Source organism: Rhyacophila brunnea, unplaced genomic scaffold (assembly GCF_057557595.1).
Source record: "Rhyacophila brunnea isolate RB1 unplaced genomic scaffold, BYU_Rbru_1.0 scaffold_1, whole genome shotgun sequence".
NCBI lineage: Eukaryota > Metazoa > Arthropoda > Insecta > Trichoptera > Rhyacophilidae > Rhyacophila > Rhyacophila brunnea.
The window spans coordinates 60107285-60179373 of NW_028232751.1; the positions used below are offsets into that span (position 1 = coordinate 60107285).

General features: G+C 33.0%; 2 protein-coding genes across 2 annotated transcripts; one reads left to right on the top strand and one right to left on the bottom strand.

The window, feature by feature from the left end:
• Positions 1 to 6699: 6699 nt before the first annotated feature.
• LOC147080013 (uncharacterized) lies at positions 6700 to 56112 on the top strand. Its single transcript, XM_085946243.1, has 2 exons — positions 6700 to 8083; positions 56027 to 56112. Exons 1-2 carry the CDS (start codon positions 6700 to 6702, stop codon positions 56110 to 56112), a joined length of 1470 nt encoding a protein of 489 aa, XP_085802369.1.
• Positions 56113 to 56508: 396 nt separating this feature from the next.
• LOC147080014 (uncharacterized) lies at positions 56509 to 57537 on the bottom strand. The gene is made up of 3 exons (XM_085946250.1): positions 57390 to 57537; positions 56951 to 57241; positions 56509 to 56516 (listed from the first exon to the last, which is right to left on the bottom strand). The coding sequence occupies exons 1-3, from the start codon at positions 57535 to 57537 to the stop codon at positions 56509 to 56511; spliced, it is 447 nt and encodes a 148-aa protein (XP_085802376.1).
• Positions 57538 to 72089: the final 14552 nt, after the last annotated feature.

A 72089-nucleotide genomic window follows, 5' to 3' on the forward strand; every position in this document is an offset into this window, starting at 1 on the left:
GTCGAATTGTCTATTATTTTGTTTACTATGCCATTGTTAAATGACACACAATTTTAATTTAGCTGGGTATAACACAAAAATAATTATTTAATGGTCAATGATTATTTCGTAAAGTTAACATACTTACTTGAATACCGTTAAATACGTGCCATCAGAGGCTTATTGTTATATCTAATATATTATATATAATTTTATTACCTACTGATACGTCAACAATCTGGAAAGAGATCCGTTTTTAATTTGATTAAAACCTCCCCTTTTGCCAATCACCTTATACATACGTTTCTCATCGCAACACACTTATATTCATAAAATATTCACGCGGTTTGTGTACGTTTATATCTCATAGTCATTTCTTATTACCCAGTCTTGCCATTTATCAACAGCAGTGACGTGCACATTACAATTTGAGCTGGGGAAAACAGTCCTTCTTCTAACAAAATATTCTTACATAAATGTCTACTTTTAAAATATAAATAGAAAAACGTTTCTCTGCCGGTAGATATTTCTGAGGACTATACGCATGAGCATTCATATGTATCAATAATTTTACATATCGCTCATGAGAAAACAATACGTCGTATGCCACATGACACTAATTTATACATGAGATAAACAAAATCTATTTATTATCTCTATGATTCCATCACATTTATCACGTATTTTATTATTAATCTTAATAGTGAAATACAAAAAAATGAAGAATTTTAATGCATTAATAGTGACTATAGAGAATTTTTTCATCTCATATTTTGTGGTATACGAGGCATTGTTTTCTTATGAATGATATGTTTTCTGAAAATGAGTAGGTAGGAAGATATCGAATTTCACAGTGTCACAGAAACTGAAAAAGACAAAAATATTGATGATCTACGATATTATTTTGACATGACAGTACCAATATTGCATATTTAACATACTTAATATTATAGTAGGTATACATAATTTGAAAACAGCTCATAAATATATAACCGGTAGAAAAAATATTTTTGAAAAAAAAATACGACGCTCTGCGCTCTTCAAATTGATTAAAAAATACTAAGAATACTAATAAATAATAAATAGTAATACAAAAAAAAATATCACTAGGATTCTCAAGATACCTACTATCGCCAACTAAAATGTGTTATGTTTTTATTTATACACAAACTAAATAATATTTAGCTTACACTAAGGCTAAGACACATTTTACAATCAAAATAGTACGAGTATCTACGCTCATTCTAAATACCCATATTTTACAGGTAATGCGGTAATAGGATATTTTCATTAAATAATACATTATGTAATTTATATTAACCTTTGGTCAGTTGATGAGTTAACCAGCGAGTGCAACTGGCATCTTAAAATCTCATATCTCAATAATCTGTCTTGGTTAAGTGCCAATTTACATACTATGTTTTGTGGTATCCACAACTCTAATATCCACTAATATTAAAAACCGATATTACTATCAATTGTCTAGGTAATAATAAAAAATCTACAATTGGCTATTTTAAAAGTCGTTTTTTGATATGATCTATTAATAATATGCTTTATGATATAATAGGTCGAAAATAAAATGTAGTACCGCACTGGTTATAGCTCTGTGATGTCAAATCGTAAAGAGAAAGCGAGAGAGCTACAGTACTCTTAGGAAAAAGAACAGCACAGCATCATATATACCTTTGAAAGGGCAAAGGGGTGCCAAATGAAAGCCCATGAATTGTCTTCGGACACAAACAATATTGATTAATTAAGACGTCAAACTTCACCAACCATAATTATTGGATTTTTTTATTTTCTACACATATTTATTCTATCTAATTATATGTGCTCTGCTTCCTCGCCATTATGCTCGTGACTGAGGATCGTGAACACTCTGGAATACTAACTGGTAACTGAATCGTCTACTTTCACCTTACCCTAAAATCTGCAAGCCTCGTTGAGTAAATAAGTGAACGAAGCTTCGAGCCACCGATGACAAACGAAAATATATATATTAAAGGGTAAACACGTATTAAAATCATGCGCCAGGGAGAGGGCTTAATGTGAAAATTAACATTTTTTTAAATAATATTGGCTACAAAATTTGCTCATTTTCCAATTTCCATTTGATGTGACTGACCCTGAATAGAAAAAAAACGATACACACAGAGGAGTTTATAATCTGTACATGGAAGACAGTGTATCTTATCTCAGAAAATTATACGTTTAGGTGCTTACTGTTAACGGACTTACGATGTTGTTGTTTTATAAAATTTGAGGTTATGATACGGTAGATAATATTATAAGTTATATCTGCCTACCGACAGAATTAACTAATTATTGCATCATTGTGTAAAGCTTTCGTTAGAATGAAACTTTTAATTTTTTTCAATCTTAACCACCAGATTCATATGAATCGCTTGGGCACCCACAATGTGGACATAACTTAGCAACAGTAGTGATCTTAGGGATATGGACACCCGACAAACTGACTAATTTAGAGGCCTCAGGATCACAGTAAAGATACGTGATAATATTAGTAGGTAGATTGTTAATTGTTTACGTGTAGGTACTTGTCTGTTTGGGAGGTTATGTTATGGGCACCTTTGATGTTAGTTGCAGGGATTTTCTTATGGTTTTTTATCATACTCAATTTGTGAGAAAGGCGTTTCTTTGAATATTCGTATAGGTATAAATTTATAATTTTATGACAGATTTGAACTGTTTCGAGAGTTCTTTTAAATCTTCTGACGAATCGACCGCGTTATCTGCATCAGAGAAAATCATCGTTGCTTAACTGACTCTTTACTACGACACTGAGACTATATACATGTACATACATACACTATATACATACACTATACATATACACTATATACATTTGTTTGAATCATATTCAGGTATTGGAACTAGTGATATCTCATACTTATTTTAAACCCTAATACACTGAATACAAATACACGTGTTAATTGCATTATGTATATATACCAGGATTCAAACTAATAAGTTAGGCTAACGATAATTGGTTCATGAAAAATTGACACCAAAAAAATATTCTGATTCCCGGATTTTTTTTTTGGCTACTGCAATATTTTCCAGATTGACGAAAAAGAAAAAAAATAGTGGTACAACTCATTTAATTGGCTATAAACGGAAAATATACTTTAAGCCGTAGGTACTTAACACCACAGTGAATAAGTAATAGTCTTTTTAATAATCTTGTGACGCGGATAATAGGTACTTAGCTAGGTCCCTCGCAGAAGATAATAACTCAGCTGCAGCGACTGATTAGGTCAGTTTTTAGTCATTGTCATATCGTATTGGCACTGTTTCAGTAGGCATAGGTACCACATGTTTTTTTAATCTAGTTTTTTTTATCACTTTAACATCATTCTTACATCCCTGTTCTACGTAAGGTTACATGAACACAACCATAGATGGGGCAGGAGTGTAGCCAGAATACAGTAGCGGACGTGTTTGCTGTATTATTGATAAACCACGAAGGCCCCAGGACCGTAATTTTAGCCAGTAATCCCCGGCTATACACTATCACTATACATAACACATATGTACATTTATTTATATATCTGTATACGATGGTACAAAAAATATATATTCTCTTAGCCATATTCACACAACCGTAGCCGAGCACTATAATTCGACCGTTGTTTTTATACGGATTAAATTGTTAAATTTTCGTGTTAGAGATAAAGCAAAAATGCTTTATTTACAGCCGATGGAAAATACCGGTAAGCCAGGTTTCCATTGGGCTATTATTAATAATTCACTTTATTCCGGTAAACACATATATGTACTTACACATACACATTTAAATGTGCGTTCAATATTATTATACAACCATTTATTGTACATACGTGTAATAACAAAGATTTTGAAGAGAATAAGGTTTTTTTCAACAGCTTTGTGTAATACGGTGTAAATATAAATATGTATACATATTATATTATTTGTTATCCGGGACTCGATTATCACGTAGTTGGATTTCCATGTAGTTACTTAAATAAAGACAATTCTTAATTAGATATGGGTTTCTTGAGTGTCTATATATTATAATAGACATTCAAGAAACCCATATCTAATTTAATGTAAAAACACTGTCAAATTATCTGCAAGTAATCATTTCGAAATTCAGATTCATTGTAGCATACACACTGTTATCGCCTATATCTGTCAAAAGACGGAATCATCTCAACATAATTTTAGATTCACTCAATAAGTGGGTAAATTCCATATATTATTATTATATTCATTGCCAAAATAAAAATATCCTCATGTCAAACTGACTGAAAATCTGTCCAACTATATACATACTAGATAAAGTAATCAAAATGATATGATTTTTAGATGTATTTCATCCTTTTATTAAAATTTACCACTATTCCATTACGACGCCAAGTAATCTGCAATGTCTAGCAAGTCATAATATTATACTATTTATTATCGTACGTTGTCATATCATAAATATAAATATCGTTAATATTTTTAGACAAATATGTTAACAATTAGCTTTAATTTAAAGTACTCACCTTTTTCACAATCATACGTACCTACTGTAGCACTGGTTAAAACAGTCACCATGTTTCTAATGTATTGTAAGGTAAAACAAAAACTTTTTTAAAATTGCTATTGCAAATATTATGTTTAGTGTTGTCCTCTTCTTCAGTGGGTTATTTTGTCATTCGGGTAATGTCTTTGAAAGCCGGAATTCAACTTTGCCATAAGTACATATATATCACTATCGAATATGTTGGGATTCAAACTTCAACGTCGATTAACTCAAAACTAATAAATCGCAATTAAAACAATTTATAATCGGGTGACGCTATAGAAATCCATTATGGAATTAAGTTGGAGAGCAATGAATAATTATGCCACATTTGACGCCTTGCCAGAATAGAATTGCTCAAATTTGCTTGCGATTGGATTTTTTTCATTTACATTAAGCTGAAAATCTGGAAGTCACATATTATTCAATATTTAGCACATAGTTAATCTAATCTAGTTAAAAATACTCACTCGCCTTCGGACTAAAACTCCGTATGCTGGACTTCCGCACTTTTGCAATTTAATCTTTTTACTATAGCTTAAAGAAAAAAATACTTAAATCGGACACCCACTCTTTCAGCTCTAAAGTATAATAATTGGACTACGGTCGTTTTAGAAGTAAATATTTTGAAAACTACGTGACATTGGACTCCAAATTGTCAGCAATAAGACAACGTGAAAACACATTATTTAAATCTGCATACTTCACTCAAAAATGATAAAAATGTGACTAAGGTACAGAAGTGGGCCTCCGCAGAGTGGAGGTATATATTAACAGATTTTGTTTTTACGAGAAATGGATGTCAGCCACTGGTCAACATGTTATGTGGATAGTTATCATTATATTTTTTACACATATAATTTTTATCGTGTAAAATATAATAATATATGTACCTACATATCTAAGTATTAAAGAATTAACCTTAATTTGCCACAAAAATGGCGTTTTCATCCTTTGTCACAGCTGATTCGATTTCTGATATTTCGTTTGTACAGTATCGTGTAAATGGCATTCCTCCAGGTGAATTTTTGGACGAAATGATCAAGTTGTATAATTCTCATCTGGCACGTGTAGTCTTTTCTGCCTGTAAGAAAGTAGGTTAATCGGAGATATGTACCTACTGAAAAAGAAAATAAAAGCATTTAGGTAAGTTTCGGCGGTAACATCAAAGATTCCTATCAAAGGAAATGAGAGAATTTATTAATATATAAGAATATAATGTGAAGTCAAACATAATATACCACCAGTCGATATGATATAATTATATCCACATACATAAAAACATTCTTATTTTTTTAAATTAATAAACATAAAAGTGTATCGGTTTGGTATGATTTGGGATTGCAATCGCGGGATTAGTATTATCGATTCTGAGATTGATAATCATGTTAGATTTTTAACATGATTTTTTAATTATTTGTATTGAAGTAAGCAGATACCAAATTTATATAATATAACCATAATATATTTTGTTACATAAAAGTTAGGTAACGTCCCCTTTTTCTGAAAAAATAAACTGCTACTGTGCTAGGTGTGGGGCCAAAGGTTGGTAAGGGGCCAAAGGTTGGTATGACTTCAGTGGGGTATGCCTTGATGCCAGATCAGGTGTGCTTCCATTTGAAATGCTGAGTATGTCGACTATCCATGATAGCTCTGCCAACAAATCCTACCTCTAACCTCTCCGTGGGGGTCCCTAGGCAATGCAGCATGCTGTAGCAGATAGAGGAGGGTGCAAGGCGAATCACCAGCGCCTAAAAACTGGTACATTCTGGCTACGGGAAGGAAAACCCCTACAGAAAACCAGGGCATGTTCACGGGCCCTAAGGTGGCAGCCCCACCAGTGAACTCGGGTGCTGTGGGATGATCACCTGCACACCCTAAAACAACAGATTAATCCAAGCACAGGGAAGCCTCGGACCCCCGTTTCCATCTTGACGACCTCGCCTGAATTCGGTAAACGATTTTATTTTGGAACCTACAATATCCGTACTCTAAATGTCCCTGGAAAGGCCGAGCATCTAACAGAAATACTTTCTCAATACAAGTTAGATGTTCTCGGGATCAGTGAGTGTCGACTCACTGGCATTGGCGAGAAGTTTATTCGTGGGTTTCGTCTATTGTACTCCGGACACGCCACATTGCGACGTAGTGGAGTCGGATTGCTGATGTCCAAGGAAGCTTGCAAGTGCCTCACCAGCTGGGAACCTATCTCCGAACGTCTACTCCGCGCTACTTTCAAGACCAAGTCGGGCTCCATCACTTTTCTGCAGTGCTATGCTCCCACAGAGGCTGCTAGCGATGCAGATAAGGATACATTCTACGAAAGTTTGGCGGAAGCCGCTGGAAATATCCCCAGCTGTGATCATGCAGTTATCCTTGGTGATCTTAATGCCAAAGTAGGATCTGACCCCTCGCGTGGACCCTTTGTGCTGGGAAAACATGGCCTTGGCCAAATGAACGATAATGGTTCCCGTCTGGTAGATTTTGCCTCAATGAATGGTCTTGTGATTGGTGGTAGTCTTTTCCCTCATAAGACCATCCACAAATATACATGGACATCGCCAGACGGTAATACAAGAAACCAGATCGACCACATTTTGGTCAAAGCGAAATACCGGCATGAACTGCTAGACGTGCGGACATATAGAGGTGCAGACATCCACAGTGACCACGAACTCTTGGTCGGGAAATCCCGTATAGACCTCAAACGAGTCCCAAAACCCAAAAGGACGGTCAGACTCGATGTGGAAAAACTGAAAAGTACCCGTGTGCGTGCAACCTATGAGCTGGAGCTGCAGAAGCGCTTATATGATGCTAGAACTCTCACGTCTTCCATCGACTCGGATCCCTTGGAAGGAAAATGGATATTATTCCGGGATGCTATAATGAGCTCCGCAACTACTGCATTAGGAGAGCGGCATACGCACAGGCCGGACTGGATGTCACCCCATACATGGGAGATGATTGAGAAGAGGAAGCTCCTGAAAGAATTGCGAGACAATGGTACATACGACCCACAGCGCAGCGCGGAATACCAGACAATGGACCGCGTGGTAAAGCGTTCTGCCCGCCGCGATAAGCGCCGACGCCTGGATGACCTCATTCGGGATGCGGAATCTGCTGCCTGCAAGAATAATCCAAGTGCTCTCTTCCGCATCACCAGAGCAATTTGCGGTAAAAAACGTCCAGTGGTCACTGCATTACGCAACTCTGACGGAGTGACAGTCACCGAACCTGCAAAGGTCCAGGAGCTATGGCGCCAACATTTCAGTGATGTCCTGAATCGCCCACCTCCATTGCATCCCTTCGATATTCCGTCGGAGATCACCGCCCTCAGAATCACTACTGCATCGGGATTCTGCGAAGATCCTCCGACAACTGCTGAAGTTAAAGAGGCTGTCAAAAGATTGAAGCGCAGGAAAGCTCCTGGAGATGATGGCATCCATGCAGAATTTCTGCTCTGCGGACTGAGCGCTGTATTGCCGTCCTTGTGTGACCTTCTGCACGAGGTGTGGGAAAGGGAGCAGTGCCCTAAAGCCTGGAGGGATGGTACCGTTGTTACTCTGCACAAAAAGGGTAACCCACAAGACTGTAATAATTACAGAGGAATCACTCTCCTCAGCGTTCCCGGGAAGGTGTTGGCGCAGATTCTCCTGTACAGGATTAGAAGTCCCATGCTGGACGTTTTGCGTGCGCAGCAGAGTGGATTTGTCCCGGGGAAGTCCTGCTCAGAGCATATTTCAACTCTCCGAAGCCTTCTGCAACAGTACCAAGAGATGAATATACCTGTCGCCTGCTGCTTCGTGGACTATGAAAAGGCATTTGACAGTCCTCATCGTGAATCTCTGTGGCAAATTCTGCTAGGATATGGTGTCCCACGGAAACTGGTCGCCGTGATAAGTGCTCTCTACACCAATACAGAGTGTCGCGTGAGAGCAGCCGGAACATCCTCTGACCTCTTTGAAATCACGTCAGGAGTCAAGCAAGGATGTGTACTTGCGCCCTTTCTTTTTATCATCATGATGGATTTCATAATGCGTAAGACGGTTTGCCCCGACAGTGGGATACGCCTACATCATGATGACACAAGCGATCTATGCGAAGAAAGACTGTGCGACTTGGAGTATGCAGACGACGCAGTCGTGTTTGACTCGACGATCGAGAGGTTGGAGGTGACCGTGAACAGGCTAGCCGCGAACTCGATGCGTGTGGGTCTTCATCTGAATGCCGCTAAGACCAAATCCATGTGCAGTGCTGCTTGCATCGACGCCGACACTCCTCTGCGGGTTTCTGGTCTGCCCGTCGAGCTGGTGTCCAGATTCAAGTACTTGGGTGCCACGGTTGCCGATGATGGTGGTATTTCTAGTGAGCTTGGAATCCGCATGGGTGTGGCGGGCTCTGCGTTCAACCAACTTGGAGTCGCATGGAGGTCAAGGCTGTATTCTGTGAGGACCAAATGTCGTTTGTTTAACGCGTGCGTGCTACCTGTGCTCCTGTATGGCTGTGAGACATGGCATCTTACTAAGCTTCAAGAGTCTCGGCTTTTGAGCTTTGAGAATCGATGTCTCCGCAGAATCTTAGGGGTACATTGGTACGACCGCGTTACAAATATCCGAGTTCGTGAGCAGACACAACAGCCTTCGGTGATTGAAGTTATCACGAAGAGACGATTCACGTGGCTGGGACATGTATTCCGGATGCCGCCAAATAGTGCAGCACTTCGTACCCTTGTGGCACAGCCTCAAGGGTTCCGTCGCCGTGGCCGGCCCTCCCTCACCCTGCAGCGATGCTACAAAAGCGACCTACGTGCTGCAGGTCTGACATGGCGGGAGGCACAGGAGTTAGCGATGGACCGAGGGAAGTGGCGCCAACTTGTGCTTGCCCTATGCCCCAATGTTGGGACGTGACAGGGTGAAAGAAGAAGAAGAAGAAGAAGACTGTGCTAGATTCGACCCTTTTTAGTTTTATGACAATCTTAAAACAATGTAGATTTAACACAATACATACACAAGAAAAAAAATCAACATATCTTGGTTATAATATATTATAAAAACTGTCACATGAAATTTAAAAATAATATGAATTCGTCATTTTTTTAGTAGATGTTCATATTAAATTATAATACCTACCTACAATTGTTTGATTTTTTTTTAAATTTATAAACCCACTTTCTTGAAGTTGTATTCAATGAATTCATGAAAATAGGCATTTTTTACCAAAAACCCAAAACCAAAAAGTTGGAAAATTGCATGCACGAATCAAATAAGTTCAGAAGCTTCTGAATTTTCACGCGACAATTATTGGAGCGTGCAATATATGCGCCTGCGTAGTAGAACAATATTAGCGTACCTGTCGGTAAAAAACCGAACTACACTACGAGACTCGTTACTAGGTTAACCGATTTTCACGACCTGTCAAATAGCAAAAAACAATGATATCATCGCGTTATGCTTACTCTTGAAGAATGCGATTTGCAAGACAGTCAGCATTTTACGTGTAAACAGTTATTATCGCGATAGTTGAAAATACACACTATTGTAAATCCATGCACGCTATCATTCCACATGAATACTTGCGAGTATCGATATTCTATGACCAATACTCCGATACTTTAATATACCGATACCGGTATCGATTCATTATGACGTCCCTAGGCACACCTACCTATAAATTGTGAATATCATAATGAACCCGTATCAAGATTGATTTGAATCGATTAGTTTAAGTATTTTCGAACCGTGACTCATGGATCAACAAACGATCATTCCAGCATGCTTATTTACAATATGTAAACAACCGTGTTTCCCGATTCTTGCGGGACATCCCTCTTTTTAAGGCTTATACTTCAGTTGAGGCATGGTCTAAAAAGATCGTGGCTAGGCGATGCGCGGATTGTGCAAATAACGCATGCCGAACGAAATATAATTTGTCATAAAAATTCAACATGCGTCCATTTAATGTTATGTTTATTGTTATATTACTAATAATAATAGTATATTCATTGACATGTTTTATTTTTTAAGTACATACGTAAAGTTTTTTAGTCATCTTTACACGATTTAAGAATATTTTCATCCGACGCCATGCCAAAACAAATCAACGTGCGGACACCTTGACTGTCGGTCTCCGATGGGCGACTAGTGAGAAATTTCGTCGCACCTATTTCGTCATTTTTATGATTGATATTATAGAAATAAACATTTGAAATATTGAACTATGCGTTTTTAGGTTTTCTCACTTTTTTCTCCTAAATCACGATTTATTTTAATTTCATATGGTAAAAATCCCGATTTGGTAAAATAATTATCTGGCAACGCTGCTAGATACATACTTAAAATGACAGCTGACAGGCATGAGACAAGGTCATTTTGTATTAGGGTAATAGAAAATTGAAGAGATAGATAATTTTCCACGTTACTATCGTTCAAAAAATAATATACGTATGTACTTATAATAATAATAAAATTATTATTATGACATTGTTGAATGAAATAGTTTTGTTTGTATTGAATTTTTGCTTACGAGTGCGTTTGCTGTTACAGTAGGTAATTGAATATGTAGGTGTATTTTTCTACACGCCTTTACTAATACCTAACCTATGCTTATATCAATCAAATATCGTACGATTATTAATCAGCTAAATCAGTGGTGCTTAAATTGTGCGCCACATCGCCCTTGTATACTGCGACCAATATCGACGAAGGTGGTATATAGTAAGGTCAGTAAGTAAGTAAAACCATAAACATAAGCAGTGTACATAATCCCACGGTCGACTCACAAGTGAAAGTGGGCTGACTACTTTAGATAGATCATCTCTCAATGATGGGAGACGCCAGTAGCGAAAACTCCATACTAGGTGATTATTTAAAACCTAAATTAATAAATATAAATCTAAATGACCTAAAGACAATTCAAAGAATCAAAAAATACCAGCAGAATCATGTGACTCTTATTAATGAATTTAGGATTCACAAACACATATATACTTTATCCAATTCTATCGAAATATGCAAAAAAGGCTTGGTGTTTTATGGTGTTTGTCCTTGAAATCTTAGAACTTTCTACTTCATTATATGGTACGACTGATGTATCCACGATAACGCCTACATACCTACCTTAGCGCATATTATGTAGATACATAATAGCTATGCTACTTTGCGCACAATATATCTACCAAGAAATCCGAATTGCCGACAAAACAAGATGCCCAACAAACAAAGCCGTAGATTTTTAGCGCACTTTCGATTCCCGATAGGCATAACATTTTTATAAAATATTTATTTTAATGCATGTAGTCTTTTTAGTGAAATATCTTTTATATAATAATATTTTATGTTCAGTGAATTTAATAAAACACTGAAATTCAAAATTCAACTCCCGTAAATATGGATGTCCTAGGACTTTTTTTCAGTTACCTACCACAGCATCCATTCGTTCAACATTCACACTTCGTCATTGGGAGGTACCCAACCACAGAAAATACTGCTTGGTTTCTAACTGGCAGATCTAAATAAAATTGAGTTACTTGTAGTACATAATATGTCAAAAGAGATACTGCAAACCTTGGGATAATGTAGTAGAGAGAGTTTATGATAGAACGAGGAGAGTGGAAACGTTTTCAGGAGTCAGCCAAGACTCACATGTGGTTGTAGACGTTGTTGTGTAGATGATGATGATTTAAAATATTTAAATGAATTTTACGTCTTCGTATATCGTAAATAAAATACACCAGCAATAATTTTATTGAAAACAATATTTCAAAAGTCAGTCTTCCGACCGAGTTTTTCCTTTCACAAAAGTCGAAACCGTAAGTAGGTACCCAAGCACAGCCGGTTTCCTTCGCAGCTGAAACTTCCATAGAAAATGATTGACATTTCAATAATCCTTGCGAAGAAATTGAAACATAATTTAACTTTTGGCATCCTAATAAAATTTTCACAAAAAGCTTCGACATAATTTAAATTCACAACTCGATTTTGCGATGAGCTAGCTCTCAGAGTATCGGATGCCGATATATCGAATGTCAATCCGCCATTGTTTTTCAGGCCAACGAAAGCGAAACATCGACTTGAATGTTTTTGAAACGAAATACCCCACGGCAGCCATGTCAAAATGTTATCATTTGTGTCAGGTTCAATTGGGATTTGATCTTCGGTATTTTTCAAAAAATAATGAGAGAGAGAAAATAATATATGTTTCCAGTTTACACAGCATCATCATTTAGGTACAACAATTCCATCGCACATCAAAATGACAAAGACTGCATATTGGACGTACCTATATTATCCATTATAACATAACAATAATCTCTTAGACGATAATTAATGTATAATCATTTATTTATTTAAAAAATACACATTGAGCACATGGCAAATTATTATTTCAAGACGTTCAAAACATGACATTTAAAATAAAAAGTACAGTTAAATTGACTTAGAGAAAAAACATAAAGCAAAAACTAATTCTATAGCAAAAGAAATAAAATTAAAAAAAAAACAATGATTCAAGAAAAATGCAAATTAAACAATAAAATAGAATTTAAAAAACCAAATACATATTGCATTGCCAAAAATATCTACATCTCTAGGGAGTGCATTGACCAGCCGCATAGCTCTCGCTATTGGTGCCTGGTGAGCCTGAGATGAGGAAACAGCTTTAACCCAAAATAGGTCATGGACTGCGACCACGCATGTAATTGACGGGTGCTTAAAAATTCAAATTTTCCAGAATATCAGGATTCGAAACTAAACAGAGAATAATGCTTTAGGAGCTGAAGTGACCTACGAGCTTCAAGAGAACGAAAGGCAAGCATGCCATGAAGAAAGTTGGTCGGAAAATAGTCGTTTAAGAAACTGTCAAAAGGAAAATATTTATAGGTATTCATTAAAATAAAGATTTCGAAGAAATTTCTTCTGAACACGCTCTAAAGTAAGCTTATGGGAAACATCATAAGGACCCCAGATAATGGACCCATATTCAAGAATACTCCGTACTAACGACACATATAGTAATATTTTCAAAGGATGTGGTTTGTATCCTGTAGTTCTCCGCCACATGGACATGTTGGCCAGATGACTAGTCCAAACCCACAATAATTGTGATTAATGACGGTTTGGAGGAGAAGTACGCAACGTAAAGAACAGAAAGAATCGCGAAGAACCACGTGTTTGACGCCGTAATTTTGTAATCAGGGAGCTCAGAAATACCTAACGGTTGTGGAGAAATAGGCAACCGATATTGAGTGTAGAAGAATATGGGATAAACTTAAACACGTGTAAGAATACGATTATTGTTCGTTCTAATAACTGTTCTCGTTTTATGCACTGTCGCTTACTCAATATTGGTGTATTGTAAAGTTGCAAAACACCATTGCACGTCTATAATGGGTGGTTTGTTCATTTTCGTAGGACACTTATGCATTCAAAACCTTGCGTATGTGTATGTGGTGTATTGTGTAATAGCCTATCGGAATTTTATTTATTAATCTGTTCTGTATTTTGTATGCAGTAAAACTGCTTCTTGAGTCAAGTGTCTCCCAAGTCGGTTAGCTCAATAATTGTAGATACTGTGCTTAAGAGAATGCCTGTCTTCATTAGCCTCTATATGTTAAAAAGGATGTATGTGTGCCTGCCAACGATATTGATTTTTTCCATATTGAGCCTTTTTTGGTTTCGCTTTAAAAATCACTTTTGACCTAAGGGGCATTTTGGTATACAGGAAAAATTTTAATAGATATTTCCCCATTTCATGGTTTGTAAAAACAATAGTTACTTCCAGCGCATCTATTCTATACACAATATTGCTTTCGGCCGCTACGGCAGATTTCTAGGGTAGGTTTGTATCGAAGTATTAGCACTTATTGTAACAATTACAATACTTCTTCGGTAAGCATTTTTGGCCGGGAAAGATAACTAAATAAAGAAGGGAGACAAAAAACCTACACATTTTCAACAGAGATGACAACGCGTACTATATTTTTCCCAAAATACTATAATTTTGGAGGCTCTGTACTATAATTCCACTGTGAAAAAATGGGAACACTGTGTCTGGTGCCTGCTTTTTCTAGAGACGTCCCATCTGCTCTGGCAAGTTTTAATCGTCGCACTTACCACCTTCAGATAGATGGCTCGCTTCATCATGTACAGACTCTTGGTGTGTGGATGCAGATACGGGAACAGCTGAAAGTCACCTACATTTACCTTTTCGTCTCTGAGGACCATCAGGGGGCGCACCGTGTATATACGAGTACGTACGTCATATCAAATGGAAAAATCCTAGCTAGGACAGCGAAAGCATCATTAAGCCTTCGTGCGTACGGTAAACCCACGAAGGAAGTTTTATCAGTAAATAAATTATAACAGTCATTTCATAAATAAGTAAAAGTATTTTCTAAAAATTCATCTGACTTTACAATTATTATTATTATATCTTGCGTACGACCAGAACTCATTCATTACATGGTAATAGACAATATGTCTTATTATGAGACATTTATTATAAAGTTAACTATTTTATGAAAGATGTCATCCAATTGAGAAGCTTCGCGCGCCGATGCAGCACATAATTTATTATTATGATTATATTCACTTCGGTCTCAGGGGTACATGCGCATGCGCATATTGTCAGTTAGTTAGTCGTTCAATACATACAAACAGCACGTGTTGTAAACATAACCAATATTGTGAAATAATAAATATATATGTTTATAAACAAATTTCTGGAGACTAACATTCTACACTGTTAATTTATATTCATAAAACTTTATTTATATTGGAGTGTATATTTATTTTTCATTGTAAAGATTTTGTATCAAGATTTGAAGCTATATTTATGTAAGTATTATTTATGAGTAAAATTATGTATCAATAAATAAATAAATTTTGTGAATGTTGAGTTGGTAAATAATTCAAAAAATATATTAAAATTTGATTTTTTATTAATTATTCATCATGGGCACTTCTGAATCGATTATAACCGCTGTATGGAAAAGATGAGTTTTGGTCCAATACAATAATTAAATTACAATAATTATCATATGCTATATGAGACACAGTTGAATCGCGTACGTTTTCATCAACCTAATCCACTGTAATATTAATATACTCAGGTAATGGCATATATTTTGTTTTGTTACGCCAAAGAAGTATAACTTCTAACGCGCGTACATAAGTACACACACCGATTTTTGTGTCCAGAAACACAATTATAATACTAAAACTCCGTAAGGTTCCCTGTTATGCACTCAAGACTATTTTCCAGTGATATTATGAATAAACATAAATAGCTGATGATAATGTAAGTGACTAAGTGAAAACCCTCAACGTGATAGATAAAAATCAATAATTCTTCTATTGTTTGGCAGCGGATACTTCATCTTCGGTCGTTGTTCATAGTTGAATATGTTGAACGTAAATAACTGGCGAGGCGGGATCTATGACAAAGTGTTCACTGGGGAGGCACCGACTGGTAGCGAAGTGGCGTACAATAAGCGGACAGAGGAAGGAGCAATGAGCAAAAGGCGTGCTCACAATTTCTTTAAAAGTATTATTAAAAATTTTTGAGGTCGCTAATCAAAAAACGAAAAACATAAATACATCGTGTACCTACATACTCTAAAGCTGGCATGGGCATCCGATACGTCTGTTGTTTATCAAAGATGTTGAAAAAAAACCTTTTTCCTATGAAGAGTGAATATAAACAGTGACGTCCGTAGACAAAATGCTTCCCCTAGGCAGCGCCAAAATGCCACCCCATTTTTATACAGTATTTTTTATCATCCTTTTATGACTCCATTATCTAAGAAATGTGTTGTACCTATGGATACATTATACATTACTAACAAAATATATAGTTACCACAAAATCTAACTTAAATGCTATCTCTACTTTAATAGACAATATTGCAAGTCCAAGGTTTCAGATGCATTTAAAAATACACTTGACAACTTTCAAAACTCGCGAATCACTGGCAAAAATATTTGGATAAGTTAAATAGGTATGTACCTACATATAATTCAAATCCTATATGAAGGACGTGACTTCCAAGGACAACGAAAGTAAGCTAGACATTGCGAACCCGACAAAAAATTACAGTCCTGTTAAACCTTTTATGTTAATTAATACATTTTGCAGAGCACCAAAAACTTGTAGTACTCTACCACTCCGGATGTGTTTTTTATTAATAAATTTTCGTCCTAAAATCCAATGAAAATAGTATATTTTTACACTTTGGAACACTAGAATGATTAGAAATATGGCAACACTGCCGAGTGATAAATAACCTCACTTTTTTAATAGAAGAGGCAAATAATGAGAGACGGTCTGCTGTCATTGTTTATTAGAATTGATAATGTAAATGACGATTATTTTAAAACTAATTAATTTTAATTTTTTTAACATTTGTATACATATTATAATATTTATTAAGACTTTTTACCCAGAGCGGAGCAGACCCTGGAGTGAAGCTGGAGCAATTATTAGGTCCCGGAGGGGAACTGGAGCGGAGCAACTCAAAAAAGGGTAACCCCCTGGAAAAGTCTGTAAATTTTGTGTAAAAGCAGGGCTTTTTTGTCATGTAACGCGGTGGAACGGCGTTCCGGCACATTTTTCATGGTATTTTTAATATTTCAAAAGCAATTAGACGAAACAATGTTCGCGCTTACAGAGTACAAGTTAATTTTCCTTTTATATGAAAAGACCCTGAAAAATTAACACATTTGATATAGGCATTGATTTCTATTACTATTTCTTCTAGTGAATGTGAACGCAAATTTTCGCAAATGAATCTAATTATTACCACAATGAGAGCTTCGTTGAAGACCAAAACAGTTTTGGCACTTTTGTTCATCAAACTCGTCGGACCACTTTTGACCCTTTCGTTCAAAATACGTTGATCGGTGGTTACTCAGTAGAAGACATTCGGCCACAGACTCTAACACTAAGAAAAGGAACGAGACGATTTGCCAGATGAAAATTGTACTGAACTTTGGAAATCACCATGGCCCCGACAAAGGGAAGACTGACAGGGCTCTAGCCTGGGGGATCGACCAGATAAGTGAGATAAACGCACATCACAAATTTGCTCTAATCGTGCTTGGTTGCTTTGCATAGTTGCTTTAAATGATATTTGAATATAATTTTCTTTAGTATCTACTTAGGTAAGAAGTTTGGCAAGAAGTGAATTCCGGCACTTTTGCTTTTAAAAAAAAAGACCTGTGTAAAAGTGATTATTCAAATAAGTACCTAATCGCTATGAGCGGAGTTAAGATTTGTGGAGTTTAAAAACTTAAAAATACTTCATGCATTTGCTAAATAATTTCAAATGTCATAACAGAAGTTAATAACGTAATCAATCGAGGCTTTTTGATATATACAATATTTGTGGCTTTTCCATTTGGTGCCAAAATATATTGATTTTTACTACTCTCCACTCTTGGTGCCGCTATATACAATTATTGTCCGTGAGTGAAGTATTCCGATCTAATGTGGCAGCACGCGTAACGCGTCGCCCGCGCCAAACTGCCGATTAGCGATTCTAATAACACAATTATTTGCATCTTAGCTATTTGACCTCCGATCGAGCTGAAATAAACACCATTATTTTTAAATGTACACATTCTAGCGACATTTTTAATATAAAATGGGGGTTGCAGTATTAACTTCCGCGTTTCAAGGCCCTGTACGCGGCGCCCGTTTCCCGCAAAAACCGTTAAGCTGCGCGTGTGGATTTGTATAAAGAAAAACCGAATGATGGTACCGACATACAAACATCCAAATATATTCTTCAAATTATAGTATAGATTAATATAACGTTATATTATTATAACGTCTTTACTTCATAATCAGTGTCTGACATCCATTTCTCGTAAAAACAAAAATCTGTCAATACAAACCACCACTCTGTGGATGCCCATATAATCCTATTAGGATCGGACATGATCCAAAATATATATATATATATATAGGTAGGTACCTATAAGATGTTATACATTTACTAGCGAATGGTAAAATTTATTCGTCATTATTGATAACAATTTTGGAATACCTATCTGGTAAACTGTAAAATATGTTGACATTATCTACATTCCACATAATCTCACACACGATACACTTTTACACATAACCAGACTATCCATTATTTCATCTGTCTCCTATCATCATCATCATCAGGGACGCGACAACCCGGTGTGGGTCTTGGCCTCCTCCAACAGCTCTCTCCACCTATCTTTATCCAGTGTGACCGCTTTCCAATTTGGTACCCCTAGAACACGGCAGGCATTGGCAGCTCCATCCAACCAGCGAGTCTTTGGCCTGCCTCTTCTTCTACGCCCGATTGGATTGCCGGACATCACTCTCTTTGCCGGTTCATTGTCATTCATATGGTGCACATGACCTAGCCATCGCAGTCTCCCAATCTTAATTGATTGAACTACGCTGCAATTTTCGTACAGCCCGTAGAGCTCAGCATTATAGCTTCTCCTCCAATTGGTGCCGTCCCTGATCGGTCCATATATACGGTGGAGAATTTTTCTTTCAAAAATGTTCAGGGCTCGTTCATTTCGCAGAGTTAATTTCCAGGTTTCCGATGCGTAGTAAAGCACTGGCTTTACAAGTGTCATGTAAAGAGTGCTTTTAGTATCTGTCTACTATATCGAGTTCGTATTATCGTATTTTCTTACTAATGTATGCAATCGAAGCAATCAATGATGCTTAATTTAGACATCAAATTACAATATGTAATTTATACAAAAACGCCTGAAAATAATAAAAGAAAATTAAAAACATTCACGCCTTGGTTTTACTATTTCGCAATAATATGCTTCCGATCAATGAGTGTAAGACAGTGACACTTTCAGTGTCAATAATATTATGTACCTAACTAATACACGAAAAACATTATTTATTATTTTGTATGCATGTTTTCGTTTTTGCTACCAGTAACGATCACCTGATATAAAGCGACAAACAATTAATAGTATGACTATAACGGCAATAATAATATGACCGTTTGAATGAATTTTAATAATCTTGCCGAACCCATTCAAAATTAATGGCAAAATGTATTTAGGGTTTAGTCAGAATGGAATTTCATCGATCAACACTTTGGCTAAGCGGTAATTTGTACATCCGAAATTAAAATTAAAAAAAGTATAATGTACTATGTACTTATTGATGACACGATTTACTTATTTTAAAACAATGATTTTCCGAATAGATTGATTTATAGAATTAATTGAATTGAATAAAATATTCTCCACAGGAAAAAATGTGGGTTAAAGATAAAAATGAATTTTGTAAAACTGGACTTGTTTCTTACTCTGTGAACGCCGCTGAATTATGCAGGAGTTTGAAAAGTGGAGGCATGGGGAGCAGTAGAGGCAGAGGAAGAGGAAATGACTCTCAGGTGTGAAAGCTTCTCCCAAATCGACAAAAGTTACCTCTTTTGTTTTCGCATTTATGCTTGTGTTAAAAGCATCCATGGCGGCAGTGGCTGGATGGCGAACCCGCTATATTTTGTTAATTGGGATGGCAATTCGTTGGACGAATATAATAATTATTTAAATACATAATCGTCAAACTGTATTATATATAGGTAGGCCTTTTTACCACGTTTTTATTAGCTCGTGTTCTTGTTTGTCCAATACAAATCTTGCAATCGATTTTTAACTAACTTCCCGACTAGCTAGACATTTGAAACTTTTAAAATATATCATAACACGATGACAATGCATTCTTTTAATATGTTTAGCCATCTTTAAGCAGAATTGAATTAATTTTCAGTTAATTCTGTTTTGTACGGAGAGTTAGTTTGGATAAAATCCACAAGGTTGCGCTTCGATCGAATTCAATGCTTGTACTTTTGAGTAACGGCGTTCGACGATTTTGAAAAAAGAAATAACTCGCTTTCTTGTTTTTTGTTTGTTTTTTACTTCATATACAAGTTTTAAAAATCTCGCGTGTTATTAAATTAATAAATGTTTAAAAATTTCTTATAATTGCTCTCTTTATCACGCATTTGATCATTTTCTTTCAAGTTGATGGGATAATTCGTCAAAAAATAAAAAAATAAAGTTTTTATTAATACATAGAATTGTCAAGTGTATATGATTCAACAGAATTTAAAAACGTGGTATATAAAAAGTTCTTTTTATCTTGTAATTATTATATACTTGCATCACATACTGAAACTATCTACTAAAACTAAAAAAAATACTTCTAGTGACCTAATCGTTTGACACCGCTCTGTGTGCATGGCAGGGGCAATGGTCCACCTCTTCCAAGGACAGACAAACGCTTTTGTTTTTTCCTAATATAAAGTGACGCAAGAAGAAGAAGACACCAGATATTAATTTCAGACCATTGGACTTCTCAGTTCTTAACCGGACACGGTGGTTTTGCCTCCAAGCTCTGTCAGCTTCGCCTAATTATAGAATTTCCGACTTGCTTATGTGGCGAATTGCAGGATGCGGATCACATCGTCTGGGAGTGTCCCCATATGTAGGTTGAAAGGTAGGAGCTTCTCAACCGGTCGGGCATTGCGACTTGGTATCTACGAGGGAAAATTTCTCAGCCTAGAAAGTCTTTTCTCATCGAGAATTGATCGTAATACATTATATCGAAGTTGGAATCACGCACACTCTAGTGTACTCTAACCAATGTCTTGGGAAGTTTCTCCTAGGACACTTTCGGCACAAATTTGAAGAGCGCCTAACGTTCGTTACGCCATGGTATACGCCTGAATAAGGGATATGGAGACGTGGCGGGTGGTGGAGGTAAAAGCAAGTGACCTAATGAAAATTCGTCTTCTTCGTGGAAACCTCATAATTGAAGATCATTACCCGGATGATCAACCCCATTTATTAAATTTGATCAGTCTATCGGAATGGAACATAAATAGTCGACATAGTGACGTTAACAACCTAGTGAAATGTTCATGGGTAAAATTATATTATATTGTGCTTTGATATGATGTGAAGAAAACGTTCTTCAGTATTATATTTAGAGCCTGATGTATGAAAATGATGCAAAAAGGGGTCACTGGTGTATTGATTAATATAAGTTAGCTACAAATCAATCTTGCAATTTTATTTCCCTAACCGGGCTGCACTTAGTAGTAAAAGACTACATTCAGCAAGCCTACGTAAAGTTTTTAATACTTTTTCAATAGTTATAATAATTGGAGTAGAATCCATTCAACTATTTTTCTTAATAGTCAATTAAACTTTTTAAAAAAATATTCATTGTGGGAAAACCAAGGTTGGAAATAAGTAATTAAAGGTTAAAGAGTATAAGTACACATTTTTTAACAGTTTGAAAAGTTTATTTTTACAGAAAAAAATCCCTTTACAAAGACTTGGTCTAATGTTTAAAAAATACAGCATAACATAATTTAAAAAAAATTATAATATAAACAGAACTTTACTATATTAAAAAAACAAACTAATTATAAGCTCTTTTTTAATTTAAGTTAAGTACCTACTGCTAATATAATCATATTGTTTTATTGTGTTTTCAGATTTTAATAAATAACCAATAAATAACGTGAATTTTTAAAAACAAAATGAAAATGATTTAATCTCAGAAATGGCAACACAACAATAATAATATTACAATCTAAAATAATTCTGAAACCTCGTTGGCGATGTATTTATTAGGAATTAAATTTATGAAAAGGTGTTTTTCATAAACTGATTCTCACCTTGAGGCCTGTATATTTTTACAACCTGAAGATGACGAAAATCAAAACCTGAGTCGTCAAAACCAATCTTTATAGAAGTATATACTTAATCAGAAAAAAAAACATTAGGCATTAATAGTACCTAAGCACCACATATTAAATCTTGATTCTTTTTATTTGTGTACGTAGGTAAGTACAAATACGGTCTCTCACTACAAATATGTCGGTAGGTAGGTCTCTACAAGCTTATTGTAGAGATGTATAAATGTAAAATAAAACATTAATATTACGTTAAACCTTATATTATTTTAAGTTTTTAAAAAATAATAAGTTACTCAAATATATTTTTATTATTTATTTTCATATAACGTATTTTAGAGCTAATAATTTGGCATCTGTAAATTTAATGTAACAGGAACTGGAAGAGACGTGCGGAGGACCGTACCGGCTGGAGGACGGCGGTGTAGGAGGCCAGGGCTCGACTTGAACTGTAGCACCATCGAAGAAGAAGAAATGTAATGTAAGTTCGAGCCTGCCACTAATTTTCATCAGATTGAATTCCATAGCAACGTACCTACATGACGTATAGTATAATATGTAAACAATTTGGTTGCTACAACCTCCCCAACAGCGTGCTATAGTATTTTGCTTCAATGTTTTTGTTATAGAAACTTAGAAAAACTCTATCTATCGTGTATTCAAAAATTGTGTGCTACATCTGCATAGCTACAATGCCTACAATGTACTTCGCTGCTTAGAATTATGAATATGTTTACCATAAGTTGTATTATTTCATAAAAATGGAATAATTCAAAATTTCCATGTTTTTTTCATGTAGCAAAATTTACCTACATCGCAAAGGTATATTAATTATGTACCTAGTATAGGTACTATTATATGCGGTGATCATTAAAACTATAATGAATTTTCTGAATCCTGGGCATGCAACTATATAATATTTGTATTAAAATCTCAATCTTGGTCTGTTCGAAGCAGCATCCCACCATTTTTTTCAGTCTTCAAATCTGATTCAAACTATCACTCCGGTTAAACGAATATCATTTTTTTTATACTATTATGTGTGACTGCTTCATCATAAATTAATGTACTTAAGTAGGTACTTGACCCCGCCACTAATTTGATCATCCAAAGTACTTAACTCGAAATATTTCCCATCAAATAATGACATATCAATTGCCTTGTAAATATAAACATAAACAGTGTTAATACACAATAATATTAATATACAAACAATTCCACATACATATTAAGTAGGTACCTAGTTACATATTTTAAATACTTATTAAATTTACTCGGTGATATCACAGGAAATTATAATGACAGTAAAGTAACCTACACAAAACATTTTATAATAATGCATCGGTACCAAATTTACGCATTCATGCTTTTTGTTACAGTATTGACAGTGTTTACAGAGAAATGTAACACTGATTCCTATAAATAATACAAAATGCGTCATGTACGTACTACATATACTTGCTAATATTATTAATATGAGGGTACAACAAATTGAACAAAGTTAAGCAGCGTGGATTATCAGGCACAAGTTTACTGTTCCGTATAATGTGCCCCCTATTACTTGAGAGTGAAAGAGATGATGAAACTTGCAACGACATAAATTGAATGCAAGAAAACCTTTATTAGATTATTAGTTATGCACGATTTGGTTTTGCTACCCGTGACTTCGTATGATCGCCTAATACCGAGCATGAAACAATAGATGAACAATAGTACGAATGAGTATCGGCGTCCGACGACAACGAAATTGTAATACACTTGTGGCATCTTGTGTTGCCATTTATTAATTAATAATATATTTTTACTAGCTGACCCGGCAAACGTTGTTCTGCCATATAAATTATTTCTAGTGAATATTTTGGTTGTTAAATAACAAATAACGAATGTATCGTAAGTGTGTGGGGATGGGATCTATGACAGAAAGAGGAATGGAGCGCTATAGACGATGACCGCCGATAAAAACAAAAAAACAACAACCATTCATTTTCTCAATTCAAAATGAGTAATGATGTTCATAATGAATGAATTACTGTGACAGGATCTCGTTGTTTAATGTTTATGCAATATCCGTCTTGTCCCTACCAGAAAATTAGCGGATATTGGAGAGCGTCGTATGAACGGTGTGTGTCAGCGATGAACTCCAGATTATTGTTTCTTCTTCGAATCACGAATTCTCGCGTCGATGTGCGGTCGCCAACCATGATTCCAGCAATGTCGTTAAAAACAGGTGCATTGAATCGACGCACGTGCTCTCCAGTTGATGTTTTATCATGTTATATTTGCAATTCGTGCATGTGTGCTTTAAAGAATTTCAATAATTCATTGTGCTCATTCAATAGGGCGTCCAGTTCGCCGACGATACGCCTGGCATTAGGCGAATTGAGGTTATTGTAGCCGCAACGTGCATCCACACGATTGATGTCCTCACCGCCCATGAAGTAGATTTGTAAAAAAATATGTGGTTCGTTTGGCATTTGCAGCAATGAGCCTACTTTGTGGTATACCTGGCCTTTGATATTGAACGTAGAATGGAATTGTTGACCATTTGCCGCAGTATTGTGAACTATTTCTGTTGCTCCAAACGAAGTCATTTGGAAACATAAATTGAATGTGCGAATGGACTTCAGGAACAGGTTTGAATCTGAAACCGTGCCGATCAGCAAGCCGTTCAATGGTTCTGGTGGTATCTCAATTTCTAGTTGCACTTTTCCTGATGCGCAACACATTGTTTGAATTTGAGCGCATAACAATAGAGACATTCTTTGTCCATAGCACCAATCAGCACTTTCGGATGAGCGGAATATTCAATATCTGGCTCGTACTCGAATGCGAGACGAAGAAATGAAGCGGATGTAAATGCTCGATGTACTTGTTGGCGTTGTCAATCATTTGCTCTGCGTGTGTTGACTACGAACCAGCGCGCTTGGCTCCGTTCTAATTGTCGTTGTTGATTTCGTTCAGCTCGTGCCTCTTGTGATTGAGATGCACGCAATTGCGACATGCTCACACGCACGTTTTTGTTATCTTGTTGTATTTGTTCGTCTGTTCTTTCTGCTCTACTATTTCGCATGTTTGTGGCTTTATTCGTTCGACGGCCCAAATGGCCCCCTTGCGTCTTGCTGGCATTGTGCACTGTAATACACGCACACAAAAATAGATAAATTAAAATAAATCGTACAAAATTTTGCACGCACTGCGTTGTGATATGCCGAATGAAATGTCAAAATGACGCGACGTTTTTCTTGAATTCTTCTCGGACGTAGCGCCATCTGTCATTCAACAACATAAATAATTTCGTTCTGTTTGAAATACGAACGACGGTTAAATTTGTTCATACAAAAATAATAAAATCGCAATCAAAAAAATGGGAGGGTAGGGGTACGAGGGTGAACATTTGGGGTTATAGGTATTTTATGATGCCAAATAATAAAAAAAATACAAAAAAAAAATGTCAAAAAAATAAAAGAAAAAATTTTCTGGATAGAGATACCCTAATCATCTATCGATATGAAATATACTTGTTGACCTATTCTCATACCTAACAAATATACATAAAAAAAATCATAAAAATCGGTCGAGCCATTTCGGAGGAGTACGACCACAAACATCGTGATTTTATTATTTAATTAACTTCAATCTTAAATCTTCCCTTCTATTTAAATCCAGTTCAAATAATTTATTGTAGCAAGTGGGCATTATTTAAAAAGAAACCACAATAAAATGTATGCATACTATGTGCTATAATAATTATAATAGAAATACTTACGAATTAATAAATTATGTACCTAATTAAATTGATTTTGTTTTCTAAAAATCTATCAGAAATTTGTCACGTCCCGTAATGAATTCATTTAGGTACCTACCTATACTAATTTAATTTGTTGATCTAATAATTATTATGATGTAATGTATTTTAATGGTGGAAATGCATTGTAATATTAGTAAATAAAATTGCGTTTTATTTACCCCAATAATAATTGATTTTTTATCTTTTAAGTATTCAAACAAGAATTAATAATCACTTAATATAAGCCATTCCTAATTTTCTATAAAAATAATAAATACTTAACTATTTTAAGGAACTGTATAAAATTTTTTATCAAAATAAATAAAATAATATCTTCACTAAACAGTTCATATCAAAATAATACTTATTTATAATAATTGAAATAATTATAACAGTAAGTAATAATTATTATAATATCAGAGTATTATAATATTATGCACAACATCATACGTAGGTACATGCTTTAATAATCTAAAAATAAAAAGAAATATTATTTATATATTATATATATATATTATAAAATAAAAGCTTTAGTGGGGTTTATAGGGAATTAAAATGTGTGTTGTGCAAATTGTGCAACGATTATAGCAACACCATTGTTCGCTTCATCATCCCGCCATCCTCGCGATTTTCTGTGCGCTTAATACAAAATAAATATTAATATAAAAATGGTAAGTAAAAAGACAAAGAAAAGCCTATGCCTACACTAGTTATAAAATTACCAAATGTAAAAAATAATATTGTATAATTTTTACACCCGTGAAATAATAATTATTATGTTCACGTATCCCTTATTAAATCAATGTTATAACGTTATAAGGTTTCTGTGAGTGCATCTTTTCCTGAACGCGATGGTTATTACAAAATATATACCTCCTCCTGTTTTATGCGCCCCTAATACCAAATTTCTTGAGGCGACTAATTTTATGCTACAAGTCGATACAAAAATCGTTCCTAATGTCAAAAGGAAGTCATCTTCTTCTCAAACCAAAGAAATGTTTGCATAATAAATAAAAAATTCTTCTTTTTCGTCCGGATGTCATCTCATGACTAAAGATCGTGACCCCGATGATTCAGCCGCCTGACAGTTGTTCCCCCGGCTAGGCTTTATCTTTATCTCGACTTTATCGACATTCAACGGCACGCGGGCCCTGTGTCAAAGGAAAACCTGTGGCATTTTTAAGTTGTTTCATCCATTTATAGGAAACTCTTCTTCATCTTCTCATACCTTCAACCCCTATCAAATATCAGGTGATCTTCTAGATTTTCATCCTCCCAACGGGCTTTATGACTAAAAAATTAAGATTGCAATTAAGTTTGGTCATCCTCAAGATTTTCATCATTCTCCATCAGCACCACATTTTAAAAGAGTTTAACTCACTCGAATGGCAGGCTCTGACTCCGGTGGTTAGGTGGTTAGGTTGTTAGGTTAGGACACCTGGTCTTGGCAGACACATGGCCCATTATAAGGGGAGATGAAGGAAGTTTTTAGATTTAGCTAGGACCTACCATGGATCATTAGACCACTGGTGATAATGATGATGATGATTGGGTAATATTTTACGCAGGTAGGTAGTGAAAAAACCGCATATTTTTTAAGATTTTGGTATGATTTAATAATAAGTGTATGACTAGTTTGAACTGTTTTAATGCCCCTTTTTTAATTTTCTTTTTGAATAAAAATATAATATGTTTTGGAAAATTATGCAACGATTATGTATACCAACACCACTGTTCGTCTAACGCCGAGATATGATCACGGCATCTTTCCGACTATCTGTGCGCCAGATACAGAAAAATGATAAGTAAAAAAGTAAATTGCCTAGGTAAGGTACACGTCTTCTAGAAAATACCTAATAAAATTTTATTCAAATTCATTTTTTTTTTACAAACACACGTTTACAATAAATTACATTAAAAGCAAAGAAATATTATTAAAACAGTGTAAAGAAGAAATAAATATATTATGCAGTACCTACATATCACAAAAACAGTATAAAAAGTAAATAGGTAAGTACAAAAATTATAAAAAATCATCAATCAGAATTACCCGTCAAATAATAATGTTCAAGTATTCCTTATTAAAGCAATCTCGGAAGGTTTCTGTGAGTGCATCTTTTCCTGAATTCAGTGGTTATTTATTAAAAAAGATTTACTTTCTGCTTTATGTACTCCTAATACCAAATTTTAAGAATTAGTTTTGATGCAAGTTCGTAAATTTCTCACGGTTGAACGTGAAAGTTTAAAAAGGTCTGTTTTTGACAATTAAAACCTTACCCTTCGATTAAAGGTTAATTAATATAGTATTTGCCTGACCTTCGTACGTGACATAATAACTTAATAATTACTTTCAAATGCAAATGAACCGTTTGAAATTTATAATAAGAAGAATATCACAACAGACCCCGATTTATTGAATTAAAGAAAAATTCATGTAGGCTCTTCAGAATTAAGATAATATGTGTCGCTAGATTTCAAAATCAGCCAGTCAGTCCATAATAGATGAATAGGAGAAAAATAGCTTTTTGTTTTCTCAGATACACAGTCACAAGGGTGAAATTTTATATTATTTCGAGTATAGAATATTTCAAATTAATAAATTCCACATTTTGACAATGCAGAAATGTTAGAAAGCAGTAGTTCTTCAGCAATTCACAAAAAAGTCAAATTTACCTAAAGGTGGACTTGGCTGATTTTGAAATGTAGCGACACATATTATGGTCTTCTTCTCGAACCAATGAAAGGTTTGCACAATTTAATATCAAATTCTTCTTTTTCATCCGCTTGTCTAAATATCGTGATTCGGATGATTTGGCCACGAAAGCCTTCCCCATTCAATGATTCGCGGGTCCAGTGTTAATAGAAAACCCGTGGCATACCTATAGATATTTGTTTCGTTCATTTGGAGATAGCTCTAACCTTCAACCTGACAAAATATCACAAGTTTTTCTAGATTATCATCCTCTCTGTGGGCTATATGACAAAAAAATAAAGAGTCCAACGAAGGCAAACTGTGTAGTCGATCTCGAATCTAGAGCTTGCTGATTATTAAATTGAGCGGTTATTATGTTTAGACATCATTCCGTCTAACTAAATAAAGTCGATTCATCGTCCCACCATCGGTCCGACTTTCTGTGCGCCTAATACAAAATAAATAATACAAATTTAACGAAAAGTAGGAAAGCATACATTTTAAAGAATAGTCTTGTATAATAAATAAATTACCGTAAATAAATTATTGTTTATTTTTTACACCCGTCAAATAGTTTTGTTCAAGTATCCCTTATTAAAATAATCTCGGAAGGTTTCTGTGAGTGCATCTTTTCACGGCAAAAACGTTCGTAAAGTATAATGTTCTCTATCCTATGCATTTGTATGGTGCCCTGATACATCAAAAGATAATTTCTCGCGGTAGTACGTGAAAGTTTGAGAAGTTCTGTGTTTTTCTGGTACCTACAATATTTATTTAGCCGGGTTGATAAAAAATAAATAGTACATATTATGTGGTTGGTCTCCATGCGTGGCAATTATGTAAAACTTAAAAGATTCAAATGCAAATGAACTCTAATGAGTTCTCTTCTTCATCAAATCATCACCCTTATTTATTTGTATTATTATTAATTTGTAAGTACATAACAATTTCTTTATTTTTAATTTTTTGTTTAATAATCACTTTTCTATGCTTCATGTTTGAAGGCGGCAGTCAGTGCGCCAGACGACGTTACATGAAAGAGATAGCATATAACATGTGCAATATACTTCCATATTTATTATATATACCTATCTAGATATTTATATACTTACTTACATTCACTTACCCAAATTTAATCTTTCAGCACTATGCCTAAATAGATGTTTTCGTGAAATAATTTCCATCTGCCAGTGGAGATAGGTATGTAGTTGTTTAGATTCTCCGCTCATGACATTGCGACATGAAATTAACCATTTTATATATAAAATTTACAATTATTATAAACAACGAATTGCCAGTAATATAAAAATCAATGCTTAACATTGAATACGTGTATTAATTAAGGCGCTAAGTACCAAAATAATAAAAACTGACCTTTTTATAGAAAAATGTTCTACATACCAACGCCAATAACTTCAACTATAGTCTAAGTGACTCAAGCAAGTCAAAAAAATACAGCAAAATAATTAAACCTATCGACGTTGAAGTCCGTTGGCGTGTTTTATTTATAATGGTGTAAGCAGCACTACAGTGGTCAACGGCATTCAATATAAAATAGCTGACGCTGGTGTGTTGACACTTGCGAGTTCTTAATACCTAAAATTATAGAAGCTGCCGTGATTGCTTCACACTGTAAAACTACATTTTTCAAAAGGTCTTCTTCATGAAATCTTACTGCAATGACTCGGTATTTTGTAACTACAGGCAATACTACTTTTTGGTACTTAGAGCCTTATTTAATACACGTATTCAATACCTAAAAGGTATTATCTAAAATACATATCTAGTATATTTTTAATATATACCTTTAGATGATTGTGTTAGAGCACAAAAAATTGACTGCCTAAAATCTCCTACAATATTATAATTTCAGTGGATCTGTTGTCATAGTATTGCATCTATAATATCTATGATATACTACATACATACTAAGAATATAGTATAGATACCCATAGTTAACTAGTATGTAAACTATCAAATGCAAAAATGACATTTTTCATTGCAAGAATTTGAAGCTTTAATTTTATTTTTTGTCTTTTATTCTTGTTCAACTGTAAAAAGAAGCTACAATCATAGACTATAGATACATCGCTACAATAGTAAATTTAATAAAATATCCATATAATACCAGTTAGATATCAACCATTTAAACGAAAATTTTACAAAATGTAGTACAACTGTTCCTGTAGGTACACCTATCTCGAAATTACTAATTGTACAAACCAATGATCACAAAATACACATATGTAAAAGTGTGTACCTACCTGCTAAATAATAAAATTATTTTTTAATTATAATAATAATAGGTGGGTAAATATTTTTTCTAACTTTTGTAAATACTATATAGCTATAAATATACACTGTACCAAAACTACAAAATAATTAATTTGCAGCGCAATCTATCCTTTAAATTGTTGTAAAACTATTTTATCTCCTGCAGGTCGCTTTAATAAAATTCTCGAAATTCTTGTTTCTCATATTTTAAATTTTATAACTACAAACTGCTAGAAAAGTTTGAAACTATACACAATCCTCTTTTTTTAATACTTATACCTACCTTTTTATTCTCCACTTTCTGATCCGTATTCGTTTAAATCTGAGTACCTACTTATGACGAAAATATAATAATTGTAGGGTTGAAAGTCTATAGGGTATAAGTGCCAAAAATGTGAAACTGAGATATACCTAATAAAAAAAAGAATAAAACCATACATATATGAAAACTTACATTTTTATTTCTACAAAGTTACAGAAGAACATCGGTATAATATGATAAGTTTACATAATTCTAAAGATAAAATAAACATTGGAAGAATAAAAATATATTAATTTAAACATGGACAATATTGATATATGTACAGTAGAGGGATATAGGGGAACATGGACCCCGCCCATATCTCAATATATTTGTGTGGCAAAAATGGTAGAGTTAGGAACTTAGATCCTTCAAAATATCATTAGGCTTGGGATATAGAATATAGATTGTATTGAAGTAAAAAAACTAGCAATAGATTTTTTTGACACTTCGAGCATATAGACGTTCAACCTTTCAATTATAAGTAGATACGTATTTATTTTTCTTCTGAAAGTGAACCCCGATGATCGTCTTTAAACAATTAGTAAGACATAATAATTAATTTTATAAATCACATCATATATTTATTTTAAAATCATAAGGGGTATTTTCCTATTTATATTTTATTTATATACTTATATGTATCCACCTCCGTTTTGGTTGATCCAACTTTAAAATGTATTATGTATTTAGAAAAACTTATAGGTACTCATTTTATGCAAGCTTTAAAAAAACAAAAGAAGGTATTCCTAGGTATATGTATACGACAAGACTGTGACATACATCCAATGATTCAGATGCTTGCAGCGTTATCAACTGAATCAAAGTGATCGGACATACCTGCAGTCATGTGATGGTATTAATAGTTCAGGGGAATAATTTGAGTGCCATCAGAATTGTTCTTAATGTCTTTTTCTAAGAATTAAAAGCTTGCGCGTAGAGCTGTCAAAATTAACATAATTAACTTAGTTACAAATTGAATTATTATTAGTGATATATCACAATAATATTCCACTTTTATGTAATATTACAACCAAAATTTTCCGCTATTTAATTATGTATTACTAAATATCAAATCTCGCACCACACACATTTTCTCACATAGGAATAGGGAATCCAATCCCGAGCCAAAATTCTGATCCCGGGATTTCGGGATTACAATTTGACAATCCCGGGATCCCGGGACTGGTCCCGGGATTGGCATTTTTTCCAATATTTATAGAAAATTTTTATATTTACAAATAACATTGATAAAATCGGTCAAAAATAAATCTAGTATAATTTATACTATTTAAGACATTTATTGTTAATATTGTATACGGTCAATCTTAGAAATACACAAGTTTAACGGAGTAAATAATATTGTAATATAAATAATAATGTGAATTTAATAGGAGATTGCTGTTTCTGATAGTAAAGACTTAATGAATGGATTAGCGAGATTTAAAATAGTATAGCAAATAATCATGGCGTAGTTATGGCATTTCCGCTTCATAAATCTAATTAGTCATCCAAATCTGAAACTGCCGTAAAACGTATGATATCATGGTGGAATAACTTTGTTAATAGTGCGAAGCATTGTTTTTTTTTCAATCTTTCAATTTTTAATAATTTATGTGAAAAAATAAAATGAATCGGCAACCTACACATGGGTATAAATCAAACTTCATTCTAACTCAGCTTATTTCTAATGTAGTTATTTTTTATTAAAAGTATTTTTTCTGTTATATTTTCGCTTTTATTTTATTTTCCATAAAAATGGATAAAAAAATCAATCCCGAAATCCCGGGATTATGTTTATCAATCCCGGGATTCATAGGTATCGAAAATAGCTCGGGATCCCGGGATCCCGGGATCCCGGGATCCCGAGCTATTTTCGATACCTATGAATCCCGGGATTGATAAACATAATCCCGGGATTTCGGGATTGATTTTTTTATCCATTTTTATGGAAAATAAAATAAAAGCGAAAATATAACAGAAAAAATACTTTTAATAAAAAATAACTACATTAGAAATAAGCTGAGTTAGAATGAAGTTTGATTTATACCCATGTGTAGGTTGCCGATTCATTTTATTTTTTCACATAAATTATTAAAAATTGAAAGATTGAAAAAAAAACAATGCTTCGCACTATTAACAAAGTTATTCCACCATGATATCATACGTTTTACGGCAGTTTCAGATTTGGATGACTAATTAGATTTATGAAGCGGAAATGCCATAACTACGCCATGATTATTTGCTATACTATTTTAAATCTCGCTAATCCATTCATTAAGTCTTTACTATCAGAAACAGCAATCTCCTATTAAATTCACATTATTATTTATATTACAATATTATTTACTCCGTTAAACTTGTGTATTTCTAAGATTGACCGTATACAATATTAACAATAAATGTCTTAAATAGTATAAATTATACTAGATTTATTTTTGACCGATTTTATCAATGTTATTTGTAAATATAAAAATTTTCTATAAATATTGGAAAAAATGCCAATCCCGGGACCAGTCCCGGGATCCCGGGATTGTCAAATTGTAATCCCGAAATCCCGGGATCAGAATTTTGGCTCGGGATTGGATTCCCTATTCCTATGTGAGAAAATGTGTGTGGTGCGAGATTTGATATTTAGTAATACATAATTAAATAGCGGAAAATTTTGGTTGTAATATTACATAAAAGTGGAATATTATTGTGATATATCACTAATAATAATTCAATTTGTAACTAAGTTAATTATGTTAATTTTGACAGCTCTACGCGCAAGCTTTTAATTCTTAGAAAAAGACATTAAGAACAATTCTGATGGCACTCAAATTATTCCCCTGAACTATTAATACCATCACATGACTGCAGGTATGTCCGATCACTTTGATTCAGTTGATAACGCTGCAAGCATCTGAATCATTGGATGTATGTCACAGTCTTGTCGTATACATATACCTAGGAATACCTTCTTTTGTTTTTTTAAAGCTTGCATAAAATGAGTACCTATAAGTTTTTCTAAATACATAATACATTTTAAAGTTGGATCAACCAAAACGGAGGTGGATACATATAAGTATATAAATAAAATATAAATAGGAAAATACCCCTTATGATTTTAAAATAAATATATGATGTGATTTATAAAATTAATTATTATGTCTTACTAATTGTTTAAAGACGATCATCGGGGTTCACTTTCAGAAGAAAAATAAATACGTATCTACTTATAATTGAAAGGTTGAACGTCTATATGCTCGAAGTGTCAAAAAAATCTATTGCTAGTTTTTTTACTTCAATACAATCTATATTCTATATCCCAAGCCTAATGATATTTTGAAGGATCTAAGTTCCTAACTCTACCATTTTTGCCACACAAATATATTGAGATATGGGCGGGGTCCATGTTCCCCTATATCCCTCTACTGTACATATATCAATATTGTCCATGTTTAAATTAATATATTTTTATTCTTCCAATGTTTATTTTATCTTTAGAATTATGTAAACTTATCATATTATACCGATGTTCTTCTGTAACTTTGTAGAAATAAAAATGTAAGTTTTCATATATGTATGGTTTTATTCTTTTTTTTATTAGGTATATCTCAGTTTCACATTTTTGGCACTTATACCCTATAGACTTTCAACCCTACAATTATTATATTTTCGTCATAAGTAGGTACTCAGATTTAAACGAATACGGATCAGAAAGTGGAGAATAAAAAGGTAGGTATAAGTATTAAAAAAAGAGGATTGTGTATAGTTTCAAACTTTTCTAGCAGTTTGTAGTTATAAAATTTAAAATATGAGAAACAAGAATTTCGAGAATTTTATTAAAGCGACCTGCAGGAGATAAAATAGTTTTACAACAATTTAAAGGATAGATTGCGCTGCAAATTAATTATTTTGTAGTTTTGGTACAGTGTATATTTATAGCTATATAGTATTTACAAAAGTTAGAAAAAATATTTACCCACCTATTATTATTATAATTAAAAAATAATTTTATTATTTAGCAGGTAGGTACACACTTTTACATATGTGTATTTTGTGATCATTGGTTTGTACAATTAGTAATTTCGAGATAGGTGTACCTACAGGAACAGTTGTACTACATTTTGTAAAATTTTCGTTTAAATGGTTGATATCTAACTGGTATTATATGGATATTTTATTAAATTTACTATTGTAGCGATGTATCTATAGTCTATGATTGTAGCTTCTTTTTACAGTTGAACAAGAATAAAAGACAAAAAATAAAATTAAAGCTTCAAATTCTTGCAATGAAAAATGTCATTTTTGCATTTGATAGTTTACATACTAGTTAACTATGGGTATCTATACTATATTCTTAGTATGTATGTAGTATATCATAGATATTATAGATGCAATACTATGACAACAGATCCACTGAAATTATAATATTGTAGGAGATTTTAGGCAGTCAATTTTTTGTGCTCTAACACAATCATCTAAAGGTATATATTAAAAATATACTAGATATGTATTTTAGATAATACCTTTTAGGTATTGAATACGTGTATTAAATAAGGCTCTAAGTACCAAAAAGTAGTATTGCCTGTAGTTACAAAATACCGAGTCATTGCAGTAAGATTTCATGAAGAAGACCTTTTGAAAAATGTAGTTTTACAGTGTGAAGCAATCACGGCAGCTTCTATAATTTTAGGTATTAAGAACTCGCAAGTGTCAACACACCAGCGTCAGCTATTTTATATTGAATGCCGTTGACCACTGTAGTGCTGCTTACACCATTATAAATAAAACACGCCAACGGACTTCAACGTCGATAGGTTTAATTATTTTGCTGTATTTTTTTGACTTGCTTGAGTCACTTAGACTATAGTTGAAGTTATTGGCGTTGGTATGTAGAACATTTTTCTATAAAAAGGTCAGTTTTTATTATTTTGGTACTTAGCGCCTTAATTAATACACGTATTCAATGTTAAGCATTGATTTTTATATTACTGGCAATTCGTTGTTTATAATAATTGTAAATTTTATATATAAAATGGTTAATTTCATGTCGCAATGTCATGAGCGGAGAATCTAAACAACTACATACCTATCTCCACTGGCAGATGGAAATTATTTCACGAAAACATCTATTTAGGCATAGTGCTGAAAGATTAAATTTGGGTAAGTGAATGTAAGTAAGTATATAAATATCTAGATAGGTATATATAATAAATATGGAAGTATATTGCACATGTTATATGCTATCTCTTTCATGTAACGTCGTCTGGCGCACTGACTGCCGCCTTCAAACATGAAGCATAGAAAAGTGATTATTAAACAAAAAATTAAAAATAAAGAAATTGTTATGTACTTACAAAAATAAATCTAGTATAATTTATACTATTTAAGACATTTATTGTTAATATTGTATACGGTCAATCTTAGAAATACACAAGTTTAACGGAGTAAATAATATTGTAATATAAATAATAATGTGAATTTAATAGGAGATTGCTGTTTCTGATAGTAAAGACTTAATGAATGGATTAGCGAGATTTAAAATAGTATAGCAAATAATCATGGCGTAGTTATGGCATTTCCGCTTCATAAATCTAATTAGTCATCCAAATCTGAAACTGCCGTAAAACGTATGATATCATGGTGGAATAACTTTGTTAATAGTGCGAAGCATTGTTTTTTTTTCAATCTTTCAATTTTTAATAATTTATGTGAAAAAATAAAATGAATCGGCAACCTACACATGGGTATAAATCAAACTTCATTCTAACTCAGCTTATTTCTAATGTAGTTATTTTTTATTAAAAGTATTTTTTCTGTTATATTTTCGCTTTTATTTTATTTTCCATAAAAATGGATAAAAAAATCAATCCCGAAATCCCGGGATTATGTTTATCAATCCCGGGATTCATAGGTATCGAAAATAGCTCGGGATCCCGGGATCCCGGGATCCCGGGATTGGAATCCCTACATAGGAAGTACCTAGTTCCAGTCATAAGTAAGTATATTAAATTCGTAGGGGGTATTTTCAAATATGTGTAACATTCCAATTATTTCAAACTACATTATATTTCAATACTCATTTAATACAAGATTAAAAAAACAAACACAAGAATCTTCATAATACTTGAAAAGTCAGAAAGCTTTAAATGTATTTTCTCCCAGAATATAATATAATCGCTACAAAGTCTATATTCATTCGATTTGTGATCTGATCTCCTACATTAGATTTAGTCAAAACACGAGCTTCTTTTTCGTGCGTGTGGAGTATTTTTCTATAAAAAATAAAATAGCATGAAACGGGTTTGCATTCAGTTGTTTGCTGAGCATAGATCTGATGATTGCGTGTAGAGTGGGCAAGCTAAACGTTATTAATAGATTTACAAATTAATTACCTACTTATTATTTCCCTTTGGTTGAAGAAAAAATACGCACGACACGCGGAGGCTTTTATGTAATAACCAATTGACTTTCGCTGTTGATTATTATATGACGTAGGTATAATTGAGAACCTACACCAAACACTTATTTAATTATTATTATTATTGTTTTTTTGGGTGCTTTAGATGTTATTATTTAAAAATGTGAGCAATATACAAAGACGAAGGTACACATCAACAAATCAGTAGCAGACTACTTACACTTTACAGCATAAACCAGTGTCTCTCAACGTCTCAACAAATTATTCTCGAGTAGCGTGTATTTTTCTTGACTTATTCCACGTATAGGTAGTATTTTTTAATTTATGTTGTGGCTCTTCTTCAACACCTTTTATGAAATTATTTTAAAATGAACGATTGAACAACGGTTATGGCAAATTTAATATTTTGATATTATAACATCTATATTTTTGGCCAAACCTCTACTCTGTGGAGGCCCATATGATCCTTTTAGGATAGGACATGGTCGAAAAATTTTTTTTTTTACCAAACTGATACAAAATTCGGAAATGTTACAGTTGGCATTTTTGTTGGTTAGTTATTTGTGTACTTGTGTACTATTTCAATATAACATACACCTTCATCTAAATACCTAATGCTTAGTCATAGTACACTAATCCAAGATATTCTAACTCGATCGATGGCAAATAAATCCCAGAGTACCAGTGTGATATTTGCTAACAGTTAATCTGTGATACACGATTACTAGTTTAGCTGTTTTTACTTTCAATTTCGTATATTTAGACTCCAATTAATTTAATAGGATTTCTGTGAAATTCTTTTAATATTTTTTTTTAATTAAACGAATAATTCACAAGATTTAATAATGTAACATTCTTATATTGAAAATACATAATTTGATAATTTGAAAACACTTCGGAGAAATATATGACTACGCACTAGAAAAAAATCATATTCATATAAAGAGTGTCATATTCTTTTAAAAAAAGATTTTTTATTGGTTATATATTTCCCAGAAGTGTTTTCAAATGATGTAAATTCTCTTCAAATCAACAAGTATGACGATTCATTTTATATTTGGTTTTATGATAATATGACATCATTATAAGAGAACCTAACAGTAATTTAGAAGAGATCTTTATTTAGCTTCGTATTTTTTTCGACTTATACGAGGTATAAATGAGAACTCTGCCATTCTGAGCAGGGTTTATTTATTTATTTGAAAAAGACACGTTGAGTACATAACAAATTATTAATTCAGTACGTTCATAACATGACATTTATAATAAAAATTACAAGTAATCAGTTCGGAAAATCAGAAAAAAACAAAGTGAAGGAAAAAAAGAAAGCAAAAATAGTTTTATACAAAAGAAATAAAATTAAAAAAAACAACAATGATTCAAAAAGTACAAATTAAACAATAAAATAGAATTTAAAAAACAGAATATATAATGGATCGCCAAAAATATCTACATCTCTAAGGAGAGCATTGACCAACCGCACAGCCCTTGCTATTGGTGCCTGGTGAGCCTGACATGAGGAAACAGCTTTCACCCAAAATAGGTCATGGCTGCGACCACGCATGTAATTGACGGGTGCGTAAAAATTTAAATTTTCTAGAATATCGGGATTGAAAATGATACCACGTGAGACCAGGGAAAAATGCTTTAAGAGCAGAAGTGACCTACGATCTTCAATAGAATGAAAGGCGAGCATGCCTTGAAGAAAATTAGTCGGAAAAGACTCGTTTGAGAAGGTGTCAAAAGGAAAATAATTATAAACTTTAAAATAGAGATGACGAAGAATTTTTTTCTGAACACGCTCTAAGACAAGCTTATAGGAAACTTCATAAGCACTCCAGATGATGGAGCAATACTCAAGAATACTCCGTACTAACGATACATAGAGTGTACGTAAAACATTTGGATTCTTCAATGAATTGGCTTGTCTCATGACGAATCCTAGAAGCTTGCTCGCACGCAATGCCGTAGAAGTGATGTGCGAGCGAAATGATAAACGTGAGTCAAACAATATGCCAAGATCTTTAATTTCTGATTGACGCTTCAGTAATCTATTTGACATATTATAGTTGAAAATAATTGGAGATCTTGATTTTGAAAAGCTAATACACACACATTTATCAGTATTAAATTCGAGTTTATTTTTTTTTCGCCCAAATTTCAATTGAATTGAGATTATTTTGTAATATGTGACAATCTAATTCACTGTGAATTGACGCATATAATTTTAAATCGTCTGCAAAGAGTAAAAACTGGATTCCATTTATAACATTGACAATGTCATTAATGAATATAAGAAACATAATTGGGCCAAGATTTGATCCTTGGGGAACACCCGAATATGTTTGAAAGACGCCAGATCTACACCTTGCATACTCCACATATTGACAGCGATGCGAAAAGTAAGATTTTAAAAAGTTGATAAAATTTATAGATCCACCTATTGCACTTAATATGTTAATGAGAATATCATGATCTACCCGATCAAAAGCCTTTGACATATCTGTATAAATTGCGTCCACTTGACAATTTACGTTCAACGAATGAGATAGGTATGTATTCAGTATACGTCATAAGGTTTGTAAATGTTGACCGAGCTGATCGAAATCCATGCTGAGCGTCAGTCAGTTGACCGTCTACATGTTTATAAAATAAATATACCTATGCAAAATAGACTCAAATAATTTAACTGGTGCAGATAGAACAGCCATTGAGCGAAAATTTATTATTTCAGAGCGCGAGCCTTTTTGTGCATCGGACGAATACGGGCTAGGCTCCAACAATCTGGGAAGACAGAAGTACTTAAGCTGAGATTAAATAAATATAGTAGGGGGTCAGTTAACAACTTATGACAGCCCTTTAAAATCCAAGGGGGGATACCATCAGGACCTACTGAGGATTTTGGATATAGTCGAGAGAAAGTATACACCATGTCAGTCTCATCCAGAAGACCAATATCTAGTACTGGCCAGGAAGATGAAATACTATCCGGGTGAGGTGTGGGCAATATCGAAGGAGCTTTAGAATAGACAGACATAAAATATTGAGCGAAACCGTTAGCAATGGACTGGGAGCCACTCAAAACATTCCCTTCCAGAGACATAGATGATAATTGTGCAGAAGAGTACTTCTAACGTAATTCCAAAATGATTTAGGATCTGACGTTAACTTCCCCCTGATACCATCAATGTATGACTTATACGCAGCACCGATGGAACGATGCACACTCCTGCGCAGTTTAGAAAATAAAATATAATCGCTGAGACACTTCGCTTTCTTCCATTTTTTGTGATGCAAGTGCTTTAGTTGTATATTTTTAATTAAATCAAAGTTGAACCATTTTGGGTAGCTGCGCGAAGAGCCCGATGATTTTTTTTATAAAGAATGACTTGTCAAATACATTGGTAAAATACCTTCACTGCAGCATTGAAGTCACTATTCGAATATAAAATTTCCCAATCAACATTCTGAAATTCGTAATACATATGCAATAGGTCGCGCTTAAAGAAGTTCCACAAATTATTATTAATAAACTTCGATTTAGTACATTCACTGTCTCCATTTCCAACATTATGATGTTGAATACGACTATTTGTGAACCGTAAAGAATTTAATGGCAAATCTATTGAGAGCGCGGGTGATATGCATCTTCAGGTATAAGTGGGTCGGCACACGCATGTACCGGTACACAACAATCTGAATCCGCCAAAACTAAGTCCAAAATTCGCGATTTCACATTTCTAATCTCTGAAAACTGCTTGAGATTCATACAGGACAAAAAATGAGCAAACTCCAGATCGATATTTGTCGAGGATGAATACAAATTGAAATCACAACACAGTGTTGACCTGTATGTCCCTGATGACTATCTTAAAAATAGAGAGCATCAGAGTTGTTTATTCTCCCAAGGTGCACAACCAACCTGCTACTGATAATGCCAATTGGGAGGGCGATAACTATGTTCAACTAAATTGCTTCAGATGTTGATATATTCCACTTGCGTGAGGTGACTTTAGGTGGACACTATTTTATAAATTCTTAAAATAGGGCCTCCTTAGCAAACTCGATGTACTTCTTTGAACTTATATAGATGTATAATTGTATTGTCACTGCTTTTGTATGTTTACATTATGGTCTCTTTTTATATTTTCATTTTTATCGCTTTCATTACATTTCTTCTTCTTTATAATAATGTTTTATGTTATGTTGTGTACGTCTTAAACTTATAATTTGTAATGTCCATAATATGCTAAAAATAAATTTATTTAATTGAATAACTAAACGGTTACTAAAGTAGGAAAATTATAATAGTCAGTTCAAGACTTACCAAAATAATAATATTATGTGGAGCCTTGCCGTTTTTTATTGCGTTTTTTAAATCCGTCATTCGTCACGAAGGTTCTCTTGTAGAACCTCTGAGTTAACCAAAATCCAAGGTATATAAGTACCTTAGGGCGGATAATAAATTAAGAAGGACTGCTGCTAGGGATATGTAACGAGAAAACGCAGTTACCCACCTGATGTTCATAAAAAATGCGAGTCATCCCCACCATTACTTTAACGCCCCGCTTTTTGGTATCGTTACTTCATTCAGAGTATACCCCGGACACTGAGAAGAGAATGGGGAATCGCGACAATTCGCACCCTATCAACATCTTTTCTTTTGTCATCATAAGGGTTAGATCGAAGATGTTGATGATCATGTTCCTTTTTCTATAGATGCAGTATAAACATAATATTTTAAAAAAACTGAAGACAAAAAGGCGCATCTAGTCTATTAATTTTTATAAGCTGTTTAAGTAGGTTGGAATGTTGTTACATAGAAAAATGACATTTATAACAAAATTATACTTCTTTCGGTGATTATGCTAGGGAAACCATGGAAAATTCCATCTGCGCATCTATTCTATACACACGACTGCTTTCAGCGGCTACGGCATCTATCTAGGGTAGGTTTGTATCGAAATATTAGCACTTATTGTAACAACTACAACAAGTTCGCTGCCTAAACAGTCAAAACTGTCTATCTCGCTCTAAAATTTACCACAGCCGAAAGAAATACTGTTAAAACATAGCACTTATTGTAAGAATTTTATTACAACTAACTGATTGTAATTGTTACAATAAGTGCTAATTATTCGATACAAATCTACCCTAGCGGCTGAAAGCAGTCTTACAACAAGTTTGCCGTCTAAACAGTCAAAACTGTCCATCTCGCTCTAAAATTTGCCACAGCCGAAAAGAGATGCTGTTAAAACATAGCACTCATTGTAACAATTTTATTACAACTAACTTATTGTAATTGTTACAATAAGTGCTAATTATTCGATACAAATCTACCCTAGCGGCTGAAAGCAGTCTTACAACAAGTTTGCCGTCTAAACAGTCAAAACTGTCTATCTCGCTCTAAAATTTGCCACAGCCGAAAAGAGATGCTGTTAAAACATAGCACTCATTGTAACAATTTTATTACAACTAACTGATTGTAATTGTTACAATAAGTGCTAATACTTCAATACAAACCTACCCTAGATAGATACCATAGCGGCCGAGAGCAGACTTGTGTATAGAATATATGCGCTGTAAGAGGATTCAACATCTTGGGTGAGATATATTTCAATGCGTAATAATGCGAATATGTGTTGCTAATTCTTAATTAATCTCAACAACTAGGATTCCTATCATCAAAGCAACAAACATCTTTATATAATATTATGGTAGCATAAAACCGCCTGAAGGAAAGCAATATAAAACCAAAATTCACCAGCAAATATGGTAACGTATCAGGACAGCATGATGTGAGCGAATGTTTTCGATTTTTACCACGTTTTTATTAGCTCGTATTCTTGTTTCTCCAGTAGAAATTTTTTCGATTTTTAAGTAACTTCCCGACTAGATAGACATTTGAAACTTTTAGAATATATTAGAACACGATGACAATGCATTCTTTTAATACTTTTAGCCATCTGCAGAATTGAATTCATTTTCAGTTAATTTTATTTTGTATGGAAAGTTATTTCTAAAAAAAATCGTAAAACATAAAATACTATTATTGGTTGCTAAGGGGGTCCTAGCAACTAAATTATTAATATATACCTGCTTTACTATGGAAATCAATATGAAATGTCAAAATGACATTTCAGTATCTATTCTATAATAGTTATTCAGTATTTCTATCAAGTACAAAAAAAAATATTTATTAATACATAGAATTGTCAAGTTTATATGATTCAACAGAAAATTTAAAAACGTGGTATATAAAAAGTTCTTTTTATCTTGTAATTATTATGTACACAACATTGAAAAACTGAAGAAAAAGAAACATTTGAAACAAGTGAAATAGATTTCCCAAACAAATTAATGAGTTGATTGTGGTATATTTGTGATTTCGATCTTTGTTCAGTAAATAAGTCATTTTTTAAGACTCTTTTTTTATAATTTTGTTAAATATGTATGTTTTATTGGTCGTCTTCGTATTTTAATGTTTGAAATTATTCATTTGCATTTTTTTCACGCATATAAATGACTGCAGAAAAAAAACTAAATAATTGTTGATCAAATTATATTTGGCTTTCCGCAAGACTGCCAAGTCCTACTCTGACATTACATAACCTCGTTTGTCCCATATTGGATTATTACGTTTTTTATTATATAATTATTGTTTGTATCCCGTAAGTACGTTACCATTTTTAACGTTTTAATTGTTTAGGGACAAAAGCCCGTGAATACTTTTAAAGGAGGAAAAATCCCCAATTGGGATGTATCTAGCACCAAAATGAATAACAATCTGAAAACTCAATCAGAATATAATAGTAAGTATGTTAATGTATAAAGTTTTATGTAAAAAAAAATAAAGTAGGTATGTGAATTGTTAAAGTAAAGTTTGTCCGCACCCCCAGGTAGGGTGCGGCTTTCTAAATAAAGGAAGTCATGGTTGAATATTAAGGGGATGAAACGATTATATAGATTGGAAACAAACAAATACAATTCGGTAAGTGGATCTTTCTTGAAAACAAAACTTGAATCAACGCTTTAAAAGGGTAGATGAGCAATCATTCCACTCATACCCCCCCCCCCCCCATATGAGCATAAAAGCTGACATTGTGTTCATTTAATTTGTTAGGGAAATCAAAAACATCAACATGAATAATTAATTGTTCATCATAATAAAATATCGGCCAGCCGCTAGCGTAAAAGAGAAATATTTTATGTACTCGTAGTTCTTATTTTAACTTGTTTATTTACATGTAGTGAACATTACGAATTAAAAAAAACGTTCGCAATATGACATGATAAAACAAATTAATTGTTGCAATTCCTTATATATATCAATTGTAAGTACCTACCTATATGTAATAGAATGCAGTTCTCGGTAGATCACATCAAAGGAATTACATGACAGGAAAAAGATCTTTCAACTGGATGGGGAAGCCATGTGAAAATTGAACACTTAATAAATTGGTAGATTTGTATTTACTTTAATATATTGATGAAAGCAATAAATTTATCAAATAATAAATAATAGAAAGAAGTAGTCTAATTATTATTCTTTATTTAGACTGGTTTATAATAAATATGTTTATTGAACTTAATGCCATTTTTAATCATTAGTGTGTAGATATTTGACGAGTAAGTATAAAATACATAATATAGAAATATTAAATTATAATTATTAATGTACAATAAATTGTTACTATTTTTTAACTATCTTAAATATATCCTCCCAGACCAATGGCTTGTTCCAAGACCCTCCCTCGTATAATAAATTTTGATATAATAAAAGGGGTTACATGTAAATTGTACGTATTACATTTCACCGTGGAAAGAGATGACTTGTACAAAGTTGTCGAGGTATTTGTTTGCCTTCCATCCTTCCAATTTTGTGAACCATGCAAACCATGGGAACATAATTTTATACAAATCATATAACTCATTATTATAAATCTCTGTTTCCATCCTATACCTTACCTTACATATTATCCAAAAATGTTGACCCTGTCAAAAGCGGTAGTATGTGCATGGACACAGTGGATACAGCTATACGTTTGATGTTTACATTAAAAATGAGTCCTAGTATGCTCGCATTTTCGCAAGGTCCACAGAATATGTGCATGAAGCAGACGATGCGGTCGCTTCGTTAAAAAATGCCGAGATCTTATTTAAAATAATAACGGAAGCATAAAAAGTCCTGTAAACTAAGCCTATTTTTTAATTGTAATACTCAATAGTGGTTTATATCACAGGAAAAATGTTTATAAGGGGGTCTCCAAACTTGTCAGAGCCTCATACCTACACGTACCAAAAACATTGTTTTTTGAGATTATATTTTGTGAAAATGATCTAATCCTCTGTAGACGATGACGTGTTGGTTTTTTTAAAGATTTTTGGTGCACATGTTTCTTTAAAAATAAATAATTTGCATACAATTTTAGATTTAAAGCCTTTTGTCACTTTGTCTAGGGACGTCACTGGTTTCTCTTGTTGTCTTTTCCAAAGTTATACTGTAAAACAATGTGGCCAGTACCCAGTGTCATCACTCATCAGTTTATGAAAAAAAACGCATTAATAACTAATCGCCCATTATAATTTTAATAATCGATAAGAAAATGATTCAGTCGGAGCGTTATCTTGATGCCTTCCTTGATAGGAAAAAAATAATCACAATAAATTTAAACTGCAAAAAAGTGGATCATTTGAATAATGGGCGAAACAAGTCACCGCCGCAATCTGAGGCGCTACAGCGAGGGGGTTGGGGTGGTAAATGAGAAGGGGCGGTAGGAAATATAGGAGCAGATGCTCGCACACCAGGCAATGCCGTCCCCAGGGAGTTAGCCAGCCTACCGAACTTATTTCATTGCAGGAATTGATCGCATTGATTGCAGGGCTGCTACAAAACATAAATATTAATATTTCTGCTACATAAGTTATTTTTGTAATAAATAAGTATGATGCGGTAAAATAACCTTAGAATATTTGTTTCTTGTCGGTTTAAAGGAAACCCGCGGCAAACATATTTTGAAAATAGCCGATATACTATATTATTTATTAGGTTGGGTTAGGTTAAGTTAGGTTAAGTTAGTTTAATTTAGTTAAGGTTAGGATAGGTTTTCATTCTTGAATTCATGAATTTTGCCAAAATCAGCCATGAAAATTAGCGCGGTTTTCACGTCCTGGCTTCCTGTAAACCGACTTGTACCGAATATGTTACTAAATAATACTAGGTATACAATATAACATTCTGGTAGAGGTAAGAAAGAACATAGTGAACGATACATTATGATAAAGTGCGAGTTTCATAATGAATGTAGGTACTTATACTAATCTCATTAATTATCACTTTTCTCGACACAATGTAGTATATAAATTAGATGGTTTCAATGTTTTGGTTATAAAACTGATCATATTCAAATAAATACATTGTAAGTTCACGTCGTTTACTTCAATATGTGTTTGTACTTAGAACATGAACCAAATTAATTGGGCAAATGATCTACACCCAATCCCATAAAAGAAAACTATCATGAAACCTCTTCAAGAGACTGCCAACATCCGTATTAGATTAAAGAGATGCAGCCATGTACCGATATTAAACTAAACTGATTCAATTATTTTGATTCTCGGTCAACTGAAAAGTTATAAATTAAAACTAACTGTAAATTTAAGTGACGGCGTGAAAAAAACATAAAATTTCAATTAGAAAAAAAAATGATTTTTACCATTCATACATAGGTATTACTCGCGGTTATAAACAATTTTAATGGAAGATTTGTTTTTTCAATATTTTAACAATAAACGACAATCTTACCTTTGCACTGTTTGGCGATGACTGACATAGCAATATCAAAAATGTAACCAATTCATGCGATATAAATGTAACCATGTCTATAAATTTTGTCCAAATATAATATATTGTGTATATATTATATAATATAATATATAATGTTTTCTAAAGTTTTTTTTTTTTGCGTTTTAGGACTTAAGTTATCGATGTCTGCCGGGACAAAATGATAAATCAGCTGAGACTTTGAAACTCATCATCAAAACGAAATATGATGTATGGTAAGTACATTTTTTCGCAAATATTATTTATCCAAAAATGTTCGTAGTTTGTGAAGACATCGGCGAAAGAGAAAATAATTATTTGGAATGGCTCATCGTCAGCAGATACATCGAGAGCCAACGTAGAAGATGAAGATAAATATCACCTAAACTAAACGATGGTCCAAGTGAACAGACGATACGCGTAGGTATCTCAATACATTCAGCTATACAGACGACAATATGTTAGGATCGCTGGAAAGAGATAACTAGGGGTTACATGTCAATTAAAACATTTCTCCGTGGCACAGTTCACCTATAATATACTATAAAGTCTCTAATTTTATTAGATTCAATATGAACATTAATTCAATTTTCATAGCTGATTTTGGCAAAATTCATGAATTCAAGAATGAAAACCTAACCTAACAAATAATCCAGTATACCGGTTATTTTCAAAATTTGTTTGCTGCTGGCTTCCTGTAAAGTGTGTGTTAACCGACAAGAACCGTGTTTTATTTAGTCATGAATTTTATGTCAGTATTATAATACGACCTAAAGAGGTTGGACGGTCTTTAATAGACGATCATATATTTCCGATACAAACAGAGAAATACACACGTACAAGTTTCCGGACACGGTAACTAGGACATTTTGAAAAGAGGCATGGTAATCAATACTGAGTGACACGACAACACGTAGCATCCCAAATGATTTGATCACTCTCTACTCTGCAATAATTACATTTTAGAAAATTTAGCTCATTATCATCATCAGGAACACAGAGGCACAAATAACAAACAAAATAAAAATTGAATATGTTGTTGAATAAAAATGTCAAAATATCTTCAAAAGAGATTACTTACATAGAATAGTTTGTATTCAGTAAATATGCAAGCAAAACTAATTTTAATTCGAATAGCAACCTATTCACATTTCACTTATCTTTGTTGGAGTCTCGTATTTCCGCTTTCATTTGCAGGGGAAATGTTTTGACATTTTTAAATGGCTTAATAAAAGTTTCAGTTTATGCAAACTGAAAACGTATTTCCTGTTCTGTAATAGAGTATAAAAAAATACAGTTTGTTTATTCAACTATTGCATTTTCAATTTTTGCAAAGTATATGAAGCGAGATGCATTTGTCAGCAGGAAATTGATCTTTTCCACGTAGTAACAAAAATAACTACCACTCATTCGGTATGACATTTTCCACGTATAGTAACATCTATCGACAAGATATAATAACTAACCGGTCGATAGTGAACTTGCGTCACCGAACGGTTGAGATAAACTAAATAACCTTAAAGCATTGTATATCATAAAACTTCAATGTGAAACATAATATATAAATTATAACAAAATCACTCACTAATAAAACAATAAATATAACATCCAAAAATTGTTCCGAGTGTTCTTAATAAAATGTCAGATCCATTTAAAATTATAACCGCGACATTAAAATACGTAGAACTACAAATGGTGACCCCGACGTGATATAATGACGCCACTTTTCATTATTATATTTTAAATTTTTGTAATCAATATGTAACTGTTTGTTTCCTTAATAAATAAAATAATAATAATAAATAATAATAATAAACTTTCTTGAATTTATAACATAAAATGCTCTCGTCACTATTTTACATAGTATTATATTCTGTTTCAATGATTATTTTCTCAAAATAATAGGGATGTAACTAAATTTTCTTTAATAAAGTGTTGTGCTGCAACTAAATTCTAACACATCGTATAGGCACGTGACTCATAATATCTAATAGTATTGACCAGTGGTTGATAACGTGTATGAATCGGTTTATTAATGAGGAAATAATGTTTTTTATGATGCTAAGTAGATACCTACCTACGAGTTTCGCTAAAATTTTGTTGTCTGACATTACAGGATGCAAACCACATCCTCTAGGAATGTCCGAGAATGTGATCCGAAAGGGAAGAGATACTTGAGTCGGTCCAACCAGCTGTTGGGCCGATAGGGTCGTCCGTTCTAGTCGCCACAAAAGCCAATTATATTCCATTAAAAAAATTGCGGCGTCTTATTACGGACGTGAAGATCTCTTCACATAATTTTGTTTGTCCTTGTTGTTTAGCTTTATTTTTTTCGTATCTTATATAATATCATTAAATTTATTTATTTGTGTTAAGTTTCCATGCCTTTCTCTCCCATGGCACTTTTTTATTAAATTACGTCTTTCAGTAAACTCAGTCAAAGCTCACTTGCGAGCGAAGCGAGACTTGGGCATCTGCTCCTGAGACATTCCCAGGCGTAAAAAACTGCTGATGCTTCACATCTAAACGTAGGGCTTCGTGATACGCTCGATTAAGACCGAAAGTGGTTCGGGGTGGGTTGGTTTGGAGGGATCTATGTTTGTGTTGTCTGCCATTCATAGCCGACCGTATCAGTAATACTAAACCAACAGGATTGAGAGCATCGCCTGAAGTATGTTCTTATTATGGAGAGGGTTCGAATGAAATGTATGATACTCATTTCCTTGAGACTATGTGTCATGATATCTATAAATAATGGTAACGTGTATGATAAATAAATAATAAGTGAATCCTAGTCTCTGATACGTAGGATTCATAAATCGCCGGCTAGCGAGCAATATACTTACCATTTTTTCTCAAGGCGTGTCGTCCTTTGTTTCCGCTAATACCTATTGGATCCCTACCAGTTACAGCATACTGAGTGTGTGTGATAATTATTGTGACATAGCTATAATATTAATCAGATGGGCGCCATATTCCGTCAGGAATCGAATTTAATAAGAATGAGGGCAAAATGAAGTACTTAAATAAAAGAATAAGTTAAATGCAACGAGCAAGTATATTATATCACAGTTTTCGAAATTGCTACACAATTTGACAGATCCGCACGTCTAAGGGGGTAGTTTCGCATCAAAATTAGAATTTACACACTTAAATCCAATGACTCTATGAACGAACAACCTAATCTACCCTGTCGTGGAACAAACGAAATACATCAAATTAATAATTAAAGAGACCAGGATCCACTTATTATTTATTTATCATACACGTTACCATTTTCATCACGTGTTATTACGTGACATTTGTGAACATGCCTTTGCTTTATTCAACTGACTTTCTTTAAATTTACCTACATACCGTAGTCTAAAAATTATAAGAGATCTTTAGTTTTTTCGACGTATTCACGATCTAAATAAAAACTATAGCCATCTTGGTAGTATTGACCAGCGTATCCTTGACAACTATAGTTTATTTTATTAGTGTATTACTGAACTACCCTGCGAATGGTAATATAAATTGGAACGACAATAACTGTGTTCAAACAAATCGTTTCAAATTTTTATATATTTCACTTCCGTGACGTGAGTTTAGGTGGACTTTGATTTATATATTCTCAATCTAGACTCTAGACTCTAGAGTATACTCACCTCATTTTTATGATTATTGTATTTTTCTTCTCATTACGCATTTTTCGTTTTGTTTAAATATAATTGATACTATTTATTAGGTGGCTGTTTATTTTCTTTTTTTTTCTTGACATGTTGTGAACGTCTTCAATTTTAAATTTGGACTGTTAATTATATGGAAAAATAAATATATTTAAATTTAAACAGGATTAAGGCAAATTAAAAAAGTTTACCTACATACTGTAGCCTAAAAGCCCGTATTTATTACGAAAAATACCACAACAGTAAAAAAGTGAGAATAATATGTCAAGATGTACAATATATAAAAATATAGTTGGTGACATATCTCATTAGGTAACTAATTGTATTAAATTTCTAATACGTTATCTAGTTCCATTTTTTTACCATTTCCGATCATATTATGAGCCTCCACAGAGTGAAAGTTTTGTATAAACAGATTTTGTTTTTACGAAAAATGGATGATAGCCATTTGCTCAACCTATTATGTCCATACTCTGGCTCATACACAAATTGAAAAACAATATGTATACAAACCCAGGATTCGAACCTGGGACCCACGAGGTTATAGGCCAACGACTAAGCCGCGCGGCCATCGTGAGTGATTATTGACTAGTAATGAAATTTTAATGGGCTTACTGAATGTAAATATAATATCTACTATGAGTTTTTACAAACACTTCAAATATTTAAAATTAGTTTTTATACTAAATCATACATATCATTAGTACCTACATCAACAATTTCATCGTTTATGACCGGATAAAACAATAATGCTTATATATTGTATTTAGTGTACTATTGTACTGTACTGTACAATTAATTGCATGCATACATCATACATGTACCGTAAAGAAAATATAGTCTAACTAAATATGAGCATACTACATGCACACTCTCAATGGCACAAGCAGCAATCAATGAATAAATGACAAACAAAATCCACCCCCGATACAAACAAATTACCATAATTGAAAAGTGTGTATGTGTTTGCCAGTTGATTAAGTATACAATAAGCCTGGATCAACCGTAACTTATAAAACTAACATAACCTTTTGAAATCTCGAATTATATTATTAGATTCAATATCCCTTGTGTAATTGAAATTTCACATTACGTAATAAAGTAAAGAATACAGAATCAGTGCAGTATTATTATATTTTGTATGAGAGTTTTAATTGTACCATGCAATATTTTTTTAAACTTTTTCTTTCATCGAGTTATCATCATTTTAATATTTTACCCGTTAAAACTCCTGTATTTAGCTGGATAAGACATTGCATTGCTTACGTGTACTCGAGTACTCGAACTGTGATTTGGACTCGACATTATACAGCACACAGTTTGAAAATTAATTTACACTTATAATATATTTTATAAATTAATTATATGGAGTGCATAGGATTAAATTATATAGGTAGATGCTTACACCATAAAATAAAATAAATAATTAAAAGTGTTATCAATATCACGATTATTAAAAATAATGTAAAATAAAGTACCTAGAAGTGGCGAAGGGTGGAGGTAGGCTGTTAAGATCCTCCACACAAAATGGATTTACATGGTTGACTTGCATTTTTATTCAAAAAACATGTATCATTTTTTTTTCATTTGTATGAATCGGTACATTATACAAAAATATTGATTTTAATATTCGGATACAATAAATAGGTACATACATGGGAAAACAAGAAGTCAACGTGCAGGACATTGAATACAATTAAAATAATTAATTATTGGTATGTTTCCAATAAAAATCTATAAATATGTAGTTTTGTTATTTTAAACACTTATTTCAAATGAACTTTGGCAATTTGATTGAGAGCATTTATTTTCAATTTTAATTGTTAAGTACAAAAATTACAAAATAAATTACATAGTAAATATTTGTTTTTTTAATTGAAATCAGTTTTAAAAACCATAATTGGTGGCCAGCCACCGTTGATAATACCAATTATATCATACCTACTTTTGGATATTTTATAGATAACATAATATTTTTTATCTGAGTTTGGTTTAGGCAGGGCTAAATTAATTTAAAAAAAATAACCAACAACTTGACGTGTAATATGTATTTCTAATTCAACGAAAACAAAAAGGTATGAATGAAGAAGTGTGCACAATTTTGTCGGATCGCCTAAAATACACCAAAACTGTTGTAGTTTGGCTTAGGCAGGATTTAATTGATTTTTAAAAACTAACCAAAACCATCTGTAATATATAGCCTTAGTTCAATAAAAACAATCACGTATGACTAACAAAGTTTAATGTGAACTATTAATGTAAGATCTTAACAGCCTACCTCCAATCTTCGCCACTGGTATCTATTAGCTTAATTTTATTTATATATTGATATACAATTTAAAAAGAATGTAAAGACCGTATACTTAGTTAAATTCAACTGTTCATCTGATAGAGTAGCTAGTTTGATCATTTGAACCAGCAGCAGATATACCAGTTTTAGCTTATGCATGTGTATGGTACCACACAGGATAAGGAAGTGGGTGATATTTACGAGGAAATTAAAATACTTAAAAACAAACGTAAATACTGATAAGACGATGCAGTGACGTCCCTCGATAAATTGCTGCCACTAAGCAGCGCTAAAATGGCGCCTCATTTGTTCATACATTATTTTTATCATCATTTCGTGAGTCCAATATCTAAGAAATGTGTTGTATGGATACATTACTAACCAAATATCAGAGTAATTTTATTATTCGCAAATCTGCACGTGTCGTTTCTGGTCACCAAGGACGTCGAAGGGCAACGGAAGTAAACTAGATATCGCAAACCCGACAAAACCAGTGAGCTGATTTTTTTAATGGAAAGATATTTTCGTTGTTACTAAGTTAAGGTACTTATCTATTTCTATATATTCCAAACAATTTTCCTCGATTTTCCGCCCTTCGAGTAACTGCCGCCCCCAAGCGACGCTCAATCTGCCTACCCCCACGGGACGTCACTGATTGATATTACTGCTATCTACTTACATATTACTGCTATCTACTTACATGTCTGATCAGAATTAGTTTTAAAATCCTTTTCAAAGAGTTACTACTCGTATATAGTGCCGGCGGCTCAGCACTTCATTACAAAAACAACTTCTTTTGTAGTTTATAGATGCCATGCTTGTTTCGGGGATTAGTACGATGGTTTTCAGATTTTTTATGTTCTATTCTTAAATAGAACGTGGCGCGAAAAATGTTATATAACGATATAACGAGTAATGCTTATAACGAGCAAATTCAGTCCCATCTTCCTCATAATAATCAAATTCGACTGTAGGTATATTACATATCAATAATATTATATTCTGATACATTCAGATTAGAATTGAATTTAAATTTATTTGTAAAGCTAGTTGTAATTGTATGCATAATCAAATTTGTACAGCATGTCACTTGCCGAAACGAATGTTATATCTCTGGTTCATGATGAGAGCATATTATATAAATAATAAAATAATATATATATCTACCTAGATGCTTTTAAATAATATAGAACTATTTTTTATAGAAATATTATATTAAATAATCTATGGAAGGAATGCGATAATAATATTCGTGTTCACGAAGTGAATAGCTAGGCAGCCAAGTAATTATTATAATAATTCACATCATATTTTAAATCGAACCGCGAATTACCTGTAGCTGAAATTTGTATTAGGAGAGTATGAACGAGAAGAGTAATTTTTTATAATACCCAGAAAGTAAAAAGATGCACTCACAGAAACCTTCCGAGATTTTTTAATAAGGGATACTTGACCATATTAATATGTGACGAGTGTGAAAATAATGCATTTAAATTTCCACAAAACTGCCCACTACAATATAATAAGTAACCTATATGTTTAATTCAATGCTGCCGATTTCGGGAAGAACACCGAACTCCTCGAATGCCGTCATTTTTTATAATAAATATTTTTTATTGGAGTATTATATTTAATAAAATCGTGCAATAAATGTATGTACCGGCAGGCGGCAATGATTGGTTTGTATACAATCATTGAATAACATTCAATACGATCAATAATTTACTCATTATTTTTACGTTCTTCAGAAAGGATTTGTATTAGGCGCACAGAAAGTCGGGAGGTGCTAGGAAAACGAAACTTTGTTAGGTTAACAATGAATGGTGTTGCTATAATCGTTGCACAATTTTTAATAAAAAAAGTATTTTAGTAATACTACGAACCCCAATAAAGTTATGAAACAATACTTTATAATAATAATAGATTAACTATTAATAATTTTTGTGCATTAATAAAATATAATTAATTTACCTATTTTTTTCGGTTTTGTTTAAAAATTGCATTATTAATTAATTAATTGTATTCCTTTGAACAACCACTTGACTGTGCTAGTCAAACGATGTACCCACAAAACCTGCCGAGATTATTTTAATAAGACCACAAAATAATGCAATAATACTATAGATCTACGATCATAAATTGGCATTTCAGCGAGGGCGTTAGAATGACATTGAGAATGTTGCCATATCTAACAAAAAATAGTTATTTATAAATTTTTATTAGTAGTAGATTTATGTACAAATATTAAAATAAAAAATAAACACAATCAAAATAAAAACGCGTTACTTTCTTTATAACCACGAGGAAGAAATGCATAGTTGGAAAAATCATAAATTGTAAAATATAAAGTAGTATTGTGTATATTTTAGTCATGGAAAAAATATAATAAAAAAGGCGAAAATAAATTAAATTCACTCTAAAGACAGTAAAATAGTATCAACATCAATGGGATTTTAAATAAAACACGATAACAAACTATAAATTACACAAACAATGTAGAAATTATATAACTACTATAATGGTTCAATTCCAGATAGACTATCATCCGATTCTGTGTCACTCTCAGGACCATTTACGGTAAAAATAAAACCATCCATATCTGTCCTGTCTGATCCATAATAGCATATCTGGCGTAATATTGCTCTTCCAATTTTATGGCATGCTAACACACATTTTGCCATTCTTCTGTGGTAATACTTCCAAAGGCTGTTTCCGTTAATCCACATATATTGCTATTCAATTGTCCGACATTTTTTTGAGCAACCCTGCGTTTCATTGTGGCCCAGATTAATTCTATCGGATTAAGGTCACAGTGATATGGTGGAAGTCTTACTACCGTGTGACCATGGCTGGCAAGCAGTTCGTATGCTCGAAGCAATGACATATCTCTTTGGACCTTTGTGGGATAAAATTAATTCATTAAGTTGGCTTTTTCGCATTTCGTCAACAACTGGAATTCTATGTTCAAGAAGCCAATTCTTTATTTCACCCAAGCGATTACCCATTGTTGAACATTTATCCTGCTGCACCGAATGGTAAGATGCATTATCCATTACTACGATAGAGTTTTCGGGTAAATTGGGTAAAAGTCTTTCTGTTACCCATTTTTTTTAAATTGTCAGCATTCATGGAATCGTGGTAATCTCCTGTGGATGATTTCGCTTTAAAAATTAATAAAGCATCTTTGATGAAACCCATTTCTCCAGTGACTCCACCCGCAAGCAGAATTATCCATCTTTGCCCGACAGATTCAGAAGCTAAAACGCCGTGAACTTCATTACTTTGCCAGCATTTTGATACGGCGTATGTGGGATGAATGTAAGTTTCATCAATATTATACTACTGGGCGCTTTAGATTAATTACCTAACTGTCTATTTTTACGTAAAATGTCTAGGTATCTTGCTCGCTATGCACAAATATCGTATCTCGCAATCAAATTTTTTCTTTTAGACTGACATTTTTGAAATTTAAATCCCATTGCAAGAAGCGTTTTTCTGAGCGTCTCTCGTTCTCCTCTATAGTTCATATCTTCTTTTATAGAAGCCAAAATTGTATTTAATGTTGGCACTTCTTTTCTGACACAATATAATTCTTGTATTTTATGGCGTATGGCACATTGGTCAAAACTATCCAGCTCTATTATCTTCTTCCTTGTCCTTTTCTTCCCTGGCGTAGGAATTTTCGGTCTTTCATCTGTCGTCTTAGATGCTTCAATTTTAATTCGGTTAATTGTCCTACTTGATACACCTGAAATATAGAATAATACTATATAATATATATATATCTATCGTAATTTAATACATGTTGATAATTCTGTCGAGGCGTTATTATGGAATTCGAGCTTCCGTTTACATTCACAAATAATAAGTAAGTATTAATTTATATTGTATCCTACATTTATATTTTTTATCCGCTACCCGTTGTATCGCGTTATCAATAGGAATAATCAATCCCTTTTGTCTTTTCTCGTCATCGCAGAACTGCAATACTTTTAGAATGATGTCTCTGGCATTCCCACGAACTGTTTTAGAACTACTTGCCATTATGCACTGTACTTATTTCTTCTGTATTTTCAATAACAAAATATATATCCCGAATTCTGCACGCTGACGTTTGACAATGTAAACATTTGACTCAGTCTGGAATAAATTTGTCATAATGTCCAATCAGTAAACGCTACTGAGTTATTTTTAGATTGCGCTTCGTCTTTCGTGGAGACATTATAATTGGTTGTTGATTATATTCAAATATAGCTTACTTTAAATACTTACAAATTAATTGGTGCTAAGCAGCTATCGAATAATGTCAAATATTATAAGGTCACATTCGTTTATTAATAATCTAAAATGCTTTTTATGTTTACAAATGTACAAACAATAAAAATCTTGGGAGCAAGAAAATCAGCCTACTTAATTAGCAACAAACACACGTTTGATTATAAAATACTATATCAAATATAAAATAATGTATTAGGTACATTTCTTATTTAGAAGGAAAAAGCTTTTTTTACTTGTTGATCTTTTTTTATATTTTGTAAGTATATTTTATGTATCAACACTAAATATAATGTGTTTTTTTATATTTTGACGCCATGAGAGTTGGATAAACGCAAGCGCAATCCATAATTCGAGAAACATGTTGTAAAATTAAATGGCGTTTGTGACAAATTTATCCTCGATAGACAATTTTGTTTCAAATTCGACCGGCTGCCAACTTACGATGGTACGAGTGGTGGATATTGTTACAATTATTATTTCAACGCTTTGTTGCATACGAAACGCTTAATACTACTAGGATTTGTATTAGGCGCACAGAAAGTCTGGAGGATTCTACGAAAACGAAACATCGTTAGGCGAACAATGGTGTTGCTATAATCGTTACACATTTTCTAAAATAAAAAAGTATTTTAGTGTAGGTAGTACGAACGTAAAGTTGTGAAACAATATTTTATTTAATCCTAAGATTAACGATTCATAATTACGTGGTACATAATAAAATATAATATATTGCCTATTTAATCTGTTTTTTGGGTTTCTTTTAGAATATTGCATTACTATTTAATTAATTATTATTGTATGGACATATTTTGATTAGGCATTTTCTTCAGTTTCTGCAAAATTGTTAAAATCATAGGTACTAATAATATTATTGTACCTGCCTAGTTGAATATCAATAAAAAATCGGTGTTACTTATATTATGTACGCGCGTTAGAAGTTATACTTCTTTGGCGTAACAAAACTTGTGATATCCTAGATTCAGCGACTAGCTCTTAATTATTAGCTTGTTAAATTACACACTCAAGAAAAAGGACCGCTTATTGGAACGCCGTTGGTTTATTTCTATACACTTTAACTTATATAACTAAATTATATAATTATTTATCGTTGTTTTTATTGTTTAAGTAACAACTGCCACTATGACGTTTAATAGTTTTTTACGTAAGGAATTGCAAATGGCCGACAATAATAAATTCGCTGCCTGAGCAATGGAACAATTCTAAACTATAATATTATACTGTATATACGTCATGATTGAAGTATCATACTGTGGCGTAATGGTAGTGCGTTCGGCTGATAACCGAACAATCGGTGGTTCGAATCCAATCGAGTGCGTTTATTTTTGTGTGAAAAAATAAATTATGTGTTACATGTCACACGCCAAAAATACACTCTTTCAAACGCGCCTAAAGAAGTATAACTTAGCATCAATCAACATTTTGTTTTTTCTGATTTTCCTAACTGATTACTTGTAATTTTTATTCTAAATGTCATGTTGTGAACGTCCTGAATTGATAATTTGTTATGTACTCAACGTGTCTATTTCAAATGAATAAATAAATAAATAAATAATTAACGAAGAGATCAATATTTTGAATAAAAACATTATGAAACGACTTCATTTCGTTATTTGTTTGTAGGTGCTTTGGTGCTTACAATAACAACGCATTATATCATGAACCTACTGTCATTTTATAAACCTAAGCACGATAACCGAGATTGTTTTCTGGTTTTTCTAACAAGCTGATATTTATTTTTCATAATTAATAATATAATGATTTTATCGTCTTTAAAATATTAGTCACGTTCTCCACGTTTTTATACAAAAGTTTAATTTAATTCAATCGATTCTTTCTATGAAATAACTAAATAAGATGTATTTTCGAAATTTATAATACAGCCAACTTATAAAAGTTTGTATTAGGAGCGCATGAACCAAGAGTATTTTCTTATGAATAAACCAACCACTGTGTTAGAGAAATGATGCATTCACAAAAACAGATATTATTTTAATAAGGGATGTATAATTTCAATCAATAAATGGCAAGTTTGCATACGAATCGCATTAATACTTTTTACGTTCTTCGTGAAAGGATTTGTATTAGGCGCACAGAAAGTCGGGAGGATGGTACGTAAACGAAACAGCGTTGTGCGAACAAAAATAGTGTTGCTATCAATGACATATTAATGTCATTGGTTGCTATAAATAAAATATTATAATCGTTACATAATTTTTATTAAAAAAAAGTATTTTAGTAATACTACGAACCCCAATAAAGTTACGAAACAATCATTTAAGATTAACGATTAATAATTTACGTTTTACCTATATTATAAAATATAATTAGTTTTTCTAGTTTGTTTTTTTAGAAAATTGCATATTAAATTATATTATTAATAAATATAATTTAACACTAAGTTAACAAATAGTCATTTTAATAGTACCTAGGTACTTATTCCACATAAACGAATAATGATCATTGATCAGGATCAGTTTATCGGTTGATAAATACCCCAGGCTAATGAAATCTGTCCTAATTTTTTTTTTTTAATTAATACAATGCCTTTTCACCTAGAATCGACAGTTAATATCGTTCAAATGATTAAAGAAAGTATAAATTTCAATAATTTCATACATTCCTAGGTTATTTTTTTATGACATACCTAGGTCCTTGCATACGAGGTAGTAGGTACGTAGGTAGTAGGTACGTAGGTAGTAGGTACGTAGGTAGTAGGTACGTAGGTAGTAGGTACGTAGGTAGGAGGTACGAAATACTTTTTTGATCTTTGCTCTTATAAAAATAATTTTAATAATTACGACATATTTTTTGAAATGCTGGTGTGTGGACACTCTTTCAATAATAAGACAATTTAGAATCTTTTTCTGCCATGTAGCTTATTTTCTCACCCTGTTGGCAATTATTATACTTGTGGCCAGTGTCACCACCAAAATGAGTCTAATAATAAATAATAAATAAAATAAATACTACGAGTTCGTTCTCTCAAATTATGTTCATGTTCATTCTTAGTATTGTTCTTGCGCGGTATTAGGCGAGCATAAGTTGAAACGGGTAGCAAAAACGAAGTTACAATGCATATAGACCTGTCAATCCATTGAAAAAGTATCGATACATGGAATGGGTATCGTATCGATGTAAAGTATCGAAGGATCGTCCTTTAAGGAAAGGATGGCCCACACAACCTGAACCGAGCCCCCACTCCCCAGGCCAGGATCTTTAAGTTTACTTAGGGTTAAAAGCAATGTGACGCTCGACATTAGCGTTTTCAAAATGAATGATAGGTATATTTTGAAAACATTACAAGTCACTATTGTGTTTTAGTGAAAATAGTGAAAACAATCCTATAGGTATAAAAATAAATAGGTAGGTAGATGTAAAATATATTATTTTATAGCAAGTGTAACATAATAGTAAGAAAAACTACTAACATTTGTATATTTTGGTAATATGATGATTTTTGCAACTTATGTCACTGTTTTTTAAAATGTGTCAGGCAACGTTTTCGAAATACAGCATTCAAATGGTGTTCGAGGTAAAATAATTAAGGATATTCACTGTATTTTTAGTGATTTTGTGTATTTTTTAATATATCTACTTGATATTAATACTATCGACCAAGAGTCCTTACTTAATGAAATTTGAATTTAAATTCTAATGGATAAGTTTGAACTATTCTATATTAAAAGATCCGCAGTCCCCATTCACCGTGGACTATTTAATTAATATTTAATTACCACATTTAAATAGCATGCTAATTATATCTAACGGCCACCTGATGGGCAACGCACCAATTGCGTTGGACGCAGTGAATGGGTCATTTTTTTACGACCTGGGCGGTGTGTCAATTGTATTACCATTGGTGAGTGCGCATAGTGCCCGAAGATGCCGAAAGGCGATACCCGTGTCGCAAAAAACGATCCAAATGGAATAGTACAAAACTTAAAACCATTAGAATCTATATCTATTTGAATTGCGGTGTTGTCAAGTATCGACATATGATAATAAAAAAATGCATCGTACTACTATTGTTAAAATGTTAATATCATTGAAATAAAATAGTGCGCAGGCAACTTTTTTACTACTAGAGCAAATTTTTGATGTGTGTTTATCTCACTTATCTGATTGACCCCCAGGCTAGAGCCCTGTTAGCCCCCCCCCCTGCCTTGTGGGGGCCATGTTTGTAAATATCGTTGTCAAATTATGGTTGTTTGCCAAGGATTATTTATAATTTTATTATATATCCATCGTTATCGAAAGAAATTATCAATAGCAAAATATCGATGTATCTTTCAGACAGTATTGATAATTCAAAATATCGATATTTTCGTTACGGTCCTACACTACACTCATGCATAGGAATGCACTGGCCAGACCTAACGCAACGAAAAATAAAAAAATAAATGCTTTCCTTGTATCCAATTAGTGTCGCTGAATTTTTTCAATCTTACGCTCAATTGTCGGGAGCATAATATTATATTACATATTATTATAAATTGGAACAGTAAAACTTAGGACTTATAATGATATGTCAGTTTTAGAAATATGTGAATAATTATCCTGCCTGGTGCAGAATAACATATAGGTACAATTCGTAACAATTCAAACCATTGCTTAGATCAGTGATTCTCAACCAGATTCCGCGGAACCTTAGAGTTCCAGTTCTCATCTATTCTATACTCAGGACTGTTTTCGGTCAGCTACGGCAGCTATATATGTGGGAAAGTATCGAATTATTAACACTTATTGTAACAATTACAATAAGTTAGCGGTCTGAACTGTAAAAACTATCTATTTCGCTCCAAAAATTATCAGTATCACAGCCAAGAGAGGTGCCGTTAGAACATAGCAGTTATTGTAACAATTCTTATAACTCAGCCCCCTTGTGGTGGCCATGAAGGTTGCATGTTAAAATAAATGATAATAATTCGAACAAAATATTATGTTATCCAAAAATCTTCATTTATTGTGAACAGGTTACAGCTTTCCATTCAAAGATAATCAATAACTAGCACTAGCATCGTAATTTGAAATTTAATGTCACAGCGGACATTGACTAACACCAAGAAATGTACCTATAGCGAGGCAAGCTCCATTGAATTTGGAATAATTTACGCATGAAAAAAATATTGTTATTGTTACCCATACATACGTTTTGTAAAAAAAAAAAAACACGTGGGTATCATTCTTTCATAACTCCAATTATAAGAAATGTGATGTGTGGATACATTACTAACAAAATATAATTACCACTAAATCTAATTTTATTTAAATGCCATCTCTACAGTTTCAGATACATTTACAAATACACATGAAATACACATCCAAAATATTTTTGGATAAATTTTAAATTAGATAAATATGTATCTACCTATAATTCGCAAATCTGCACGTGTCATTATTGGCCATCAAGAACTTGACGTCCAAGAACAACGGAAGTAAACTAGACCGACAAAAATTCACTCCTGTGAAACCTTTTATGTTAATTAATTCATTTTGTTTCCAACCAGTGAGCTTATTTTTTTAATGGAAAGATATTTCCGTTATTACTAAGTTTGGGTAGCTATTTCTACATATACCTAATGATTCTCCTCAATTTACCGCTCTTCAAATAACTGCCGCCCCCAAGCGACGCTCAATCTGCCTACCCCCACGGGACGTCACTGAGACGATGTATTGATCGGATACTTTGACGATTGTCAAAGAGGCGACAGACAGAGGGTACCTACATGCTTGTGGAATTTAGCTGAAACTAGCAACTTCCACGTCATAAACTCATTCTTCAAGAATAAGTCACCAACCCACAAACGGACGTGGAGAAATACAGTAGGAGGAACCAGGGAGATCCACTATACCCTCACTGACAGATGGAATATTTTTCAAGACTGCGCCGTATTTAACCGATTCAATACCGGCAGTAACCACCATATGATCCAAATTGTTAAGTTGAATACTTTCTCTACCTATTTTATGATTATTTATATTTTAAAGTATTAATAATTAATAAATACCTACTTACTTATTTAAAAACATTAAAAAGAAAAATATTTTTTATTTTTAAACAAAGTTAATCTTACAATTAAAATAATTACAAGATAAAAAGAACTTTTTATATATAACGTTTTTTAAATTTCTGTTGAATCATATAAACTTGACTTGACTAGCTTAAATGATCAAAAAAAGGCTTCAAATTAATGGGTAAGTATATATATGCATTAACAGCAAGTATTTTAATAAAAAATCTAGCCAGTATTTTATTAAAAAGGTGGGAACTATTTAATATGAACAGCAAGTAAAAAATGATTATTGGTAAGTATTATAATATAACAATGGAAGTATTTAAATTATGATAGGGAATTATTTAAATAATTTCCGGGAATTATTTAAATAATTAATGGTAAGTATAAATATCAATTTGTCAGTATAAAATCTATTTTGGACAGATTTTTTCTTTTACAGAAATAACTTATTTAGTAGCTTCCTTATTATGTTAAATTTAGTATGATAGTATTATTCTTTCTATCTGGCTCTCCAGAACAGATTGTACTATTAGAATGGTATTTCTCTATTATTTCATCCCTTACGCCCATTTAGTGTAGCAGCATTTGTGTATCTATAAAATGGCTCAATGATGCAATGCGAGTCTCCTGAGCAAGCTTCTAGTGCCTTTAAGATACTATTTCATTTTAACTATCAGCTGTAACTTAACTTAACTGCACCTTCCGAACCATCAGTTGTAGGTAGCTGTTAGGCATACACTCTTGATCTAAGCGCACTTCAAAGATATATGTAACCTTACCTTATGAGATCCAAACCTTTAATCTCTACTTCATTGCGGAGTTAAATAAATTGTGGTGTCTATTATATACATTTTCAACTTTGCAATAATAACAAGACATACTTCAGACTTGTATAGTGCTTATTACATATTATTTTCAGTATCAGAATTAAATAATAAGAAAGACTTCAGTTGTTTACAATAAATGTATTTCTTGTGTTCAAAAATTCACAATAATAATCAATGGTAACAAACATATGACAGAATAAGACGTTTCCTTCAATGGTATATCAATTACACACAACCTATTACTAAAGACGACCGATGTCGATCAATGTGAATGATTGAAAATGATAATCTAGAATACACACCCAGTCAAACGATAGCATAAAAATCTTTTCCTTCAATTACGTACAACCTATTACTAAAAACGTTCATGCAATTCATAAAAGAAAACATAAAATTTGTGTTGTTTTTACTGTTATATTACTTTATGCAAGTCTACATATAAATAACACAACATTTTAGGATTATCGGAAAACATTCCGATAATCGCAACTTTTGACAGCTCAATTTTTTTATTCGTTCGTTGATCAGTATCAGAGCATAGACAAATCGGACGACTTATTAATATTGTCCTCGGACTTTTGGCTCGCCAATGGCAATACGTTTCACGGTCTTGTTTACATTACATACTGTAATAAATTAACAATATTAAATTATTATCTGATTCGGCATTTACACTAATAGTAAAAATAATAATATACATATTATATAAATAATTAAGATACTTACTTAAATAAGTAATTTTAAAAGACGTTGAAAAAAACCTTTTTTGTAGTGATGAGTAAAAAACATGTAAAATATAAAAAATCCACGAACCCTAACTAATTATTTAGCATACAATTTTAATTGAGATAAATTTAATATCATACTATTAATTATTGTTGTATCCAAACTGAGATTCATTTTTTTTATAAAATTAGACAATAATAGGTAATAAAAATGTACTTAGTTTAAAAAAATGATTTCTGTAATATGTGTAGTACCTACCTAGAGAACCTATATTTTTGATCAATTATTAATTTAATCTTTGAGGTTATTCGCATTTATTTTGTGAAATGTCCATATAGCTCTTTTTTCTGCACCTCTGCGACTTCTTATTTGATCTTCTTTTAATAATAATATAATCATAAATAGTTTGTTCTTACCGATATTCATGAATGCATAGACTAATATACTTTATATGCGATAATGGTAACCCTAAAATGCCGTGCGCCCCATTAAATGTTTTTTACTTTTCATACTATCAAAATAATAATGGATATTCATTTTATCTATTGGCCCATGTCATTTAAATAATGATTATTTATTTTTACTACTGATTTTTTAATATTATTTCTTGCTGTACCAATATTTTACATTCAACATTAAAACTGGCGGGCTTATACCGATACTTTGAAATAAATACTTACCATTCATTTAAAATTCTGACAGTTGTTATTTAAAAACTTTTCAAAATTGTCTATTAATACTTGCTTCAAAAATGCACGCCTCAAAAAAATTTGTACTTGATAGAAATAATACTGAAATGTCATTTTAACATTCATATTGATTTCCATAGTAACGCACGTATATATTAATAATTTATTGATTATATTAACAATTATTATTGTTTGCTTAGTTTTAAGTTCTACTTTAATTTACTACTAACACCATTAGGTGGGTCTTAATTATGTTATATATATTTGGCTCTATCCGATGCGATTCTCAGTCGCGTCGCGAAGAGGTTTTTTAATAATAAAAAATACGACAAATCTGTATTATCCACTTACCTATTATATTATGTATTAGGTACTAAGTCAATGCCCTGAGTCCAACAACACATTAAAAATTATTTATTTAAAGGAATCATATTATAATATAATATAATCGCTTTCTTTATTATATTATAATAAAGAAAGCGACAATATATTATTATGTAGACACTAGACAGTATGTATTTTGTATATTATATTATGTTGTTCCATTCATGTTTTAATAAATGGTAAATAAATTCTTTCTTGACAATAAGCCGATCACTCATTTTCTGCAATATTGAATATAACAATTTTCCCCAATTGCACCCCATATTATATCGCATATCAACAAGGCGTAAGCAAGAGCTGTCATTGTTATCCTCTTGTCGCACTCCTATCAAATACGACTTTTCCCTAAAAACTTATCGGAATACATTATTTTTTAAATACAATATATATGTACCTACCCCATTTAATATCGCGGAGACAATACAGTACTGACATAACTTCAGTTATAATTTATTTCAGATTATATAATTACAGCCATCTTAGGTTATTATTTTCTCTAGATGATACTGGAATTTGTATACAGCTTTGCTTGATAGGTTTCCCATGAATGTGCTGTTGTTATCTTGTCCAGAGTTTCGTGACTTATAATAGGTTCTGATTGTTGCGTTTGCTTGGTTAGGTTACGTTTTTCCCCAAAGATAATTTGTCAGCCTTTTTCTCAGACAATCTTGTTTGGAAATTATTCTCATCTGCCAGGTGAGGTTTTTAGATTATCCGCTAATTACATCGAGTCATAAAATTAACCACGGGAGAAGTATTAATAATTGGTCATGTAAGCTATTTATTGTTGCATTGAACGATTGACCTTAGGTATTATTTGTTGTTATGACAAAGGCAAGACAAATCGGTTACATGTAAATTGTACGTAAAACATTTTACAGTTCACCGTGAGCTTTCTTATCGGAAAGAGATGACCGTATACTTTACGGTCTCCAATTTTATTAAATTCAATATATTAATTCAATTTTCATAGCTGATTTTTGCAAAATTCATGAATTCAAGAATGAAAACCTAACCTTACCTAACAAATTTAATAATCCAGTACATCGGCTATTTTCAAAATTTGTTTACTGCTGGCTTCCTGTAAAGTGTAAATCGACAAGAACCGTGTTTTATTTAGACATGAATTGTATGTCAGTATGATACGACCAAAAGAGGTTGGACGGTCTTTAATAGTATACGTCCATAAAATGTCCGGTATAACATTTTACGATGAAGTGTGATACGGCGAACTGCATACGTACAAGTTTCCGGGCACGAGACAAATAGAGAATTGGAGAATTGAATCTATAAATAAATCGCTTGGGAACAAATAAATTTTCGATAAATACCACCCTTCCCTTGATCGGCCTTCTCTAAATCCATGATGTTCATTCGTTATAAGTGACTCAAGTTTTGAATAAATTAAGCTGGGCATAATCATAATATCAACATCACTTATGAATTGTAGAGTAGCCTTTGACATCTACCGCATTTTCTGGAAAGATTCCCGTATCCGTGGGTTTTGTTTTTTAATACACCAAATTACATCGCCCTCATCAATTGGAAAAACATCGACGGAGTGGGAATCGTGTGACGATTCTCTTGATACTCAGGCAACATCCAGCAGTGACGTCATGGTCAACGAGTTTATTTTAATGCATCGAATGTTGCTCAACGTACACCTCCAGCGACAACATTGACCAGTTTCTTTTCAATTTGTCAAAGCGATCCGTTTGCACGAACGTTGCTCTACTCTGAGATGCCACGTTATTACACTTGGAACGCTTCATCGAAGAAATTTCAACGTCGCAAGCAAGGCGATGCGGTTCCTGATCATCCGGATGTGCATTCTAATGATGCTCTTGGTCGCATTTACACAGTTCATCCGAAGAATGACGAATGCTTCTACTTGCGGTTGTTGATGGTAAATGTTCGTAGGCCGACATAATTTGAATCACTTTGAACTGTCAATGGTGTAGTGTGTCCAACATTTCGTGCTGCATGTCAACAGCTCAATTTGCTTGAAAACAATATTCATTGGGATATGAAAATCGCTGTAGCAATTGTTTCTGCATCTCCAAGTCAGATACGCACATTATTTGCTATCATTATTTCGACATGCTTCCCATCAAAACCACCTGAACTGTGGAACGAGTACAAGGATGACATATCAGAAGACATTTTACATAGAATTCGTGTCAGTTCAGAGAATCCCTATCTCGAAGTGAATGAGGAGATACATAACCAGGCTTTGCTTTTGATCGAAGAGATATGTTATCTCATGTGCGGCAGTTTATTAGTCAAGTTAGGAATGCCAACTCCACAACGTGGAATGAATGACGCTTTTAATCGAGAATTGGAACGTGAACGTGAATATGATGGAGATGCATTGAACCTATCGGTTCGATCGAATGTACCAATGTTGAACCCCAAACAGAAGGAAGTGTACGATACGTTAATGGAGGCAATTGATGATGGAAATGGTGGTTTATTTTTCCTCGATGCGCCTGGTGGAACTGGGAAGACATTTCTCATGTCATTGATTTTGGCCACTGTTCGCGCGAGATCCGAAATTTCTGTAGCAGTTACTTCTTCTGGGATAGCGGCCACGTTGTTAGAAGAATGCCGAACGGCTCATTCAGCGTTGAAATTGCCATTAAACCTTTAAATGACTGAAACACCGACAAGCAGTATTGCGAAACACTCAGCAATGGCCAAAGTTTTGGTAGCAAGTAAAATCATCACCTGGGATGAATGCACAATGGCGCACAAATGCGCATTGGCAGCACTCAATCGAACTATGAAAGATCTGCGCAATTATTCAAGATGTTTTGGTGGCGCAATGATTCTACTATCTGGCAATTTCCGCCAAACACTACCAGTCATTCCAAGATCGACCGCTGCCGATGAAATGAACGCTTGCCTCAAATCATAGACTCTGTGGCGCTATATTGTGAAGAAACTTCAGCTGACGACGAACATGCGAGTTGCATTGCTAAATGATCCATCTGCCGAAGATTTCTCTAAACAATTGCTGACTATCGGTAACTGCCGTGTTTCTGTCGACGAATCGAACAGATTGATTTCCTTTCCGCTAAATTTTTGAAATATCGTCTCAGCGAAGGACGACCTCATCAACAAAGTGTTCCCTAACGTCATTGCTAACCACAAAAATCACAATTGGTTGAGTGAACGAGCAATTTTTGCGGCAAATAACAAAGATGTGGATCACTTAAACTTCACAATTCAAAATCAAATCGTTGGTCCTATGCATTCCTTCAAATCTATCGACTGTGTAATAAACGAAGACGAAGCAACCAACTATCCAACTGAATTTTTAAACTTATTGCATCTGCCTGGCTTGCCACCGCACAATTTACAACTGAAGATTGACTTGGTAGTTATCATGCTTCGAAATCTGAACCAACCAAAACTATGTAATTTATTTCATTTTGATTTGATTTTTGCACATTTATTGAACTTAATTCATTTTGAGTATTTTAATTCAGCTAATAAGTTAACACAAGATTATTGATTCTGAGGCGGTACGAAGTTCGCCGGGTCAGCTAGTTGGAATATAAAATGAAACGTCTTAAAATTCAAATTTTGATATTGTCTATGAAACCACAAATCTTCATAATATTATCTCGTGAATTAAAGCACAGATTCATTTATTTTTTCTTGCAGTGATCTGTAGTTAAGCCAATGAATCTTCAGTAAATATTTCAACGCTCTAAAGGTTGCCATTTTAGAGCTTTTAAATTCCGGATAAACTTTGTGTTTTATAGTAGGTAGGTATATAATATAAACTAATGATGGTTACATTTACTGAACGGTCTTACGTACGTGCACGTACGATGTACCTACATCGAAGTTATGCAAATGAAATGCTCAAGATATTAGTGTTTAGAAATATCACTTTAACAACATAAAATAAATTAATACCATACGATAGACTAATTCTATTTCTTTACTAATTTTCTAATTAATTTGATTCGTGCTCCAAAGAATGAATTCGGAGAATATAATTCTACTTACAAATGGTTTGTTTTACAATGCGCATTATATTTTTTTGAAGTTATATCTACTTCTTTTGGCGCGTTTGGGAAAACAGATCAGAGTGTATTTTTGGCGTGCTCCGATGTAACACGTTTGGCGTGTGACGGAAGTTGCGCACGCCGATGCAACACAATTTTTTATTGTGATTATATTCATTTCGGTCTCGAGGGTACATGCGCATAGTGTCATTTAGCATAAATGACACTATGCGGATGCGCATGCATTTATTAGTCGTTCAATATAACCAAGTAAACAGCACGTGTTATAAGCATAACCAATATTTCTACACTGTTAATTTATATTCATAAAACTTTATTTATATTGGAGTGTATATTTATTTTTCATTGTAAAGACTGTGTATTAAGATTTGAGGCTATATTTATTTATATTATTTATCAGTAAAATTATATATCAATAAATAAATAAATTTTGAGTTTTTATTAATGCATGATGGGCACTTCTGAATCGATTATAACCGCTGTATGGCAAAGATGAGTTTTGGTCCAAAACAATAATTAAATTAGAAATATCATGTGCTATATGAGACACAGATGAATCGCGTACGTTTTCATCAATCTAATCCACTGTAATATTAATAGACACAGCGCATTCAGTGATGTGGACATGAATAAAGTACGTTCACTTTTATAACACCAAGTTCATAATACCAACAAATAATACATAAACACTGTAGTGGAAGCATTTGCGTAAAAAAACACAATCTAATAGAAAATATATAAAAAGTTTAGTATGTAAGTTATGGCAGTTGTGTATTCGATGAACGAAATAGTGACATTGACAATCATGTGTAGTGCGAAGTCCGCCGGAGTTGTCTTCGTTGTAATATTTAATATAAAATCCACCCATTGTAGGATTGCGGTAGACCCATGTGCAACACGTCACTCATTGAATCAAAAGTACCTCAGTAATCTTTTGGTTAACTTACTGCCAGGGCCACCAAAAAATATATGACAACAACCGTGACAATAATTGCTATTAAGGCTAGAAAAATATATAATAATATAATATTTACGTAACGTAAGCTATTACATATTATATTTTGTTGTTTTCATTGATTTTTAATTGTTAATTGAATTCTATCTGATGTAAATTTTAAAACGGTCTAGAGCTCTGTACCTACAGCCAGAATTATATCTACATATTATAGTAGGTACGTATGGGAAACAAACACTTTAAATCATTTGTAATATTGGGTATTAAATATTAGACACTACTATAAAATTAGTTTATATTCACAAGTGTACTCACACGAATCGAAAAGAATTTTCTACTAAAAATAGCAATCACTTAAACGTAACAAAGACTTTTAAGTTTTCAAGCCCTTCAAAGTCGACATTATAGCGATTCGTATAATATGTATATCTATCGGTTTTGCATTAAAAGTTTTCATTTTCATCTATTTCATTTCGCAGTTTTCTGTTTATTGAAAACGTCGTTCAAAAAACAATCTACTAATATTCAGTATTTTTTACATATTCATTCATTGCCTACGGTATTAAATTCAATGTATATATCTGTCGACCAGTAGCGAGGGGTGGAGGTAGGCTGTTAAGATCCGCCATCAATAGTGTACATTAAACTTTGTCAGTTAT

Bases quoted from the DNA above. Each gene is read 5' to 3' on its own strand.
- LOC147080013 (XM_085946243.1), top strand. From the start codon at position 6,700: ATGTCCAAGGAAGCTTGCAAGTGCCTCACCAGCTGGGAACCTATCTCC. The intron at 8,084-56,026 runs GTACCGTTGTTA...GTTCAATTCCAG, and splicing joins CCCTAAAGCCTGGAGGGATG to ATAGACTATCATCCGATTCT.
- LOC147080014 (XM_085946250.1), bottom strand. From the start codon at position 57,537: ATGGCAAGTAGTTCTAAAACAGTTCGTGGGAATGCCAGAGACATCATT. The intron at 57,242-57,389 runs GTAGGATACAAT...TCTATATTTCAG, and splicing joins AGCGGATAAAAAATATAAAT to GTGTATCAAGTAGGACAATT.